Source organism: Acomys russatus, chromosome 27 (assembly GCF_903995435.1).
Source record: "Acomys russatus chromosome 27, mAcoRus1.1, whole genome shotgun sequence".
NCBI lineage: Eukaryota > Metazoa > Chordata > Mammalia > Rodentia > Muridae > Acomys > Acomys russatus.
In genome coordinates this window covers 2,977,590-3,049,151 of record NC_067163.1, presented here as the reverse complement: position 1 = coordinate 3,049,151, position 71,562 = coordinate 2,977,590, and the positions used below count along the sequence as shown (strand labels likewise).

Sequence of the window (71,562 nt, the reverse complement as noted above, 5' to 3'; positions counted from 1 at the left end):
TGCCTCCTGAGTGTTGGAATTACAGATGTGTACCACCATGCCTGGCTAATTTTCTTTGTTTCTTTTAATCCTGTTCATGAGGTCAGGTTTCTGTAATCCCTCTGATTCTCTGTTTTCTATTTGTAGGTTAATTTGCACAGTTCTAGATGTCTGTTGATAGACAGTAGGGAGTGACAACATTTTGATGACATTGAGAGTAAAATTCAGTGGAAAGATAACTTTACGTGAAGAAGAAGGACTTTTGCTGTGATATTGATTAAAAACTTTGGATATATTTAGCCCATTTGTGGTAACTACAGTAAAGTTGGGATTTTAAGAAATGGCTTGTGTTGGAAAAAGTTTTGTTTGTAGGGAGTGGAATGTCCTGTCAGAAGATTAACTGTATGGAGATGACACCAGGTGCATGCTAAAGCTCTCAGTATTGGTGTCTCTTTCCCTTCACGTGCTCAATGATTTGCGTGCTGTTCTTTGTTGTTTACTGGGGAAATTCTTTCGAATTAGGGACTTGAGAAAAGCAAGGAGAAGCCGTAGTGCATTGCAGACTGACTCCCAGGAAAGTTAGTAACACGGGATATTTAAATGGTGTGGATAATGGGACCTGACTGTGATGGAGTGCTGTCTGGAAGCCTTCCAGAGAAGTCTCTCTGAGCTAGGCTTCAGGTAGAAGGAAGGAACATGAGAGCGTAAAGAAATGAAAATGCCAAAGCATTGAGGCGAATAGAGTGTTTGTGGAATGGAGTCTCTGGGACAGTGAGGAAATAGTAGAAATTACAGATGAGTGGTGGGGAGTCGGTGTGATTGACGACACATGTCAAGATGGATATATGTGAGAACAAGAGACAGTCCTGGAAAGAGAGTTCCTTGAGGAGATGGTATACCTGGCTCTTAAAAAGACTGAATGCAGAAGCATACATAGTTATTTACATATGGCATGATAAATTAACCACTGTAATTCCTAGAAAATAGATCTTAACATCCGTGAAAAAGAAATCCCCCCCCCCCCCCCCCCCCCCCCCCCCCGCTGAGGTCCAATTCCAAATTAGGTGTTTTTTTATTTCTTAGGAAATACTCTGTTGACAAAGGTAGAGTTGGATGGAAACCCTTACCTGGTGGTCCTGCAGAGCTAGGTGGGACGAGCAGGTTCAGAAGATGCTTAGAAAGATCTGTACTTATTCCACACCTCAAATTCTGCTTCCAGAAATTTGCTTTGAAGATTTACTTGTGAAACTGCATTTGCACATAGTACCTTCTCTTAACGTCACTAAGAATAAACGCTGCCCAGGCAGCTGAGTTGTTTGCAAAGAACTTCTGAACAGTAGAGACATAATGTACAAAGTAGCTGGATGTGAAACTGCTATCTGTTATGATTGGGAATCAGTGCACAAAAAGTATATACATGCCTTTTAAGACACAGATAGAAGCCAGTATGTTAAGAATGCTTGTCTTTAGTTTGTATTTTCAAGCGTAACTTTACACCTTCCTCTAGTTTTTACATGGTTTATACGTAATACATTCCATTTTTATGGCCTTATAAAGATAGTTAGCAAGGAAAGTGCATTTAAGTCATCCTTTTGATTGGCCACTGTGGTAACAGTTGAACATGGAGTTCAGTGAGGACTAAAAGGGAATGCGTTAGATTTAGGTGAAATGTATGACAATTAAATCTAGTCCATGCACTGCTTTTGATTGTATCTGATCCAAGTGATGATGTGCCAAGATACTTCTATTTCTATACCACACGACTAACATACATATGAGATTATGTGGGCTGGCTTCATTGAGCAGATGCACTTTAATTTGTGAACTGGAATATTAAGAGTTATTAATGCAGAATTTAGTGTCCTCTGTGTCTGTGAACGTGTATGCATGTCTGCTTGCCTGTACATGCCTCTGGAGGCCAGAGGTTGGTGCTGAGTGTTTCCCTCAGTCACTTTCACCGTTTAACTTGGAGCTTACTGCTTACCCTTGCAGAAGGCTGGCTGCCACAGCTGTCGGAGTGCCCTGTCTCCACCCTTACCCTCAGTCTCAGTCCTCAAGTTTGAGATGCAGGCAGACCATGGGGACTCAGCTTTACATGGGCGCTAGAGAGCCCTAATGATGTCCAGCCACTCTCCCCAGCATCTCCCCAGCCCAGTTCACCTTTTTATTTTAAAGGAGCACTTTATTTATCTATTTATTTATTTTTATTATTTATGTTTTCTCCAGGTTTTGTATGCTGTGCCTGTGAAATGTTAGATATTGTACTAAAACATGTGAATCTTGAAAAAGCAAAAGAATTTTATGTTTTAGTTTTGCTCCTTTTGAGATGGATCTCACCTCTGTATCCCAGGCTGGACTTGAACTGGTGACCCTTCCACTCTGCCTCCCATGTACAGTGTGACAGGCATGTTGCTACCAGCAGAGTTCAGATGTTGCTGTGGAGGGGTCGTTGTTGTTAGTTAGGAAAGAAAACACTGATTTGTGACTATGTTAATGTATTTGGTATAAAAAGCAGGTGTTTAGATACAGTGTGTTGACATTGCAGAGAGTTGCTTAAACAGAAACAAAATGTGAGACTGCTTGTATCTACAAAGTAGCGGCTACATGGGTTAGCGAGAATTGAAAAACTTGAGAAAATGGAGCATAGAGGGAGCAAGAAGGGGAAGACCTTTTGATGAGAGTGTGTCCGGGAGCTCTAGTCACCAAAGGAAACATGCAGTCATTTAGAGGGAAATGAGTAACAACATACACAAAAAAGTTCCCCTAAGAGAAAGAAGGGGAACATAGAAGATGAAAAGAGACGCATATATACGCAGTACAGTCTCCCCCACTTTCTTTATATGCATGTATATGTGTGCACAGTGTGTATGCCTGGTGCCTGGGGTCAGAAGAGGGTTAGGGTCCCTGGGACTGAATTTATAGAGTTGTGAAACACCATGTGGGCACTGGGAACTAAACCTGGGTTCTCTCTACACGAGAAACAAGCGGGTTCACTGCCGAGCCATCTCTCCAGCTCTTCATAATGTATAAAGTAAAAGGAAAGCCCTGGGGGTGCCGTTTCCCTCTCAGGGTTACAGAGCAGTGTCTGAAGCTGAGACTGTCTCAAATCCCACACCCTAACCCTCACGTTAGGCAGTACAGAACCTCCTGAGGAATCTAGAATTGGAGTTTGGGGCTGATTTAGGGGTTTGTAAGTGATTGGAGTTGAAGAGAAAAGGTTGTAGAGCAGTTCTCTTTAGCTACGGCCTAAGTGATGCTCTAGAGGAGATGGCAGCTGGTTTTCCACAGGAAGGTCAGGGTCAGCGTGACTGAGGTGCTTGTATTTTACCCTGTGTGCAGGCTGGCACCCCATTTCCTCTTGTGTTTTGTTTTGTTTTTTAAATCTTGTCCATGAAAACTTAGAAAAAGTGCACTAAAGTTTGACTAACACATCAAAACTTAAACATTTTAAGTTTATGTGTTTGAGGCTGAGGGTGGCCTTGAATTCATGGTCTCATGGTGTCCCTAAGCGCCACATGCACAATATTTCCTTGTGTCAAGATAAGATAAGCATTAGTGTATATGATCCAGGGAGGGAAATACATTTAGGAATTAGAATTATAAATGGCAGAACCAGTCAAGTTTTGTGTCTTAGAGGCTTTAAAATGCTAGAAGTCCGTATTCCCGAGCGTGGCATGGTGCCACATGCCTTCTCCTGTCCCTTTAAACTCTACCAATAGAAAGTATTTCTTTATGTCATAGAGTTGAGACAGTCCATGAAGGAGAATGCTAATTATGTTGCTCTGGTAACTGGATGGTGCAGAAGGTGCTGCGAGGAGTAACCAGGCCGAAGAACACTGAGATGAGTTCTCTGTAGTTTTCTTGACTTCTTTTCACTGGCCACTCTAGGGCTTGGGATGCAGCGTCCTAGGCATGATGCCCAGAAGCAGTGGTCTTAATGATTGCAGGGCTGTGGACACCGACTTCCTTGGCCTCTCAGGTGGTCACTGCATAATCCCTTGTGGGTGAGCTGGGCTTGTGCTCCTCTTCTCCCCTTTCGAGTGCTACATACTCTCTTCACACAGGACACGAGGGGACAGGAGAAGTTGTGTCAGCTGGGATGGGAAGTTAATGAGAGGGCAGATACCCAGCAAGTGAGTTGTTGGCATGGCTCACGGACAGACTAGATGACAGACTAACTTTCTTTCACTGGGGAGTCTGGGTATTAAAGAGAGAGGTCACCTAATTTGTGTGTGAGGATTCCATTTGTCAAGAAATGTAAAACTAGCTGCACTAGCATAAAGAACAAATGTGAATGCACACAAGGGTGTTTGCCTGCTCGGCTTATGTCACTGAAAAGTAAAAGCTTCTAATTGTCTCTGCCTCTAGTGCTGGAGATTAGTCCTTTTGCTAGGTTATCCCAGAGACATGGCAGTGCTTGCACCCTTTGCTGTGTGCACTCTGAAGCTGAGAATTGAGCTCAGTGTGCTGTGATTTGCTAGGGCACAATTTTTGCTTGTGTAATGGGATTACATTTAAAGTCTTTTGTTTTTTGGTTTGTTATTAATATTAAGCAAAGCTAAGTCCCTCTGTCTTATTGTCTGCTTCTGTTCTAGAACATATGTGTCATGGTTGTATTCCCCTTGATCATACAGAAGTAAGGCCCTCTGCATGGCTATTTGGTGGTTTGCCCTTTGCTGTTTCAGAATGTGCAGGCCCCCCCCCCCCTTTTCATTTTCTCTCTTTCTTTTTTTAAGAGAGAGTATGTTTCTCTAGATTTTAAGTTTATATGTGCTTTTATGGATTTGCGTGTGCACAGACATGATGAGACCAGAGGTAGACATTCAGTCTTACGTAAGCTGCTGCTTTGCTGTCATTTTGAGACAAGGTTACTTGTTAGTGAGCCTGGTGCTAACCATTTCAGGTTGACTGACGCCCAGGGAACCTCAGAACTTCCGGTTGCTCTCACAGTGCTGGGTGTGCACCCAGCTTTCACACAAATGGTGGAGATATTTGCACAACAAGCACTTTTACCCCAAAACCTTCTCCCAAGTTCTGTTTTTTTTTTTTTTTTTTTTTTTTTTTTTTTTGCTTAAAATATACTCGGTGAATGAGTGTTTGCCTGGATGTGTGTCTGCACTACATGGTGCAACGCCCACGGGTGACAGAAGCGCGGGCATCACGTACTCTGGAACTTGAGGTACAGGTGGTTGTGAGCCACCATATAGGTGCTGGGAACTGAACTTGGGTCCTCTGGAAAAGTAGCCTCTGCTCTTAACTGCTGAGCTCTCTCCAGCTGCCACCATCCCCCCATTTTGTTTTTTTCATAAGTATTCAATATTGTTTTACAGATCTTTTGTAAATATTTAGCTTTCATTGTTTTCTTTCCAAACTGTTAACAGTAAATACCCTTGTAGAACTAGGAATCGGGGGTCCAAGAAGATGACTTAATAAGAAAAGAGCTTGCTACGTAAGTTTGAAGACTCAATTGTGATCCCCAGCACACATGTCCTACAGTACAGGCTTGTAATCCCAGCTTGGGTAGGTGGGGGCTGTTAGTTACGCTTGCCATGGTGGTAGCCCAGCCTTCCAACTCAGGCCAGGAGAAGTGGTGCCCAAAGCAAGGTGAAGAAGCTATTGAGGAGAGCATCAAGGCTGACCTGGCTTGCACACACACAATAATTGTAAATTTTCCGTGTTTACAGGTATGTTTATGAAAAATTCCAGCAACTGGAATAGTTGAGTAAATCATTATAAAGGTAGCCTTGTCTCCAGCTGCTCTTCGGTCAGGTAGCATATCAGCCACACATTGATGGCGCTGAAAACTGTCTCTGATGTTTTTAAAGAGACTTCTCATGGATTGAGGCTGTTATTTGACTCTTCCGTCACAAGATCCTAATGCTTTACGAGGGTCAAGTTAGGATTAAGCCTGGGTGATTAGAAAAAAAAAAAAACCTTTACTACATGCACCATAACTCAGTCTCCAGTGTCCCACTTGAAATAAGTGATCTCTTTGATGTAGATAGTGGGCGTGAAGTTATCATGGGACGTCTTCTACTTCACATGGTGAACCGGGAGCTTGCCAGTTTTCACAGAGGCAGTTGAGGCAGGGATTGCTGCCACTCCTGCTTGCAAGTTATGTGTAGTTTCTGAGTGTCAGGAGTTTAGTCCTCATCGAGGGCGTTATCCTCCGATCCATCTCCCCAGGCCCAGATGATCATTCCTTTTGTTTGTGATCATTAGTAAATCTAGAGAAAATGGTGATGAGTGAGTTTCTTGTACAGGTAAGATTTCAGTGGCAGTCTTTTTGTTTTGTTTTTTGTTTTGTTTTGTTAAAGACAGAGTTCTCTGTGTAGCCTTGGCTGTTCTGAAGCTCGCTCTGTAGACCAGGCTGGCCTTGAGAGATTCATCCACCTGCCTCTGCCTCTTGAGTGCTGGGATTAAAGGTATGTGCCACCACTGCCCAGCTTTAGACAGTCTTACTGCTTGCAGGGCATAGTGATTTTGGTTACTGTTGACTTACAGCATAGAGGTACAGTTAAAATTTTTAACTACAATTCTTGTATATGTCTGTCCAATTCTAAGTACAGTAATAGGTAGGTAGCAGACTCTGGGACTAAGTCTGTCATGACTTAGATAACCGTTGATATTGATGGTATAAAGACAGATCAGGTCTGCCCAAAGCATGAAGTCTATAAGGTTTATTTTTTATAAATGAAATTAAGAAAATAAAGGAAGAAAGAATTCTTTTCTTGATTATTTTTCTTCTTTTGCTCTATATGTTTATGTAGGTTTGTAGGTTGTCACCTGGTAGCCAAAAACATATTGAGAGAAGGAAATGACAGCTCTCATTCTCATTTAACTTTCAGGCTGAAGAACAATTGAGAATTGTTGAAGAACAAAGAAAGATTCATGAGGAAAGGATGAAACTAGAACAGGAACGACAACGTCAACAAAAAGAAGAGCAAAAAATTATCCTGGGCAAGGGGAAGTCCAGGCCAAAACTGTCCTTCTCATTAAAAACCCAGGATTGAATGGCAAACTCTGAACTTTTTACAAAGAAAAATGAAAACACAAAAAAACAAAAAACAACTTTGTATTGTAGCTTCATGTTGAAGTGTTTTGGTTTTTTTTTTTTTTTTTAATGGTTTTTTTTTTGTTTGTTTTTTTTTTTTTTTTTTTAATTTGGAAAATCTGGAAAGTTAGCTTGTTCTAATAGGGGCTCTGCTCTGCAATCCCATTATTTTCCCTCTCTTCTCCATTTCGTCAAATCCTTATCAGATCATTGCTGTCCGAGAAGTGGTGTTTTGCACCTGTTGGGATTCTGTACTGGTTGGGTCTGCTGAAAAGCAGGTCACATGGTGACTAGCTGGTCTGGTAAGGTGTTCACTGACCACTGACTTCGGAGTTATACTCCGTTTACTATGTCATAATGCTGGTTTTGCTGACTTTTTGTTTTTTTATACATTTATAAAAAAAGAAAAAGTTGGTGATTGCATTGCAAAATTCCCAGAGTTTTACTGGACCTGTGTGGTGTGTTGTTAAAGCAGTATCGTTGTGATGCTGGGCTCTTGATGTTCCTGATAACAGGTAAGGAAACGTTGGTCACCTGCTACAGAAATACCTGCAGTGCAGTGTTGTCTCTGTTGGACGTTTGTTTCTTTCATTGACAAAATCAAACCAGCATTCCCCACTGTAAATAAATGATTTTGCTGAATAAAGTAAAGTCTTAAATTCATATGTTTAAGCAATTTTTTTTAAGTTCTGTTAAGTCTAAAAGTGGTTTACTTTGAGAAGTCTTAGAGCTGTACTAGATTTCTTCTAGCTTAATACTTTCTACAGGGTTTCTATGTACATTAAATATACTTGTGAATTAGTGCTTACTGGCTATTTTTTACAGACACTACTTGATGCTGATAAAAGAACTATAACATCAGTTATTATCTTTGGAAAATCTTAAACCTGTGCCTCTGTTAAAGAAAATAAGTATTATTACCACAAATTATACTTAGTAAACACTTGAAAATATGTTTTATTTATTTACTTTGGTTTTTCGAGACATGGTTTCTCTGTGTAGCCTTGGCTGTCCTAGACTAACTTTGTAGACCAGCCTAGCCTTGAATTCACAGCGATCCACCTGTCTCTGCCTCCCAAGTTCTGAGATTAAAGGCATGTGCCACCACCACCCAGCTAGAAAGTATGTTTTAAAAGCTTATGGAATATTAAGTTACTTTCAGAGAGGGAGGATCATCAGCTAGAAGTCAGCTTTGTACGTTCAAAATAGCTAAAATAATCTTCACCCTTGCATGTTTTGGGGGGATAAACACATTTAAATTTACTAGGCTTTGGGTTTTGGCTTGCTTTGGGTATTTTTGCATGTGGAAACTTACATATAACCCAGGGTTTTATGCAAACAGGCTCTGCCTCACTTAGTGCTTTATTTGTTGGAGTTTACTAGTGTTAAAGCACTGAAGGGAAGGCTATAAATTGTAGTCTGAGGTGCATAGGCATGGCATCATGGAGAGCTCGGTTCCCGGAGACAGGTCATCCTTTGCATTGAAAATGCAGCTTGAGCTAAATTAGTGATAGATTATAATTTTTGTGTTTGCATGCCATGGAAAATGGTGTTGCTTTAGTTTCAACTCTTCATTGTGATAAAAAAGATGAAATAATTTTAAATGTCTTTGAAGGTAGAATTTTAAGTAGGCATGAGGTCTAGTGAGGAAGTTTAGTAAACAGGACACTGTAGTGCTCTAAATACACGTCCACTTCATTTACCAGAGTAGATGATAAGTCTCCTCACATAAGCTAGCTCAAAATAGTTTCTGAGTCTTACGTTTCATTGTGAATGTATCTCTTCAGTTCGGATTCATTGTGCCTCAGTTGCATATTCGAGGTTTTGGAAGTATTTGTTTAAAAGTTGATTTTTTTCTCTGCTAGTGTTCTGAGCACTGTATCTGAAGAGTAACCTGGGCTTCAACTACTTGAGGTTAGCCTTTTTGTGCCTTTTATTCTGTCATGAAGTCTGTCACAGTTGCCAGTCAGTGCATCTGGTGTCTGCTGTGGGAGACTCCTAAGTACTGTGCCGTCCCTGTAACTGGCTGCTGCTGTCTGCCAGGCTACAGGAAAGGGTGTCCTTAGTAATACGCATCCAGCTCTTACTGTGCCACACGTTGCAGTAGTTTGTTTTTTTCATTTGTTCCACTGCTTTTGTGTACATAGTATAAAAGTTAAAAATTTTTTTCCCATTCGATTAGCAGTTCAGGTGTTCCCTACCTTACTAAATACGCCTTTAATTCAGTTTTGTGTTCTTGAGTTATTTGAAAATCTTGATGACATTATAGAAATAAGAATTGACTGTTTATTTTTATTATAGTATTTAAAATTTGTAGTTATTGCCATTAATATTGTAGAATTTGCAGAATTCTCAACTATATAAACTAAACCTTTAAATTAGCTTGGTGTGAGAACTCTTTAATGCTTCCAATAGGGGAAGGGAACCCCATGTGAGGACTGCTTTAGTTTTCCTTGGGATGTAGTAAATGAGCCTATTGCTGTTTTGAATAATGACTTGGTCACTTAATTGTACTGATACATATCTTGGGAGTGTGTGTGTGTGTGTCTGTGTGTGTGTGTTTGATGTGTAGTTACTTAGATAGTCACACTTGAGATATTTCCGATAATTTTCTTTTTTTTTTTAATTAATTTATTCTTGTTACATCTCAATGGTTATCCCATCCCTTGTATCCTCTCATTCTTCCCTCCCTCCCATTTTCCTCTTATTCCCCTACCCATGACAGTTCCTGAGGGAGATTACCTTCCCCTGTATATGCTCATAGGGTATCAACTCTCTTCTTGGTAACCTGCTGTCCTTCCTCTGAGTGCCACCAGGTCTCCCCCTCCAGGGGACATGGTCAAATGTGAGGCACCAGAGTACATGAGAAAGTCATATCCCACTCTCCACTCAACTGTGGAGAATATTCTGACCATTGGCTAGATCTGGGTAGGGGCTTAAAGTTTACCGCTTGTATTGTCCTTGCCTGGTGCCTTAGTTTGAGCGGGACCCCTGGGCCCAAATCTGCCTATCATAATGTTCTACTTGTAGGTTTCTAGGACCCTCTGGATCCTTCTACTTTGCTATCCGATAATTTTCTTAAACATGGAATCTAGTACCATTTTACTTAATGTCTGTGACTCATGCTTTATTTACTAAGAGTCCTGTTACTTAACTGGACATTTTCCTTGCTATTAGCTCAAGCTTCTGTTGTCCAGTGCACTTTGCATCGCTGTCCTGGCCGTGAGAGGTGCTGAAGATGGACTTACCATCTGCTCCAGCAGGGTTGTGAAACCTCAGTATTAGGCTTACTTGGCAGAATGGACCTGAAAGTATTGCTGCGTGCAGAGGCGGAGAGGGGAGTTCTCCAGCACTGGACTTTTCACCTTTCCGTTTGATGAACTGCCATCTAACTGATCTTACTCCTCTGCCATCTGTGAGGTGTGTGTGGATGGTTTAGGAATTGTCTGGTGAGGGACACTGGCACCCTTAGTGCACAGCACCATTGCCGTTTGCTTGGCATGATGGGGTTGCTCTCCCTCTTGTATGATGTACAGTGAAGTTACTGTTGCTACGTCAGTGATTTGTGAAGTAGCAGCAGAGCAGGGCAGGGACCAGAGGGTTCAGGGCACATTGAGGGCCCCCAACCCCCATCTGTGCAAGGTAGGGAGACATCTTTTAATCCCCAGTCACCATTCAGGTGACAAACACAGTTAGAGAAGAGCATTGCTGTTCCCCAACCCTCAGGTTATTGATCAGAGGATGTGAGGGTGATTGGTTTTTTCATACTTAAAAAAAAGTTTGAAACCAGTGAATTTTAAAAAAAAAAAAAAAAAAAAAAAAAAAAAAAAGCAATGGATGTTGATGACTCAGCAGTTTCAAACAGCCAGATTGTTTTGTTAAATGTCAGTACCTGCGGTATTAGAATGAAAGATGTTGATTCTAAATCCTCCGGGTTTGTAGACTGGAAACAGAAGCTCCGGCTGCTACCTTGGCACTGCCTACAGGGATTCACACACTAGGTTACAGTCAGTGCTTTTGGACTCTTCATGTTCCTAAGCAAGTAACTAACCACTTCCTAAAGCAGAGACCTTGTTTAGAGTAAGGCGGAGGGCGGGCATATAATCGTTGCTGTCCACCGTAATATCTAATGCAGTGTGGTGCCTGGACATTTAGGACATTTCAGGAAGCTGAGCCTTCATTTCCTAGTACCTGCTGGGTAGTGTCTATTTCCATTCATGCTGGAAAGGAAGAGATTGCTCTAGACTGACTTGAACCCATTCCGAACGTACGTGATCACTATTTCCCTCCAAATCGAAATGGCAGTAATTGATATCCTTCAGTGTGGTCAAGGTAGCAGAACAGTCACAGAGAAATGCTTGGCCTTTTAAAGGCTTGGTGCCAGGTGCTGGCTTGCTCGCTGATGGATTGCTCTTTCTGAAACAGCTCTGCTGCCTTCCTCCAAGAAGTGACATTTTGTTAACAGTACCTTCAACATTCCCAAGTCTTTATTGACTGAGATCAGTAACTTCCTCTGCTGGGGTACTTTGTTTTCCTCCGACATAAAGTTGTGTCTTGTTTGCAGAACAAACCCAAGAATCTGTTTGTAAAATGGGCTTCCAGTCAAACATTACAGTGTGACTGGTGTGGCCATGCTCGAGGATCTTTGGAACACAACTGTGACATTTTGCCTGGGATAATGACAAATGTAACACCAGATATGAATGGCTCGAGGTTATGTTTTCATAACCCAAAATGATTGGATAAGCAGTTGAGAACCAGAATGTTAAGTTTGCAGTTACTGGGTCTTTGTGCCCAATAACAAGTCCATGTCCCCTTGAAAAGTCACGCAGTAGGAATATTATGTGTGTGATTAAAAAATATATGTGTGCACGCATATATTCACATTGCTCCCAAAATGAAATGCTTTCAGTATTAGAATATCTGGCTTACTGAATATGGTATTTTGGGAAGCTGGGTTATTTTCAGACATTACAAATTTCCTTTCTTTCCTTTAGTTTACCAGAGAGGATGTAGGGGGAGCTAAGAGGTCACAACTTAAATTTCCTAACACCATGACTTAAAAACGCATTAACTTCACACTAGATTTCTGAGTTCCTTAAGTGAAATCTTTTAGAACAAGTGGGGTTTTTGTTTGTTTTTATTTTTATCCTCTTCCCGATAAAGGTCAAATAGCAACGCTTGCCAGTTTTTCATTCTTGAGAATTGTTAGGTAGTTCAAAATTATTCCTAGGTTGTGTGTGGGCATGAGGGTGGCTGGCCTGGCCTAACGTAGCACGAGTCCCACCTCAGTACCCCACGTCCAGTCGTATTGCAGGCTTAAAAACAGTAATTACAGGAAAGGTTTTCTCCTCAAAGCTGTATTTGGGAGAGTGAGTGCATTCCATACTTCGGTGTTTAGTGTTTTGGTCTTAGCCGAGTTTTTCCAGACCAACTCTAGTTGCAGTGCACATTAACTTACATTAAGGATTTTGAAAGTCAGCACTTCTTAAAAGCTCCGAATTTGTTTTAAAGAAGCATGGGAGGGGCGGGGGTGGAGAAGCCTAGACAGTAACTAAACCAGGTGTTACATTTTATATGCCTTCCTATATATCACTTAGGTGGTGGGGCTTGTGTTTAAAGAAATAGGTGTGAAAACTGCCTAGTTCCATTTGAAGAAATTATAGTATTGACGAACAACATTTTTAAAACAGACATGGTTAACTTTTGTCGTGGCACTGCTTTCCCCCGCTGTGCGGCCGGTCCCTTAAGAGTTTGTGACTTGGGAGGTATCTGGATCCATTCCTTAGGATGTGGTAGCGGGTAGGCTTGTTCTGAAATACAGAGGGGCAAAAGTGGGCGCTAGTGGGCGCTGTTGATCCGTAGACGGCAACGACGCGGTGCAGTTTCTCAAACCCAGCCTTGGGCAAACACCGGAGAATCCAAAGAACTGCTGCCACTTCTACTCTGACTGATAGCCGTTCGGGTCACCCCTAACTTCCAGGCCACTGTCGGGGTCTCCCGGGAGCTAGTGGAGGAAAGTCCACTCAGACGTTGGCAGTGGAGCTTTGGGGACGCGGTACTTGGTGGCAGGAAGCGGGGAAGGGGACTTAGGGGGGGGGGGGGGGATAGAGGACCGGAAAGGGGGAGTGGGGAACGGAGATAGGCGCGAGGCGCACGAAGTGGAGCGCGGGGTCGAGATGGGGGGCGGACGGGCTCACACTGCAGGTTCGCGTTGCCTCGCCAGAGTCTGTTTTGACTAGGGGCGGGGTGTGCCCAGTCCCTTGGTGCTTGTATCAAGCTAGAAGGCCCGAAGGAATCCGGGAAGGGCTGGGTCGCCGAACGCGCCGGGGGAGCGCCGAGCGGAGGAAAGCTGCTTTCACCGAGCCTCGCTTGCCAGCCCGGGCAAGGCGACCTGGCGGGCGCGGGCACAAGTGGCCCCGAGACAGCCGTCCCCGCGCCCTGCGCCTCTCGGGATCACTCTTGCGCGGTCCGCGGCGGCCTACGCCGCTCATCCCAGGGGCGGGGCTCACCTGTCAGCGGCGCCCTACCTCCGGGTGCCCTGGGTGGGGGTGGCGGACGGACGGGAGTGCTGCCCAATCAGCGCGCGCTCGCGGCGCGGCGGGCCAATGGACTGCGTGCGACTGGGCGGGGCCCCGCGTTTATAGTGCTCTGACAGCGCGCCCGGCGCGCTGACTCTCCGCGGCGGGGACTGAGGCGCCGTTCGCATCGCGGAGCTGCGCGCAGAGCGGGTCCCGGCGCCCTCCCCGCACACAAAGGCCCGCGCGCGTCCGGCGCCTGGAGGGGGTCCCGGTGCCCTCCTGCCTGCTTGGCGGGCAGCGAGCTGCGACGATTCAGAAGGCGCCCTCTCTCACTCTCTCTGCGTTCCGGGACATGGAACCGCCCCGACGCGGCGCCCGCTTACCCGGGCCGCTGCCCGCTGTCCTGGATCTATAGTCAGGCGGCCCCTCTCGGGGAGCAGCACCCGCCACTCCACACCGACTCGTCGTCTCTCCGCTGCGGGCCTTTGTCCCAGCCCAGCGCCCTCGCCGCGCCCGCCCTCCGCGGCTGGCCCGGCACCCTGGAGCCGCACGGGAGCCGACTGTCCCAGCTGCGTCCGGCGCGGCGCCCCGGAGCCCCGAGTCCACCGAGCCGCCGCGCCCCGCGCGTTCGACCCCACCCCGCGCCCTGAGGGCTGCGCAGGGCAAGCGCACCTGGTCTCGGCGACCGCTGGAGCGGCGCGGCGCGTCTGTCCCGGAGGATTGGGGGGTCGCGGCCCGCGGCCGGTCACATCGCGTCCCGGAGTGCGCAGAACTGGGAGCGGCTTGGCGGTGGCCATGGCCCGGTCCAGGAGAGACTCCGTGTGGAAGTACTGTTGGGGACTTTTGATGGTTTTGTGCAGAACTGCGATCTCCAGATCGATAGTTTTAGAGCCTATCTACTGGAATTCCTCGAACTCCAAGTAAGTGGCGTCCACGATCCTTCCTTTTTCTCCGGTATCCTCGGCCGGCGCCCGGGGGTGCGCCGAGTGGTCCGGGCGGGAGGAGGCCTCGGAGCCTGTTTCTAGAATCTGGGAATCCTGTCCTCCACCCCACCTCCCACCCGCCACATTTCTCTAGGTGAGGACGCGCTGGGCTTGAGAGCGCGGGCTCCAAAGGTACTCTTCCTAGGGCTCCAATCCCAAGTGCTCTTAGAGAACCCAAAGCCCTGGCGGCTAGGGTGGCATGTCCAGAAAGGTGTGTGATGGCGCTACTCGTCTCTCCCTTCTTCTTCGAGGATGGAGGACGTTGCCACTCACAGGGGCTACAGCCGCACAGTAACTGGCGGGCGCCAGAGACAGGCAGCGATGCTGCGCTCGCCAGGAGCGCGGGAGCCATGGGTCCGGGTCCCGCGGGAAGGCGACAGGAACTCTGAGGGTCCCGGGCAGTGGAGCGTTCCTATTGGGAGGGGACACTGGGCCCGTGGCATCACGGAGCCGGAATGCCTCGGGGCCCTCTTGTTAGCCCGAAAGTGCGCGGGGAACTCTCGCATGCTCGGCTGGAGAACTCCGGCGGCGAGCCCTCCTAAGGTCGGCCTCTCCTTTCACGTCGGAACTGGTGGCCTAGCCCCGGCGCGGTCCGCGTAGCTGGCTCAGTTTTTAGCCAAGCCTTTTGGAAAAAAGCTTAGAGCCCTACCCAGTCAATGCTACAGCCATCGCACTTGGGGATTCGGGCGTCCCTCGATTAGACTTGCTTTTAGCAAAGCGCACGGCCGGGAGAGAGCTAGGCCTGCGACTTTAACTTTCATGTCTGGGCTCCTAGGGTGCACTCCGGGTTTAGAAAATGTTAGCCATCCTTTGGTGTACGCAGCCATGGCCCGGGTAACCGCACCCTTACCTCATTTTTCAACCAAGGCCGGAAAGTGCTGTGCGGAATTCTGGACTCGGCCCTAGAAGAGTGTGGAGCTGGTTCCTGGCTGGAAGCAGACCTTTCAGATTAGAAGCAAAATCAATGGCCTAATTGGAGTTGAGCGTGCGGTGCACGGCTTCAGAGTAGAGATGAATGAATTGTTTTAGAAATTACCTCATAAGCGAAGAATTGCATCTACTCTCTTGAAAGTGGTAGTAAATTTCAAGTTCACCAACCTAATGAACCAAACATGTTCTCTTTCGGAAGGGGAAAAAAATCTACAGTTGTAAGTAGCCCGAAACAGACATTTTTGGGTGTTGCTAGAGGGCCCTTGTTTTAAAGTTACTGCGGCCACCTCTGGTGTAGTGTGATCTGATACAGAATCTTTTTGTTTTGTTTTTTTAATGTAAGGAAGGTGTTGTGTTTGCTTTCCTAGCGTGGCATCTTTGCAACCACACGGATCTACAGGCGCCTAGTGGTGCCAGAAGGCGCCTGGCTGGGACCTGTGCGCTGCAGCCGTCGCCGCTCGGACTGAGGCCTTAGTGATGGCTGCTGCTGACGCTCGCGGTGCCTACAGAGGTCACCCTTCCCTGCCGAATGCTCGAATGGGCGCGCCCATCCCCCTGCCCCTCACCCCCCAGCCTGCCTGGCTCTCTCCACTTTGCACTTTCACTCTCACAACCTCTCTTTGGGAAGCTGAATCCTTTTTTTTTTTTTTTTTTAAACCTTGTTCGGATTTAATATTTATATTTAAATCTAGTTAAAGAAATTGCCACGAATTCTTTCAGAGCAACATAAGTATATATCTTTTGGTCTATATCTAATGGCCACTATACCTGGGTGTGCAGCAAGGAGGATTAGAAATACAGACTTGTCTAAAACAAAACAAAACCCCTCACCAATATTATGCATGCCTAACAACTGGAGAATAATGTCTTCAGTTTGTAACATGTTAGGGCAAGGAGTGGTGACTTACGTTTATTCACTATTTTGATCTTTAATAGCGTAGTTTTTCTTAGCTGTGGAGCAGGCCTCCCTGTATGTGTGCTGTTGGTATGATTGCTCCCTGGCGTCCACAGTAAAATGTCTTAGAATTTTCCTGAGGATGACTGTAAGTCTTTGGAAAGCTTGTGGCTGAATGCTGTTGTTGAGAATAGGAAGATTTCTTCCTAAGGAGAGACTGCAAAAGAGCTTTTTACTTTTCCGTGCCTGGGATGGCCCTTCCTTGCTCACTTTTCCAGAGCAAAGTTTCTGTAGATAAGATGTGGCAGGCAGGTAGGTAACCAGATACTTGGAGGCTTCCCTTCCCTTTGCATGGACTGTGGGACAAGTCACTTGTCATGAAGCAGGCATCGGTAATTAGATTTGTTTCATTCAGGGGTCAGCCTTTTTAGCAGGTGGTCTACACAGGAGCATGCAGCAGCTGTGTCCATACAGAGCCCAGAAAAGCCTTTGTAAACTGGAGTCTCCGTCACTGCCTGCCGCTCCATCCTGGAGAGTTTATGTAATAATCAGAAGTTCTGTGTACTCAAAGATTATGTGGCTGCCCTGTTAGATTAGACACATTGTATCTGCAGATGCTGATACTGTTTAGGTCATTTCTCAACTATTTTTAAGTTCTGGAATGAACAGCAAAGCCTGGTGGTCATTTCTAATTAACATTTCAGTGGAACCCACCTCCCCAGCACAGTGTTTTTGCCAAAATAAAGTGGTGCCTGGACTTTTTTTGTTTTTGTTTTTCTTTTGTTTTGATGAATAGTAGTTTCACTTTAGGATTAGCAACTCTACACTGGTATAGTATTCTAGAATAGATTACACCCTTGAAAATTTTGTTCTAGTTTTAATTTATGTCTGGGCTTCTTATTCTGTTAGTATTACTTACTAGTACTTAGGGAAAAAACAAAAACAAAGCATGGTGCTTTTTCCATGTAATTTTTTCCACACAAAATGCTGAATTCCTGAAATTGATTGACTTGATACAAGAGAATGGCTGGGTAATGTCCAGATAACCTGTGACACACAGGCCTCTCCCTAGTCAGGCTCTAAATAAATACGGCCTGTCAAATTTGATAAACTAAACTACAATGCATAGCACTGTTTAAATAACCGTTCAATAACACATACAGGCCAGCCTACCTTCTATTGTGTCTGAAATTCCTATTTTTTGTAGATTAAACAAATGCAGAGTCAGCCTTGGCTGAACAGCCCCTTGAACTATGCTCTACAGTTTGCATTTGAGTTTATCTCGTCATTTTTTAATATGTGCATATATATAACCCACAAAGTGCCAAGGTTGGAATTGGTGCTGTTTTACATCATCCAGGGTCCTCTCGGCTTTTCAGAATGATAAATTATATGTAGGAACTTGTCCTTGTTCCACAGCAGAGCCCGGCGGAGCACAAAGGCCTGAGAGCCGGGTGTCCCAGGGCTGGACTGCTTAACCTCGGCAATTACAGCTTCCAGCCCCAGAAAGGAGGGCTAAGGCTAAGATGATTTGCTGGGCACTTGATTCTAACTTCTTTGACAAAGCTTGGCTGTTGACGTGTGTCCTACCAATGCAAAGAAAGGCAGCTGGTCTCAGTGTTCCAATATGGTTCGGACTCAGTGGCTGCAGCTTGAAGGCAGGTGAGTTAGCCACCCACCACAGGGACCACCTGAAAGCCACACGTTGGAATGGTGGCCTCAGCTGCTGGAGGACTGGTGGGTTTAATGAGCTTTCCTGGAACCTCTTTGCACTTCCTGGGATGAATCCTGTTGGTGGGTTCACAGGATAACCTTCAGAACAGCACTGTGGGCACTGGAGTAACCAAATCCTTGCTGTTTAATCTCCAGCTAAAATGTTTCAGGTCGCTCCTGGGAGCTTAATCTGACACCTAACGTGCAGCGGCATTTCAGGAGACAGTCACCGAATGGGAGAGTATTCCAGTTGCTGCAGGCTCGACTGCAGGGCAGCGTCATAAAAGTGGGAGTGGCGGGGAGCAGGAGATACAGACTGTAGACCCTGGGAAAAGAGCTGCCATAAGCAACAATATCTCCTTAACATTTTAACGAAAACTTTATTCTTCAAAATATCTAGTTACAAATTAGACATTAGGAAGCGCGTTCTCCAAAGGGTCATTAAAATGCCTGTAGTCACTGCCCTGCCTTTGCTGCTGACATAAAAGAACCTGTTTTTCAGGTCACTTACACATCTGCATAGATTGGCTTATGAGCTCACCCTTTGTTAAAGAGAAGTGTTGGGCAGTTTAAAATATTTTGATTAAAATATGCAGATCCTGTAGAACTATAACCTTCTGGGGAGGAGTTAGCTCTCTGTAGGTGAAGGCCCCTCCTCCCCCTTAAAGGGGCGGATTAGAAGCGGGGGGGGGGGGGGGTGCAGGCTGGGAGGAATAAGAACAGCCCAAAAAGGAAGGATAGCAAATGAGACATGTTCCGAACAGCTTGGAAAAACTCCTGTGGCTTCATTGTCTTCTGTAGAGCCGAAGAATACAAAAGCAAGCAGTCAGCCCTTCTCCCATGATGGGAGATGTAAACCGTTGACATAGCTCCCCTGTTTAACTTGTTTAATTCTCATTTTAAATTCAGCACTATACTAGGCCGTGTGAACTCTGAAGGTTTCTTTAGTTATCCATTTTGTAGTTCGGAATCAAAAACAAAGTGAAAGGGCCTGACACAATTTGCTTTTATTTTTAGGCAAATCAACGCTGGTCATAGTTAATAAGGGGATTACAACCCAGACGACGTCTTTACAGATGTAAAGTAAATCAGGGGCAGAGCATAAAGAAACTGATCCCTTTTGATTGAAGTATGATAAAAAGGCGTAGAGGCGCAGCGGCAGGGATCTGATTGTATGGCAATAAAACCACCATTTTCTGTCTTTCAGATAAAAATAATGTGGTAAAATCCATGCAGTTCATAAGATGTAAAGGCAGATAAAGGGGAAGCCATGGCAACATATAGATTAGCTTGATGTTGGAAAGGACACGTCCCTGAAAAGGGTGTGGGGCGCAGGCCCTTGCTCCAGGCTGTCGAGTATTATTCGGGAGCAGTGCAGACTTGGGAACTGGGATTAGAGACCATGAAAGCTGCACTTGTGGGTCTGGAATGGCAGAAGCGGAGGAGGAAAAGCTGTACAGTTCTTGCTCATTGGTGGAAGATAATATGGCCAAGGTAGCTTTCATTGACGGCCTTTTATAGACTGAGACGGAGGCTGATTAAACCTCACAGCTCGCCGCAGTCCTTAGGGCCTGGAAGCCCTTCCTGCTTAACTCCTGGCCTGACAGCGGCGGCCATTCTGTAGGATTAACTGCCCTTCGCTGCCCCTGCCTTCATCTCTACTTGGGCTTCAGGCAGAGACCTGCTGGGCAGCAACGGAGACCCGAGGGGGATAGGTAGGGCTTGAATTATCTGAAAAGAAAACAGAGGCCTTTTGATTTCAGGCATAGCCCCCACCCCAACCCCCAGCCCTTTGCATCCCAGCCCTGCCTTGGGCACAGAGGCGAAGGAATGCTTGGGCTGCTGGCTCTTACCTGGCTCTCCAGCTCTTCTTTTCTTTGCCGGGGGAAATTTAAGAAAAAAAGAGAAATAACAGGGACAGTATCGAAAAAGGGTGAAATTTAGTTTAATCCAAATCATCCGTCTAATATGCCAAAACTAGTGAACCTTGCAATTCCAGAGGCCCCTGGCTTTCCGACCACTGTGGTTAGTTAGCTATCTGCGATGGGCCTGATGGGACGGGCTCCCTGGTGGAAATGACAGGACTATAAAATGATTGTGCTGACCCCCACTACAGGCAGAAACAAAACCTCTTGGCAGTGTTGCCTGGTAGTGCAACAGCCTTGGGAGGGAACTGAACCTTAGGGGTTACTCTTCCACTTTCCGCCTTAGTCATTAAACAAAGCAGGCCGTAGGCTCCATGCTGGTCAGGTAGAGTGTGTGACACCCTCAGTTGGTTCAAGCCTTATCATCATCCTTTGGCATTTTAGGAAAGTCTCACCGTTCCCTCAGGACAAGGGGCTTTCCTTATGGGGTGATGCCCACATCGTCTGCTTCTCAGGCGCATGAGAGTGTCTAGGCAGATGATAAAGATCACCATTAAACCCTACATATTCTCCTTAGACCCATCTTGTTGACTTGCTTCCTGACGCTGCATCATAGTCTGGGCTGTAGCTACATTCCTTTTGTGATCTGTTTTTCTCACCACTGTAAGGGTTAAGGTAGACATGGCGGCCACGTACCACTTCTCAGGCCCAAGCACCTGCCACGTTGTGCCTTCCTTTCCGTCTTAATTCTGAATCTATACCAAAAGATCCGTTTCATGTGTGGAGGAGATTCGTTGAAGAGGAGGGACACCCCCTAATTTATAATCTGGTCACATCCTAGCACCTTTCATTCTCCATTCGACAATGATTGCTAATGGCCCATTCAACTAAAGTATTTGCTTGTTAGCAGGGAACAGAGAATGATAAATGTCCAGCAAGCTTGCTGTCTCCTTCAGCTTTTCACGCACAGACTGGCGCATATTTATGGCAGGCAGACGACAAAGGGGGAAGCTGAATCGCCTTGGCCTGGAGCTCTCAGCTAGGAACAGGGTTAAAGTGATTAAAGAGCTATGCAAAGGAGCTGTGCATCTGTTTACTAACTGTCCAGCAGTGAGCCCTTCACCGTTCGCCTGTGCCCTCCATTCTGGGCCCACGTACCTGTGAGATATCTTTTTAAAGTATGGGATTCTAGTGAACAGAAGGCGGGGCCTGTGGTCCATACTTGCTGGCTCCAAAGTTTAAAACTGCAGTGGCGGGTAAAGCTCTTAACAGAAAACAGGCCCTTTCTGCCAGGAGTAGTCCTTTAGACACAACAGGAAGAGCAAACGGGCGCTGCTGAAGGGTGGCGTTCACACCTTCGTCCCCCACAGGCAGAGTGGAGAACAGGTGGGAACACCCAGCAGAGGAGGCCCTTCGGAGACAGGCTCTATGCAGAGTGACTGTGTAGACCCAGTTCATTTTCCCCTGAAATTCATTTGTGTCTGACTTTAATTACAGTATTCATAGCACTTCTCCAGTGCTGAAAGTCCCTGTCGCCAGCAAGATGCTCATCTTTCCTTTTCTTGGACACTCATCTCCGAATCTCCCTAGAGTATGTATGCGTGCTGCTCCTAGGGTCCGCGTATCTGTTTTGCGAGGGAGTGATGAGGTATGTGTGCTGTGAGGCAGCTTGCTGCCTAGGCTGTTCCCTCGCCTCTGTATTTAGTGGGGCTTCTGTCCTTGAAAGGCAAAGATGTCTTTGAGATGACCTCTTCCATCCGCTCCTGGGATAGCAGAGGAGCCTGAGGCACAGCGACAGCGTGGTTAATCACTCCACCTGAAAGAAACCTTCAGTCCTTGCCCTTTCCCCGACTTACGCTACCGTGCTGTGTCCTTAGATCATTCACCCTCAGCCAGAACTGCCAGAGAGATTGAATGGAGCAGGGTAAATCACCAACTCACAATGCATCTAACTAAAGAAGTTAGAAAATGTCATTTTCCAGGAGGCAGAGACAGGCGATCACTGTGAGTTCGAGGCCAGCCTGGTCTACAAAGCCAGTCCAAAGGCTGCACAGAGAAACCCTGTCTTGAAAAACAAACAAACAAAAAAGTCATTTTCCACTTAACTATCATTTGGGTACTCTTAGGTTTCAAAAAAAGCTCTTGGAGGCCTTGAATCTCCACTTTCTCTGAGAAAACAGATCATTAGGAAGGGCCAGGATCCCTCAAGATACATCCTCTTCTGTATGATACAGATCAAACAGTCTCTTTCCTGCCTTCCTTTGCAATCCTGGAGGCCTGGCAGGAACCCCAGGTGCTCTGTGTTCCAGGCAGCTTCCAGGCATGCTCAGGTGCTCACTATCCACCGACTCTGCAAGGCAAGGAGAGGACCCTGGCTCATTTCAACACCTCACTCACGTCTGACCCTTGTGGGCATCCAGTAACTATCTGATTTATGCTCTTGGCTGCCTGTGTTCTTGTCACCTGCTGCCAGAGATCCACAGTCCGCCCTCCAGATCCCAAGTGCCTGAACCCAAGGGTATCAAAGTTGCTTTCCAGGATTGTGAAAACTCATTTCTGGACCCACCCCAGTGTTTCTAATTCTTGAAGGCCAAGGTGGGGCTGGGAGGTACACACTGTAGCAAGCTCCCAGATGTTGCAAACTGCTGGTGGTGGTGGGGAACCATACTTGGAGAACCATTGCCCTGCGCCAGCCTTTTGTGGAATAGAATCCAGCAATCCTTTGCCCTGGCCTCATGAGAGCCCGTGACAACTGGCAGTGGTAACTTGATTAATTCCTTCATTAAGTGTTTATTATTGGCCAGGTCCATCACTCTGAGGATTACGCCAAGGCAGAAAAATCTCTTTCCTTGATTTCTGTTTTTTGTTTTTGTTTTCTTGAGACAGGATTTCTCTGTATAGCTCTGCCTGTCCTGGAACTCACTGTGCAGTCCAGTCTGGCCTTGAACTCAGAGATCTACCTGCCTCTGCCCTCTGGGTGCTGGGATTAAAGGAAGGTGTGCGCCACCACTGTTTCTTCTTTGAGATTTGAATGCCAAGTAGAAACATGACATCCGATGCTGGAGCATTGTGGCTTTGTGTGTAGAGGGAGGGGACAAGAGAAGAACAAAGGTGGCCAGCTCTGGGTCGGGGTGGGGGACAGTCCAGGGGAGAAGAGACCTGAGTTCTTAAAGACAGCAGCCTCTCTAATGGAAGTCATGGTAGGTTGCTCAACAACAGGAGTGTGCAAGCCAGAGCAGTCTTGTTTCAACCCACAATGGTGTCTATAATGTGGTCTGTGCCTCTGAATGGCCGTAGCACAGAATCAAATCCCACCGGGTGGAACAAACAAACCCTGTGAAATAACAATTCATTGATTTCAACAGTCTTTTTAATGTGAGGATTATCAGTACCAATTGTTTTAAAAGTGAGTGTCATCTCAGGCAGGTCAGGCCATTGATTTCGCCAGGATGGTGGCTTGGTTTGATCAAGAGCACAGGCTTTCTAGTTCACTGGTGTGAGCCGGTCCTTGCTTAGCTACTTGTGCAGCTTAGAACAGTGTCCTCTATGTTACTCATTTGTCCAGGCTTACATTAGAGACAGTCACATAGTAGTGCTGAGAGACAGAGAGGGTAATAAAACAGTAGTCAGACTTAAATGTGCTTAAAGAAAGGGCCTAGCTCTGAGCTTGCCACAATGACCCAGTAAAGGTCAGCTACTGTTAGTGAAATTCATTCGTGTCCACTGAATCCCATCTGCATACAAAGAAAAAAAAAATGAAAACACTTCGCTAATGAAGACTAACACTAATATTCTTAAGCTCTCTGGTGTTATTTAGTTTCACTAGCTTGCTGTTTATACTGATTCTTTAAGACTTTCTGGTCCATGAAGCTCCTTTGAACTGTCTTTCTCTGCCCCTCGCCTGGAGTCATGTCTTAAAACACGTGTGCAAACAAGCCCTGGACACTCTTGCTCAGCTGTCTGCTGGGAGTAGCCTCTTTGTCTAACCCCATTTTGTGTATTCTAGTAAAATGTCTGTCCTTGAGTGAGTACACGAATGCAACCCTGGGTTCTGGGGATGGGCAGTGTGGTCCCTTATGCATTTAGAACCCTGGCTTCCTGTTGGACCCTGAGCTGTATAACACAACAGTTGTGTGTAGCACTTACCACACACCAGCTGCTGCTCCCGACTGCTGGGTACAGACTGGTTAAACATTCTTGCAGCCACCAATGGGAGACACTCTTATTATCCTCTTAATTCTAGTGGGGGAAACTGGGGCCAAATTGGTTAATGGAGTTATCCCAGGTCATGGGGAGCAGAGATGTGGATTTGAGCTGAATCTCTGCTCTGGCCATTATCTGCCTGTTCGATTCTACTACGCTGTCAGAGGAAGAAGTTGGCCATGGGTAAGTTAAGTGTGTGTGTATTTGTTCAGGGCAGTCCACACAAGGTGGAGGACAAGAGAAAATGTTGAGCCTGATCTTCTGCTGTTCGTTTGAACATTATTGAGCAACTGTCTTTCACGCTGGGTGTACAGTTCTCAAGGGGCCCTGTGAGGCTCAGACCTAACAAGGTCATACCTCTGGAAACAGTCACCGTCAGCCTGTCTGAAGGATGACTAGGCAGTTTTTTATGGCATATAATATTAATGCATTTATTACGCGTGACTCCTTTGACTATCAATATTTTCCTTTTAAGAATTTTAAGCGATTGGTCAAATTCCCCCTGGGAGAAAGTCGGGCTTCCAGAGTCACCTCCAGTTTGCTGCTGAGCGTGTGTCAAGCTAAGGAGATAGTATGACATCTTTTTTAGAGTCTAGTCACAATTAAATGCCATTTTATTTTGGATTTTGGGAACGATGCCAGCTTCCAGCTTGTCAGAGCTGAGAAGACTCAAATCAAGTCCAGGCCTATTTCTACAGCAAACGGGGAGTCTGGCTTCTTGCCTGCGGATTCATTCAGCTCAGCCCATCTGCCTTTTGATGCTCTGCAAGTTTGGAGCAGTTTGTTTAAGGAAGCCAGGCAGTGAATATTCGTGGGCCTGGGGTTCTCTGGGCTCCACCGTGCTGCCTCTGGATTTGCATTTTCACTCCAAATCTGCCTACCTGCGAGAAGAAGCTGCCAGACAATGCCAACCAAGTGTTCAACTCTCTTAGAACCGAGGCTCTAAAGCACCTGGTGTGGCGTCCTCTCAGCCCCTCCCTGCCCAGTTTCTCTCCTCCAGTGGCAACCTGCTGGGGTGACTCAGGAGTGTTCTGTGTTTGGGCCAGGGAGGAGTGTAACAGCAAAGCGCCACCCGTTCGTATTTCCATACGTGACATGGTTCTGGGTAGTCGGAATCAACTCCACTCCTCACTTCTGGTGGTGGAAGGTCTATTACTGGGTTTCCTCTCCTTCTCCACTCCCACCACACCCAAGGGGACCTGTGCCTGACCCCTCCCCTGGAGCCTGGGAACAGGAAGTGCTGGGAAGCAGCCATTTAGGGGCTTGTAAAGCTATTGCACACAGCCTTGTAAACTGTTGTCTCTAGGCTTATTAAGCTTGCCTGTCAAGGAGACTCCCTCTCAGAGCCCACAAAGCTGAGTGTCATGGTCCCTTCTCCCAGTCATGGATGGACTCCTGCATCTGTTGCCGGAGCCCCAGTCTGAGTGCTGCTCTGTATGGGAGGGGATGAGAGGGCAGGCACGTGGTAGGGGAAACATTTCTGTTTGCTGGACATCTCACCAAAGCGATGCTTCATCTTAGAGAGGAGTGAATGGCTTTCCCGCACAGGCAGAACACTTTGAGACGAAGCCAGAAATGCCTGACTGTGGGGATGAAGCGGGCGGAGGGGACAGTGCGCACAGCCAGGCCTGCTCCAGGATGCCTTGTCTTGGAGTGCTGAGGAGGTAAACCATCCGTTCCTTGTTAAATTTACACGTGGCTTTCATCCTTGTGAAGTCGCCACTCAGGTAAATGAGCAAATGGCTTTGAAACAACAGAGACCCACCTGGAGGTGCCCTTTGGACCTCTTCTCCATGAGAGCCATCTTTCTCTCTAGGGCTTGGCCTATAAATAACACTGGTTCCACCTTCCTTTATAGGCTCTTGCTAAAAGCACGGCTGGGAACATGACCGTACAGGTGCTAACAAATTGCAGTTGGGAAAGAGGGCTGCAATGCCTCTTGTCACTGGGGTTAGGAAATCCCAGTTTTAATGGTGGAGCTGGCCCAGTTGGCTTGCCAGCAGGGCAGTCTGGCGTGCACCATCGCTTCTCTCACTCTCAGCACTCCAGCTTTGTGCTTTAGCCTTGGCTGGCCACAGAATTGTGTGACTCTTCTCTCCCCTCCTGCCTCCCTCCCCCCTCCCCCACCCCCCCGGGCCCCACCCCCACCCAATCGACGGAGAGTGGTGTGGAATAGGCAGAAAATGTCCTTTGGTCGATTACATAAGTGAAGGCCTAGTTTTGTTCTTAACTCCATAGCAGATTTAAGTAGTGTCTATTAACTTGTGAAAGAAAAACAAAAAAACAACCTTGGTATCTGCATCACACAGCTGAGGTCTGACTTGGAGATGATTAATAGAAAATGCATTTTCCACCTCAGCCTGTTGCAGGTGTGCTCTTTTGTGGAGTGGAAGTGGTTAGACAGTAGGAAAAAAAAAAAACCCCACTTCACAGATAGAATTGAAATGAATAAGATTTCAAAACGAAATCTACTTTAGTTACCAGTGTTGTTTTGTTTTTAGTATCATATCACAAATTAAAAAAAAAAACAGGATTAACATCAAAAGGCATCAGTTTTCATGCAGTTGTACAGCAGCAACATAGGCTGTGAAATTTAATCTCATTTTTGACTTACTTGATAATTGTAGGACAGAGGGAAATAATAAGTTTGAAGGGAAGTACCCCCACCCCAAGGTATGACTGTGTGGAATGCACGTTGAGGTCTTCAGGCCTGGAGAAGGAAAGCTCTCTACCACCTCAGTGGTGCTTGATAACTGCATCAGCCCTCCTGCACCCCCTGCCCCCCCCCCCCCCCCCCCGCCTGTGCTCAGGTCAGCCAGTCCCTCACCTGGTGCAGTTGTTGAACTGGTTCTTGGGGCCCTGGGCTCTCCAGGCGCTTGGATTTCTGCTCTTCTCATCTTTCGGCTCTTGAAAAGGTTTGGCTTGTGGTTGGTGCGAAGTTTGAAATGCACACCCCCTCCCCTCACCAGCTTGCATTTAGACCGCTTTAATGGTCCCCAATTGTACAGCCTGCTTCTAGGCCCCTTTTCTTATCCTTGAATAAATCGGGTTCAGGTTGCACGGAGTATTTGTTTTAGAAAAATGAAAGAAAGGGGCACCTGTGAAAGCAGACCACTGTTCCAAGACACACACACACACACACACACACACACACACACACACACACACACTTGAATTAAAGCAGAAAATGCCAGTTAAAGCTTCCAATTACTACCTCCTCCTTAAAGGGTTGAAGCCACTAAGAAGATAGGGGTGTGCTTGCTGGAAGTTTCAGAGTAATTACTTGTTACTGTAAGCACGGTATCTGGTAACCAAGTTCTGTGTGAACCTGACACCTTATAGCTAGCTACACCCCACTATTTCTCTGGTTTCAGGATAAGTCTGTGTAGAAACTTGTTCTGATGTTAAAGTGCCAAAGGGGGCAGTAAAGTGCTGTTCACTAAAAAGGGGGACAATGTTCGCTGAGAATTTCTCTTGGAAGCTATTAGTGTCTTTCTTGGGTGTTACTTTTTTACATACTCATCTTATATCGAGCCCTTCTGTTTGGGGGGCATTTCTAGAGCAGCCGGTTGAGCTACTGCAGCGAATGGAAGCAACACCAGTTTGGATATTCTGTTTATGTCAAGTTCACACACTCGGGATGCGAGGCCGTTCTTGGGGAATATTTATATTTCCAGCTTACACACTGCTCCTCCCCTTCTTCCTGTAACCCTTACCTCCCAGTTAGAATAACAATGCAAGCATTTCATGAAGAAAAGTATGCTTCCCAGAATGTGACAAATTCCAAGTATCCTTGATATATAATGTGGGATTAGGAAAAATCTCGTGTGTTAATGTGATTTAGGGTTTTCTTCCTTCTAGGATGACCCAGTTTGTAAAGCTGGTTCCTTAAAAGTGTCAGCCCACTTCCTGATTTGCTCAGTGATAAAATCTAATTATATTTATCTTTCATTTCTCATTTGTTTGGATGAATATCTGTTCTATATTTGTGGACTTGGGGCTGTCTAGTACGTAGGCCATAGTGTCATCCTATGCTTTCTAAGGCATTGCATCCAAAGTTAAGCCTTAAACGTTTAAAATGTGTTCAAAATGAGAGCAAAGAAAGCTAGTTCATGAATATAGCTCAGGGTTTTTAAATTTTTCTTTGTATATTTGTTTGTTTTTCGAGACAGAGTTTCTCTATGTAACAGCTCTGGCTGTCCTGGACTCAATTTGTAGACCAGGCTGTCCTTGAACTCACAGAGATCAACCTGCCTCTGCCTCACCAGTACTCGGATTAAAGGCGTGTGCCACCACCACCACCACCCCAACAACAACAACAACTACAACCACAACACTGCCCGGCTACCACCGCCGCCCTCTACCCTTGGCTTCTGGTTTTTATTTACTTTTTTATTATTTGAACTGTGGGCTTCTAGATGCTAAACCTAACCACGTACACGACAGGCAGTTACTCTGACATGAAGCTATCTTCTCAGCTCTTTCTCTGCTTTGTATTTTGAGATGTGGTCTCACTGAGTTGCCCAGGCTGGCCTTGAACTCATGCTGTAGTGTAGGCAGGCCTCAGGACCAGGATCATCTTGCCATAGGCCCCCTGAGCAGCTGGGATCACAGACCCGCACCTCCAGGCCCAGCAAGTTTAATTTTTGAAGCCGGGCATTAAAAAGTAGTGTCCAGTCTGCTCACAGAATCATTGTTTACTGAGGAGAAGCCCACAGAAACGTAAAAATCACCATAGCCCCCAAATGGTTACAGGTCACTGTCGGTGGCACAGTCATCTGTGCATGTTGGTCTCTGTGGTCAGGCCAGTGCAAGCCACATGGTTTACAGATGTGTTTGTTTTCAGCTGGAGTAAGGCATCTGTGTGGAGTGCTTATTCACAGTCCTGGACTGCCGAATAGTGGGGCATCGTCAGGGAATGTGTCCTTAAGAGGATCTGATGACTACAGGAATGGCTTGGGGCTCAGACTAAGATGGTTGTGGGCATGAACCTCTCCACATATGCAGTCCATGATTGACCAAAATGATGTCATAAAGTCTGTGATTATACCAGATGTCATTTCAAATGAAAGGAAGGCTAGAGTTTTCAGTAGGAGGTACTGTACTCCCTTATGAATTTGACTTTGCAACGTTCTGCACGTAGGAAAACTTACAGTTTTCTGTGGCTGTGGCTATGGCTTAGCTGCAGTGTCTATTCTGTGAACTCTGGGACCAGGCTTCACAGATGCTTGTACCTGACCTAATGGTGCAGAAATAGGAAACAGTTAAATCGATTTTTTTTTTTTTTTCTGTGTGAGCGTGTTAGGTAACCACTGACATTTTGTCATCAGGAGCTGTTGCTTGGCATTTCTGAGATGCACTGTCCAGTCTGCAGGGCCCACCTGGCCTAATGGGTCATCCCCCTGTATTGTCGCCTTCGCCTGTGCAGCCACAGGCACATCAGCATGAAGTAGCTGTGCCGTAATTTCTAAATCAGCCTTTGTGTGCTGCCAATGTGAGGAAACATAAGAAGTCATGATGTGTCTGCAATGAGCTCCATGATGTGGGCACTAAAAAGAATCAGGGGAAATTGGGATTTCCATGGAGAGAGAGAGACAGAGGGGGGGGGGACAGAGAGAGAGAGAGAGAGAGAGAGAGAGAGAGAGAGAGAGAGAGAGAGAGAGAGAGAGAGAGACAGAGAGAGAGAGAGACAGAGAGAGAGAGAGACAGAGACAGACAGAGAGAGACACAGAGAGAGACAGAGGCAGACAGACGGAGACAGATAGAGACACACAGAGGGGGGGGGACAGAGAGAGAGGGACAAAGAGAGAGAGAGACAGAGAGGGACAGAGACAGAGAGAGAAGGAGAGGGGGGGACAGAGAGAGACAGAGAGAGAGACACACAGAGAGAGACAGAGGCAGACAGACGGAGACAGATAGACACACACACACACACACACACGCACACACACACACACAGAGAGAGAGAGAGAGAGAGAGAGAGAGAGAGAGAGAGAGAGACTGACCTAACCCTAACCCTCACCTCCCATGGCACAGATAATAGGCAAATCTGGCCACAGATGCCTCCATTTGATCCCAGGCTCCTGGTGACATGATCTGTTGTGTCCACAGGAGTCGCATTTTGCAGCCTTTCAGCCCCATTGCCGACTATGTTTTCCACGCATTATATGAACATCTAAAGCCAGCCTGGGTTCACATGCAGACTTGGGCTTCCTCCTCTACAAGCATTAAAGACTATTAAGCCGTGTGATGTTAATAGAGGTTTTTACAATGAGAAGTATGAAGCTGAGATGTCTATATTATTAGAGATCTAATTTAGATTACTAAATATTACTGTCTAACGTCGATCATTAGAGTTACTCAAGCACTCTGTGCAGAACACTTTGTTAGAGTCTAGTTTGGCAAAAGACTTTTTTCAGACTTGAGTTAAATCAATAGGCACCCACAGGTAAAAATAGATTCTGGCATCAAATCATTTTACATCAGGCAGTCAAAGTCAAAGTCATGGACTCTATTGTCTGTTTGGAAATGATTCAGTGGGGAAAATCAGAGGAGTGGCCTGTTTCTGCTCAGTGCTGCCTGTGATCCCCCAGGTTGTGGGGAGGGGGGGAGTTGTGAGGCTGCCCTGGGGTACTGTGTGCTTCTCGCAGGCTGACAGCAGGCTGCTGATGCTCAGTGGCCAACACAGAGAGGGGAAAACCCACCTTTGTTCTCCTAGTGAGGCCAGAAACATTGTCCAGATCCTTGAGTGCCCACCCCTGTCCTTGACCATGTAACCCTCTTTACAAGTGGCGTGGGTGGTGGCGACTGGCTTTTCTTACAGGATGATCCGTACCTGAGTGTAGCACAGCGAGTCAAAATGCGCCGACTACTGTGGGTTGTCACGAGTAATTTGATGTCCGCTGGTGTGGTTGTCACTTTTAAAACATTTTCTTGTGGTCATCCTCTCGTCCATCTTTTAGTGTTGAGTGTTGCCAGGTATTCTATGTGCAGATGTGCATGAAGTAAATGTGAGCTCTGATGTATTGGCTCCTCTCAAGAAACATCAAGGAAACCAAGCCCATAGCTTCAAAGGTAGAGCTCTGTTTACTGACTTGTTTATCCTAGGCTTAATGGCCTTGGGTGAGACAAACACTATCTGCCTGAACTGGCAGGAGTTCATCTGTAGCTTTACATCTAAAACACAGATTCTAGTGGTTGGCCTGTTTCTTTTTCGCCTTTTGGTCCTTGGCCTCCAAGGGCAGAGAATGGATGCCAGGTGGTCACCTCAGAAGGCCCTTTGAGTCCCAGCCATTGTGTGCAGGGCAGGGCAGGGCAGGGCAGGGCAGGGCAGGCCACTAGATTTCCATAGCTCTCGGTGGAGTTCTTGCAAGGCTGCATGCATGTCGACTTTCTGCACACTCCCTGTAACTTCATAACGTGTCTATAAGCTTCATTTATACAAACATGTACTTCATAAAACCATGTTTAGATACTAATGTGGGACGAAGGGAACTGAGAAGGCCAGGGAAGGGGCTTTTTCCTGTTGTGTTTGATCACTGTCTCGGGAGGGGCTGTACCTCTTCTATGAGGTGTGCACTGTGGCGTAGACTCTAGGGTAAGAGGCGCAAGGAGCAAGGCTCAGATCTGCTTCAGACTGGCCATGGTGCTGTGATTTGCAGCCCTGTATGCAAATGGTAGCTGCCTTGTGCTTTAGGCAAGGGGTGTGTGTGTGTGTGTGTGTGTGTGTGTGTGTGTGTGTGTGTGTGTGTGTGTAGGGTGTCAAAAGCTGTTGAGCCCCCCCAAAAACCAAGGCCATATCAAATGCCCAAGGACGGTCAGTGGAGTGAATACTTGGAACAGCAACTTTTCAGAGACAAAGGATCAAATTCTGTTTCATTGTTATACTGTATTGCTCTTCCTTGAAGCTTTAGCAACAGTAGGTTTGGCCTGAACCACGTCATAGTCGTGAAGTAAGAACCTCAGGCCCCGCCCCTCCAGCTGTGCATTCACAGGTTACCCTTGATGCTCTGTGACATCGTGAACACGGAATTAAAACTAAACATCCAGGCTGATTGCAAGATCAATCAAAAGCTCATTAAATTATTTATGTGATTTGTTCCTGCTGAAAATATTGTCAAAGCTGCAGCAATTCTTGAAGCCACCCTGGCTGGTGTGCTGTGTGCTCCCTCACCTCGGATCACCAGCACCAGTTTAGGGACTGGGACCCAGCGACCTGGTGACTGAAGTGACTGCTGGGACGTGACTTACCTGAGTAGAGGGAGCCAGCCGCCTTGGCTAAACAGTGAGACAGAAAGGGCCATCCTCAAAGAGACCTTGGGAGAAGTTTGGATGACGATAGGGCTTAATGAAGCAGACTCCAGACCTGAGGGATGCTATGCCGTGTAAGACGTGCACAGATACACTGGTCAGGTGGCCATGTTGTACTAACCATAAAGAACTGAATGGGTAGAAGGACCCCTGATTCTGGAGGCCTGGGAACTGCCACCCCTTGCTGTAAGACGGTGAGTGGACTGGCCTGAAGGATGAAGACGTGTACCAAGCCTAGCTAGCACTTACATGGTGACCCACTGTACCAGCTACATCAACTCCAAAAGGTGCAGTTCAGGAGCGGGAAACCCTGGAGCAGGACGGGAAACCTGGGGTAGGAATTGGTCCTTTTGCTTGCCTGCGGGCTCCTGTGAGCTGTAAGGGTCATCTCCTGTAAAGGCTGAAGAGCAGATGTGAGAGGAAGAGAATCAGGAAGGTGAGCGATTTAATGCTCCTGAAGTTAGCACATCTTGTCCTCCATCTTGTCCTGCTAAAGCCATGGGATACTTCTGGTCACTTTAGGGAGAGGGAGAAGTGGGTGACCTTCATGCTTCATGGAACCAGTTGAGCTTTATGCAGCAAGAAGAGCTGCCTGGAGGGAATGGGCTGTGGAGGTTCCCTGGGAACCTTGGTCTCCAGGGTTGTATTTTTACAAACTCTTCTGAGAGTAGTGAAAAACGCCAGAGAGGCCCTCAGTGATCATCTCAGTTTGTCAGAAGTTCTAGAGAATTCTTAGGTGCCATACCCGTGGATGTTTTAAATTAGTCACTATTTCATAAAATCATTTTGGGTTCTGTTTCACAGAAAGATTTCATTATAAACGGGTCCTGTCCATCGCTTCAAAAAATATTTATTCGTAAAAAAAAAAAAAAAATTTATTCGTATATCCAGGGGAGGGCTAGTGCCCATGGCCGTGCACTCCACAAGTCAGTGTGGAGTTGGCTTTCTCCTCCTGTTGTATAGGTCCCTGAGATTGAATTTAGGTCACTAGGCTTTGTTGCAAGTACCTTGATCCACTGAGTCATCTCACCTGTTCCCTTTTTAAGTAAGTGAATAGTAAATACTATATGTTCTTGACAAAGGAACTAATTTAATTAAACATCAATAAAAAACAGTGTCATTGGACCACCCTCTCTTTAAGGTTGTACAGTCCCACCCAAGGAAGTAACAAGCAACCTCCTGTGCATGCATGTGTGTGTGTGAACACACTCGCACCTAATCTCACTCACTTGCTCCAACACTTTTAGAAAGTTTCAGTGACTCCAGGCATGGTGATACACATCTCCAGTAGTTGGGAGGCAAAGGCGGGTAAATCTTTGAGTTCAAGGCCAGCCTGGTCTACAGACTGAGTTCCAGGACAGCTAAGACTGTACAGGGAAACTGTCTTGAAAAACGAAAACAAAAATGAAGAAACAAAAACTCTAAATTGGGAGGGAAAAGGAACATATGTTGGGGGGAGAGGAGTACAAAGGGAGATAGAGGGATGGCGTAGAGCATGGGTAAGACCAAGATACATTGTGTACATGTACAAAATTTTAAAAAAAGTAAAATATCAGTTTTCAATATGAGACTATAATGTAAGTTGTGCTACTGCTACTTTGTAACCACATAATACACTAGCTGAGAACTGGCAGCTTGTTACATAAATCACCTTTGTTGGTGTGGATTTGAACTTTGGGAGCCCCATCAACCTTTCCTCATCTGTTGAGACATCCTGGCCCCAAGGGTCCTCGTGGCTGGTGGGCCTCTCCGGCTAAATAATGCCAGGGCTCAGTCTGGGAGGAGTGGGAGGCGATGCTTTGTTCTGGAGCTTTAATATTTTAATGAGCCTGCAGGCTTGGCGGCTCTCTCTGAGTGTGTTGTTAGTGTGAGCACTTGCAGAAGGATGTTCATTAGGAAGCTCTTGTTTCAATGTCTCAGAGAAACTCCCCATTAGGGAAGATCTTTCAGCAACATGGCCAGCAAGAAAGGAAAGGAGGAGAGCTTTCAGCTGGGAGCATCCAAGGGATTTTGTATCAGTAGTATTAGTTCTAAAGATTTGCTTCGAAAATTAATTGGAGCAAATACATCTCAAGGGAGGAGAAAAAGGAAGATTTGTAGAGCATGGAAGGTCCTTGTTGTCCTCACAAGGAGGGGCCTCTTCATCTCGCAGCTGATTCAATACAACACTAATTATTTCTGGTTATCTTTTATGGGTTTGTAAGACATTTCTTTTGTTCTGTGTAATAAAAAGCCCATTGTTTGATCAATGACTGACTAATTATGATAAGTAATTTGAAACATTCTTGATGAAACTTGTCTGTTAATTAACATCAACAGCGCATGGAAACTACCAGGACAACAAAGGCTCTGTGCATACACTGGTCCTGGAATTGATGGGATCACTCTGGCATGCCCAATAAACCATGATGCCAATGGTTAAAAAATAACAAACAGGTGGGAAGGTCTGACTCACCACCGGGAAGATCTGTTGTAAAGTTGCACAAAAGAGTATTGGACTATTACAAGGGCGGGGGTGACAACCAAGTGTCAGCAGGCCTGATGGCTCAAAGGAAGGAGAGTTCATCCCTTTCTTTTATTTTGGGTTAATTTCTAAAAGCATGTGTCCCTGGAAGACACCATTGGTGAATCAGAGCACCGTGCTGAGATGTGCTGATTGGGGGTGATTGGTAACACCTGGCTCTTTGATGACTGTCTTTAAGGATGCTCACTTTTGTCAACTCAGTGGCTTTTCTTTTATGCTTTTTAGATTTCTACCTGGACAAGGCCTGGTACTATACCCACAGATAGGAGACAAATTGGATATTATTTGCCCCAAAGTGGACTCTAAAACTGTTGGCCAATATGAATATTATAAAGTTTATATGGTTGATAAAGACCAAGCAGACAGATGCACTATTAAGAAGGAAAATACCCCCCTGCTCAACTGTGCCAGACCAGACCAAGATGTGAAATTCACCATCAAGTTTCAAGAATTCAGCCCTAACCTCTGGGGTCTGGAGTTTCAGAAGAACAAGGATTACTACATCATATGTAAGTACAGTTCCTGCTCACTCTCTCTGCTGTGTTGGAACTAAGATAAGCTAACTAGGTTTGTATTGATTTCTGTTTTCTTTAAACTATCATGGTAATTTATTGAGAAGCTTTGTACATTTAAAAAAAAGTAATAATAATAATAATTGAAACTTGGGAGCCTGTAGTAACAGTATTAATTAAGCGTAAATACTCAGCAGAGGTGAACCTGCCGGGAGTCTTAACGGTGTTGAAATAAGTAAATTCATGAAGGGAATCAGCATGGCCACTAACAGAAACCCGTCTCTAAGGGCCTTTGGTGAGGTTTTGATAGGTAAATCTGTGTAATGCTTTTTCTCTCCATCCATCCATCTGTCCATCCATCCACTCATTCATTTCGTGTGCGTTCTGTTCCAAGATCTGTGTTCCAGAGCCAGGACTCAATAGAGCAAAGAGCAACAGTGGCACAGTTCACCAAGGCAGGATCAGTCGAGGCAGGTGGAGCTCAGAGCTTAGGAGCATGCGGGTTATTGGGCTGGCAAGCGCCAGGGCCGGTGAGCGCTCGGCAGGTGGTCATGCTGAGTCCTGATTAAAAAGAGTGAGGCGCAGGTGTGCTGCCTGAATCAACACCCCCGTATCTGTCGTAATAATGTGCCATTATTTCAGGAGTAGAGGATAGGTCTCAGTTAGGGTGTATCTGAAGTGCAAGCTAAGCGCACTGTGGCACGTGCCCTACTGTGTGTACATTACAACTAGCCCCAAGCAGCCAGGACAGGTCTTGGGTACAGTGAAATCTGGTACATGGAGAAAGCTGTTCACGTGATTCGAACAATGGGGTTCTGGTTAATTTGTCTGGTTCCAAGGAATAGTCTTTGTGGGCTTTTTTGTTGTTGCTGTTGTTTTTGTTGTTTTAAATTGCGGTGTTTAGGGTGAACGCCCTGATGCGTGTAGGTGAGTCCTGGACCACTGAGCTGTGTCTATTACATCTCCCTTTACTTTTCCCCTGGGCTTCAGCTTCTCCTGGTGCCATTGGCCTCTGGCTTTCCCCAGATACCACCTGCCCTGTGCATTGCAGAAGCAGCAGTTCATGGTATCTTCAGCTAGTGTTCCTTGGTGTGTATATTTTTACACTAGTAATTAAAGCAAAGGTGGTCATGGGCGCTGTTTATCTTGCCTGGTGCTTCCAATGCCACAGAGACTCAGAACAGATTTTTGAAGCTAATAGGATACATAGAGAATAAATTTATAAGAATTAAAAAAAAAAAAGTAAAAAGTGCTAAGTTAGGTATTTATTGAAATGATTACCATAAAGTGAAAAGCATTCTAAGATGAAACAAGGCAGATGGGGCGGTAAAATAATAGGGCCATCTTTGAAGATATAAAGTAGCTACAAGGTAAAAATAAATGGAGGCTACGCTTTTGGAAACACACACAGATATGAGTAAAGACTTTTAATGGATGCCGTGACCTAGCCTGACTTTTGAGAAGATGAAACTGTCCCCTTCAGAAGGCTACTGCTCCAGGTGAAAAAGAAAGGCCCGAAGAGGCCAGCCGTTCCCAAGGATGGGAAATGCCCAACCTTGAATCTGAATACTGCTAAAGGAAACTGAGGGCTCCCACATTGGGTGTGTGTTTGGGAGGGGGGTACGCACAGGCCTGCATAGCTTCCTCCTTGATCATAAGCTTAGACTTCAGAAAGATGGCGTTGAAAAATCCCAGCTTCCTACCTAGGGCAAGTGGGAGCTTGGTAAAAACATTAAAGGTTTAACCTTTCATTTCAAATAATATACACAAAATGCAGCTAAATGATTGGCTTACGACCACTCCTTGGTGCATCGTAGTAAGCCTGTCATAACTGCTCTTGTCAGCATGTGGGAGGGTTGGTTTGGACTTGCACACACAATTTAATCTGTAGTTAAAGTAGCAATCCACCCAATAATGAAATGGCACCTATCAGTTTTGCTTGCTTGTTTTTGTTTTCGGAGAACTCACTAGACCACACCAACAGGAATTTAATATGCTTCTCACTCCTCGGGCCCTCAGAACTGTCCTCGGGGTTAGGATTTGCCGCAGCAGGCTTTAATTCAGGAGGCTGAAGGAAGGTGGTCTCAACCCGAAAGCCAGCCACTCCGCACACAGAGTTCTTTTACTCACGCAGTAACTAGCAGCCATTGCAAGCAACGAGGAACTGGGGTAGGGGGGTGGGGCGGGGTGGACGCTTCTTCTAATAAGATGTTCCCAGGCCTGCGAGGGGCTCAGGACTTTTCCAGGAAGCCCAGTGCTACTTGTAGCAAAGTTGAAAGGCTTCCCCTACGTCACAGGCAGAAGAGAGCATTCAAATACTTAGCAACACACAGAAGCTGGTTTCTCACTCACCCCAGAGCAGCAGCGTCCGTTGCTTTATAAGTTCCCTCCAGAAGCGGGGAAATGATAAGATCACATTTTAGAATAGCACCAAAACAGCCAAGGGAATTGAAAAAGTCACCAAGTTTCCTATCAAACAGATGTGTGCAGGATACACACACACACACACACACACACACTTAATACTACAAAGGATTGATTCACTTTGAGATAGCACATAATGACAGTATTTGAGTTGCTGACTCCAAGTCTTACTGTCTGGCTGGTCTGCACTTTCACCCCAGGCAGTGCCAGGAGAATCCTGTGCTGGCTTCCACCCTGAGGAGAAAGGAGCAGCTGTAGTTTGGAGGGGTGCTGGGCGTGCCCGGGTGGGGACCCACGCATGGCTCTACTGGTGTCAGGCTGTCTCCCCAGACTCCTCACATCGTGTCTGTTGCCTGAGCCTAATGAGGAAGCCACTTTCATTTCCTTCTCCAGAACAGCTTTTATTACTGCTGTCGAAACCGTGATGGCCGGAACTGCAGACACTCTGCTGGGTCACCAGCACGCCCCGGTTAGAGCCGGTAGGATCTGGTCCCAACTTTTTTAAACGAGGGGTTTTTTTTTTGTTTTTTTTTTGTTTTTTTCATTTGACTTGTAACGTTACCCAACTTAAATTCACTGCATCTTTGGGTTTTCTAGTAGACGTTAATGTGTAGTTGGGATGTATTTTATACCCACGATGTCTCCACTTCGGTCCCTTAAGAAGTGACATGGGGGAACAACAGGATTCCTCTGTTATCCCTCCTCCACAAAGGTTGTTTGCTTTGACATGCGGCAAAATGACACATACGGGTTTCTGCATGTTTAGAATTGACTTTTCAAGTGACCTATTTCAGTAATTGGCCTTGGGCTCAATTTGCATAAGGAGGTCATCTAATCATAGGTGATCCAAAGATGGGGATGCTATGACCAAGCAGTCTGAAAATCCCCCCTTTTTCTTCATCACATCCAGACCCTAATGGCCTTAGAAACGGGGCTGGGCCTTAGAAAACCCGTAGTTACTGTTACTGTGTCTTTCACTTAGTTGTTTATGAAATAACTGCATCTTCTGATTTTATCCATTTGCAATAGAAGTTCACTGTTGGATAAATTGCTATAAACACGCTGTCCAGTCTGCACTGGGAAGGCGTCCATTCTCTGAGTGCCTGTTCTCTGAGGGTTTTTTAAGAGAAACTGTCCACCGTCTCTAGAGCTGACTGAGGCAGCAAGCTCCTTGTGTTGGCCTGAAACTCTGTCCTGAGACAGGCGCTGCGGGCTGGTACTCGACCTTGCAAAGACTACACAAAGTGACCCGTGCTCTTACACTTCAGGGGCCACCATGGCTCCTATTGGTGGACTCCATGCTGCTCCTTGCCTTGGGTTTTATGTGGCTTCTATGTTTTTTATTGTATACCCATGGCCAGGTCATAGTCTTCTAGCGTTATCTAGAAGTCACCATTGCTAAAGACCATCGGATCATTACTGAATTTACTGAGTGCCTTCCCCCGGTCAGCTCTCTGTGCCCAGCCTTCCTTGCTGGGCCATCATGTCTAGAGGAGCCTCCTTTTCATGAGAGTATGCAAAGCTGGAAGGCTCCACACACACTACCGAAATTATTTTAAGCGTGCATTCTACTTTAGAGCAAAAAATTTTTTTAAAAATCACAAAATAGAGAGAAATATTTGCACAAATGAAACAAGGTAACAATATTAAAGAGCCAGAACAATAGCTCCTTATTCTTCTGCCTTTGGCTTGCTCATTTTGGGGGATGAGTGTGGCAAGTCACACTAAACATATGCTGGGTGTCCTGTCACGTCTCTAAAGCACTAAATCCCAGAGCAGCTGTCCGATGCCCCTTGACATGATGGTAGCTTTTAGGCATGAAAGAATGCATGGCAGCCACAAAGCGATTATGGAGCTTCTTCAGCAGGTTATCAATGATTGGTCGATATAGCAGAGGCCACACAGACACTTCATTAGATACTAGATAGCTTTAGTGATGGAGAAACTACGTCCTGGCTTCCTGTCCCCCGAGTAGGGGGCAAAGATTTGTGTTTGATTCCTTCTTCCTTGCACTCAGTTGCTGCTGAATTCCAACACTTAAGCACATATTCTCCATAGCTGTTCTATTTGTGATGGAATTTTGCCAGAGGCCATAAAGTAGGACACACCACACTTAGAAACACAGGTTGGCACAGGAATTTGAGTCTGGCCACCCTGGGCTTTATGTGCCAGTAGACAAGAACCTTAAGCTGCTCTTCTGCCTACGTCTTCTCTTCCTTCAAAGCACTTGCTCTCCTGTGAGCAGGTTGCTCTCCTATGTCAGGTTGCTGGTGTCCGTGTGTGCCTACCTACCAAGCACAAATTAACACTGGAACAGGGGGAAAGTGAGAAGCTGGAGGTCGGGGGAGAAGCTGGAGGTCGGGGGAGAAGCTAGGCTTCATTGCAAGGTGGAGCACCTGGGAAGGATGGGAACACAAAGTGTTCTTGGTCTGTAGTCTGGGCATAAACGAAACCACAGGGAGTTGCCCAGCCTCAGTCACTCAGGGCAGCTTTACTCGTTAGATCTTCCCACGGTGTCTTCTTTGACTATCGGTAAAGTCCTTTTGCTTCCCTTGACCAAAAAGCACATGTTTATGTGCGGTTTGTCCTGGAATTGCCTCAGCTTACTAGCAGATTCTTTGAGAGACCCTGACAACTCAGACAGGGAGGAGTCCTGACCCATGTACACAGTGGTGGCTCTTACGTCACAGTTCACCAGCCTCTCACGTGCTCTGGTGCTCTCGGACACAGAGCATTCTTTTCCAGTCACCATGCCAGGGTTGTCATGGCCTGCATCTGGAGGGAAGCCTCACCCAGGGATCAGGAGGATCCATGTTGAACTTAATATAAAGAAAGTTCAGCCCGCTTCTGCCTGTCTTGATAATACACTGAGACACTTGGGGGCTCCCAAGCCTAGCAGAGTCATGGCCACCTGGATGCTAGTCTGGCATCCAGAGGACAAGGCTGCCCTGATGGGACCCTGTCCACAGCGATTGGCATCTCCTGGGAAATAGGGACAGCATATCTCATGTAAACCAGACAATTATAGGCCTGCCATTACCACCACCACCCTGCCCCCCACCCTCCCGCACTGAAAGTAACCAACGGTAAGAGGGGAGGACTGATTCCCAGGCTGAGAAGCAAAGATTGAGGAAGAATAAACATCATGAATGCAAAATAAGTAACATGAGAAATAAAGGGCTCAACAAAGCTAAGAAAGTTATTCAGGAATTATTCAGAATAAAGCTGTCTTTGTTATTTCATAAAACTCATCTTTATATCTCTACCCTTGTATTTATAGCTTGTTAATGGTTCACATAGATTTATAAATAATTGAACAATGCTAGAGACCTAGTGCATAAAAGAGGACACGTTTCTTTCTTAACAGCCTCTAAATATTCATCATGAAGATAAAATTTTAAAGCAAAATAAAACACTTAAGAAAATAGCCAAGAGGCAAAGACAGACATTTTGGAGGGGAGGAAAGAAAATTTGCTTTGAGGAAAACTGATTTATATAGCTCTTCAGAGGCAAGAATTTATTCCTAAAGCTCTAACTCTGAGCCTAGTTGTGTTTGATCCTCGGGGAAGTGCTGCAGCCTTCACGCCCATCTCACTTTCAAGTCTAGCAGCACAGGAGATAGAAACATTTTACTGCTGCGAGGAAAACCCAGACATTGTTAGTGGCTTAGAACACTTTACATGCCATGGATGTCAGGGGCAAAACCCAGTGCTGGGCCTTCAGTCCTTAGGCGAGCATTGTAAGTGTGCTACTGTGGTTCCTGGGCCATGCGTGCACTCCAAAGAGAACGTGCCGACACACGTGCTGCATGTGCGGGGGCAGCAAAGAAGAGAGCTTGCTTAGAAGCCAGTAGTGATGACAGTGCACAGATGTGCAGAGCACACGGATGATAGTGTAGAGGGTCAGACACATTGGGGCATGCATGTATGCTCATGCATACTCGGGGAGGGTAAAGACAGGAGGCAGGCACAGCGCATACACACTGCACGTGGAACCGTGTTAAGCTCCTGTAATATAAACAACCAACTCTGTTTCTATCAAACACGGTAGTGATGCCCTGTCCGACGTGATATAGCATGTCTCAGTCATACATTCCACGAGCTGAACCAAGAAAATCCTACAGGGTGTAGGGAATCTGGGTGCCTTGGCATGTGCTTAATCCCAGCTTCCCAGAAGACCACGGTACTTTAAACAGGGGTGCTCTATCAGCGTTGCTGCTGGTCTCTCAGCCGTCAAAGCAAATAGGAGTTGAAAACTAGCTGGGTAACAGAGCAGTGCCTACAGGGTAGAATGCCAGGAGAAGGGCCCTAGTTCCTACTTCAGGTTTTCTTGTTTTTCCTTTTAGACTTACGAATAGTTCTAAAGTCTGTTTCTTTCAATAAGGTTATACTAGATTGGTTTTATGACATTAACAAGTACTTTGAGCCCATCAATAGAAAATCGCTAAATAATAATGCAATTAAGATAAAGTTAGTCCAGTATAGAAACAGACATTAGGAGATGTTAAGCTTCCTTAGCTAAGTGCCCGTACTGCAGATGTGTGGGTGGGTGGTGGGTGGGTGAGAAGGCGGGTGGGTGTTTGTATGGATGGGTGGGTAGATAGCAGCATGGACTGACAGATCAGCCCCACCTTGGGCAAGAGCATAGCTGATCTCATTACGGAGGAACCAGGCTATGTGTTTCTGAATGACAGCTCTGCTTTGAAAGTCACTTTGCATTAGTGAATCAACTCAGTTTTGTTGTTCCTACTATTACACTGTGGGATGGAGCAATTCTTTAATTAAAATAAACATGTAAGAAATTGCCCTTGATTCTTTGAGTAGAGAACACTCATGTCCTGCATGGGGCCCGGGTCACACGTAGGGCCGATTTAAACAGGAGTGCTTTATCGGGGTGGCTGCTGGTCACTCAGTGGCCAAAGCAAGCAGTGTCACAACCGTGCAAACTGCTGCTGCCTCTCCTGAAGTGTTCCGTCCTAAGCTGTCAGCAGATGTCAATTCAGCCCCTACAGAAGTCGCCTGCTACCACACTCAGCCATGCACTCTACTGGAATGGATGTTTTCCACTTCACTGCTGTTCTTTCTGTAATTACTGGGTCATTAATATCACTGCCTGCAATTAGTGGCAGTCGGGCGAGCGAGAGGATTGTAGGGTGTCCTTCACTGCCCATGAGGTTTTTACTCCAACTCTTTCCTAGCTAGGTATGTCTATATTATCACAAAGATACGTTAAAGATTAAGACTGTTTAAAAACCAGAGAGTAGAGAATGGGTTATGTGCTATAAATAATCCACTCGACTGCCTATGGCTCATGACTCCGGGGTATTTTCGTGAGATGTTATCACTGCCTTGAACAGGAAGTTTGCATTTTAGAAATCTGGGGTTTTACGTTAATAAACAATGGAGAATTATGTTTTATCTTTAGAACTATTATATCATTCTTTTAAAAAAAAATGTGACTTTAGTCCTTGACCATTGAAATGGTCATCTGGCTACCTATTTTTAAAGCATCGTTTTCTTATTAGTTTTAGCTCGTGTCAGTGGTGACTCCTGTGTCGAGGTAATTATTACTTTACTGTTGACTATGCTATCCTTACTTTAATGACTGAACCTCAGCAACAACAAAAACGCCCTAGGACTTATATGAGTAAGAAAAGTGCCTTTTAAATTATATTAAAAATATTATTATATTAGTTTACCTAATGAGAGATTCTGCCTGCATAAGTCACCACAGATTTAGCAATAAAATCTTAGACTAGAAAGCAACATTTTTCCTCAACAGAATTCATTTTTTAAAAAAATGAAGAGACTGAATTGGTGGAAGAAATATTTTGAGGAAAAAATACACAGTTTCATAACTGATCTCCTATGCTTAAAGCGTCTCGAATTAAAACAGGGTCAAAGGTAGTTTTTGTCTGGTACAGCTTCCACCTTCTCTATGACAGTGTTAGGGGCCAGCACTGAGGTTACAGGCCGAACAGCCCAGATCTGAAATGTAGAGTCCAAAGCCTGGAACTTGTGGTGCTACCAACTCTGTGCAAATGTCCCACAATCTGAAAAGTTGTGGTACTGAGCAGAGCAGGCAGGCTTCTTTCTCAACTTGTAGCCCAAACTAGCCTGAAAGTCGCTATACAAACCAGGCCAACCGCTAACTCACAGAAGTCTAACTTTTTCTGTCTCCTGTGTGCTGGGATTAAAGGCATGCGCCACCACACCCGGCCTGCAGCCTATCTTGATGAATACTGTGCATGCACGCACACAGAATATATACTCTTACACACACACACACACACACACACACACACACACACACACACACACACACTCTGTCTCTGTCTGTCTGTCTGTCTGTCTGTCTCTCTCTCTCTCTCTCTCTCTCTCTCTGTAGACACAAACATGTGTGTGTCTGCCATGCACTCTTGCTTTGTTCTTTTGTGAGCCATTCAGTTTTGAGGACTATTCATTGAAGGTAACTGATTCTTAGGGTCATCCAGGATGGTCACATCCTTAATCTTTGTATAGCGTACAATGGTTTCAGCCATGACATTATAGTTCCTTGGGCGTCCAAGCCTTGTTTACCATGCTGACTCTTGCACACATGGCTATATATAGCGTCCCAAAAGAAGCCAAGTAACTGATGCCATTAAAGTCTTCCCAGTGTACGTCCATAGAAAGACAGTTTGCTGGAGGGCATGTCTGAGTGGCTACATTTTTAAAGACTTCAGTTTCTGAGCTATCAATGAACTATCCAGTCTTAGTTGATCTAGAATGTTTGCGCTCGGAGAAAGTACAATTAAGACACCCCTCAAAAATGCACACAGAAAAGCCTACCTATTTGTACCCAGTCCATGGCTTCCACCATGCTATAATGCTGGAACAGAAGATGGGATGTCTAAGTTGTGAGTTTTTAATTTTTCCTAGATTGACTTTTTCCAAGTCATTCTGCCTAGTGCAGTTGGTTGTGCTGTGGGGAGTCTGCTTGGACAGTGGCTCTCTGTGTATGGTTGGCTGCTGGGAGACTTTGAAATGCAGTAGTGGTGACATGGTTATAACGGGAGCAGGTCTTCCTGTGCCTTCCGCCCCTGCTTCCTTGGATGAGAAGCAGTCATGTCACTTCATCCCAGCTGGTTTATGATGTGTAAGTACGGACAATCCCCTACCTACCAGCTGATCAAATGTGAGTGGCAGCCCAGCAAGGAGCCCCATTGGGTTGTTTTCTCGCTGTGTATTTGTTTCATGCTTTGTTGAATCAATGTTTCTCTTTGAAAATGCTTTGCTTTGTGTTTTTGTTTCTCCATGAGATGACAGTTTGAGGTGTTGTACTGTGGTGCTTTTGGGCAAGGATAAGGCAAGCTTGGTGTTATGGGACAAGTTGCTCTGAGGCCAGGAAGGCTGAACTTTTTCTTGCCGCTTAATCAGTTTCCTGTGAGCTCCTTGGAAATCAAGGAGATATGTCCCACTTTCTTTCTTTCTCCAGAAGCTACAGTGGAAGACATAGGAAAAAAAAATTAAAATAAAAATAAAAGAATTTTCCCTGTTCTTCCCAGTGCTTTGAACTGATGTTTGCTTCAGACAACTTCTCATTGTCCCTTTTAAAAACCGGCATTGATCTTTGCTTTTCCCGGACATTATTATTTTTGTGTTTAGGACTTTTCTCCTTCTCTGTCGGTTATCTTTGAGAATGACCTTGCTAACCGAGGCATGAAAACATATTAACTTGGGCTCTAGAGATTGAATCCTGTCTCTGGTATGTACTCTGAATCTGTATTGTAGTTTTAGAAGTGAAACTGATACCAAACTAAGTAGAAAGATCTAAGTTCCCTAGCTTGTTTGCTGACATTGAGTAACTGCACCAGCATATTTGTTTCTTTGTTTTATTTGTTGACACTCAGAGATGTAGCTCTGGTGGGAGGACCCAACAGTCTTGTTCTGTGTGCTGGGGTGACTTTAAAACTCATATGTGTTTCTGGAGGACGCTTTTCCAGTTAGTCAGGTGTGCCCCTGCTAGTTCTTCAGAAGTCTGTGCTGAGCTTGGGGAGTGGGGGGTGTATAGGAAGTCTCACCCAAGAAAGCAGAGTTAGCACGGCTGGTGTGCACTACATAGCGGGCAAGAACAGTACAGACAGAATTTGATGTTGGCAGAGATTCTCATAAAATGCGACCACAGTTGATAACGCTGGTGGAGTGATACAAAGGAGAAGCAAGCATATAATGAGGTGACGTTTGTTTTTACTCTTTAAGTTAAAAATTCCCCCGGGACATTCAAGTACACGATATAAATAGTTGCAAATCTATCTAATGGAATGGAAATAGATTTTTACTTCCAAGTATTAGCAATTTTCTCGTTATGTTTCAAAAATCAGTGCTGAGCCTTTTGAAGCTTCTGTGGTCTAGGTTCATGTGTGGGGGAGGGGCAGGGCACCAGAATACTAATCATGTGCTTGGGTAGTTTATGGCCAGGAAGGAGGTGCAATCAAGGCAAAACATGGAGAGCCGTAGTTCAACAGTGGTAGCTCCTCTAGACTTAGAATCATTCTAGCTGTTGAGGGCATGTAGAAAATCACATTTATATCAGACCTAAGGCTCATGTGGCATATAAAGCCTTTATCTGCTGTGTTAAACTCCTGACGATTTCTGTTGTATGGACATCTAAAAATGGATTTTTCCGTAACAAGTTATCACCCGTCGCTGCTGGCCATCCCAGTTACTTCTCCTGTTGCATGGCAAAAGCAGCTTAAAGGTGGAAGGTTCCGTTTGGCTTGCAGTTTGTGGGGTACAGGCTGTCGGGGCAGCAGGCAGTCCCATGCCCACTTGGAGTGTGAAACTACTGGCTTAAGTCTAGAGCACTCGGAAGTGGCAAAAGGGGCAGGCTGCAGCTGGCCTTCTCCTCTGGTCCCCACCCCAGGCACTGGGTGGTAAATCCACATGTCGTATCTGTCTGACCTCAGTGGTTCTCTGTCTGGGAAGAGAGTCTGACACACTCAAAGACACAAGAGTTACAAGTACTCTACAGGGTTCTTGAGCCGGTAAAGTTGACGGTCAAAATTAGTTTGTATTGGGAGAAGCAAAGCTGTTCGTGATCAGAATGCTTGCTTGCTGCAGTCTTTGCACCCTCCCCACCAGACTGACTCAGTCTACCTCCCACACTTCCATTTTTTTCTCTTTTTGGTCAATCAAGAGGGGAGAAGTTTCAGCTTTTTTTTCCCCCTCGAGACAGGGTTTCTCTGTGAAGCCTTGGCTCCCCTGGACTCGGTTTGTAGTCCAGGCTGGCCTCAAACTCACAGCAATCCACCTGCCTCTGCCTCCTGAGTGCTGGGATTAAAGGCTTGGGCCACCACACCTGGCTGTGAAGTGGTTTCCATTTTCCCCAAACCCTGTTTCCCCACCACAGTTCTGTCTGGATGCTAAAACACAGATTGGAATTTAAGTTGAATTTCTTTAGAGATCTTTACATATGAGGGGTAGTTTGGACATCCTTTGGGGTAAACCTGGGCAACTCAGCACAGGTCTGACTTAGAAGAGGACCTGACCCACAAATTAAAAATTATATTTACACTTCCGTCCTGTGCTTGCAGCCCTGCTGGGTGGAATTCAGCAGTGGCCCTGCAGGTGCAGGTGCTTGCAGGCAGTAGAGGCCCTGCCTGTCTTCTTGCTGGTATTCAGTTCTTCTTTTTCTCAGTCTGAATCTGACTTTTCCCTTCAGGATTAAACCAAACAGATCTTCAGTCCTCCCCACTCCCTGTACTCCTCCCCACTCCCTGTACTCCTCCCCACTCCCTGTACTCCTCTCCACTCCCTGTACTCCTCCCCACTCCCTGTAGTACTCCCCACTCCTTGTAGTCCTCCTCGGCCCCTGTACTCCTCTCCACTCCCTTTAGTCCTCCCCACTCCCTTACTCCTTCCCACTCCCTGTACTCCTCCCCAATGCCTGTACTCCTCCCCAGCCCCTGTAGTCCTCCCCACTCCCTGTAGTCCTCCCCAGCCTCTGCTCAGCTTTCAGTTATTACTGGCCTTTGTCAGTTGAGTGTTATAACTTTTAGCAAGAAAACAAAAAAGTTGTTTATTTAACTTTCAATAGGACGTACTTCAGCAAGTGCCTTCTGTGTTTGTGGCTCTAAAACTTGGTGCGCTCCTTGGATTAAGTAAACTAGACTTGGACGGGTGATTTCATGAAACAGATCACTTCTCCACTTTTTTCTGTATGGAGACACATCTTGATTCCTGAGAAGTGAAGTGAGAGAACTCTAACAAACCACTGAAGACTCAGCGCTGCGCTAGACCACAGTGCTCAGAGGCCCACACTGTGAGAGGCCGTAGGAGAGAGGCTCTGGGGCTGAGCCATGTCAGGGGAAGAAGACAGGGTAACAACAAACGCCGCTTTGAGATCCTCAGAATCTCTCTAGATGGCTACTTTGACTTATCTGGCAAACATTTTCTCCACAGTCTATGAGTGGGTACTGCCTGGCCTACTACAACTCCCCAACAAAGTTTACATGGCAACTATTACCTATTTTCCCAGGAAAAACTTCAGTGTCAGCAACAGCAGAAGAATTAGGTATGATGATGAGAGCTGACGGGCAGCGAGCTCTCAGATAAGCAGGGAGAGATATTAATATGCAGAAGGGGCATCCTTTGTCCTTAGGGTAAAAGTAAGAGGAAAGGGTGATAGTTTATAGAAGCAAATTGCATAGTGTTGCAGTTACCCAACGAGTATAGACTTTTACTAGGAAGGCATTTAGAAGTGTTTGGTGATGGCAGGGTTGGAAAACAAAACAACCAGGCTGAAAGAAGTTGCCAGAACACCTGTCCCCTTTTCATCCTCTTGCCAGCATAGTATTAGTAGACAGGACTTTGATGGTCGAAGTGGAAGGCGATTGAAGTTACAGACATGTATATGAAACACTTCTGTTCCTTGCCCCTTGAACTCACCGGGAAGCAGTGTCCGGCACATTCCATCCTCTCCTCCCTCTCAGGCTTGAGCTGTAAATGAAAGCCTGCTCCTCGTTACACGGCCTGACAGCCCATCTCTTTGCAGCTTTAGTTACAAAGCCATTTAGAGACTTCACTGGCCTAAGGACAAGCAGCAGTGTGTGTAGATAGAACACGGCTGCTTTAAAGGACAGAGAAACGTTGGTGGAAGGGAAATCTTTGCTATGGTCCCTCGTTGTTAAGGTGGGAAGGGAACCCAGTTGGCGAGTGTGGGGACAAGGTGGTTGCACACGCGCGCGCGCACACACACACACACACACACACACACACACACGCACACACACACCAATCAGGCAGTATCCAAGTTGTCAAAGGGCCCAGACAGGGAAGGGAGTGTGCCCACCCTCTGTCCAGTGCCCACCCTCTGTCCAGCTGGAGTTTTCCCCAGCAGAAAGCTTGGCTGAAGGGCCTCATGAGGGTTGCAAAGTAACGCACGTTTGCTGGCGTTTACACAGCGATGGAGAGGCGGACTCCGGAGACCTGAGTTCTAGTATTGCTTCTTCAGCACATTTCAGGCTGGGGAAGGGAGCTGGGGGTGTGAGAAGGCTCCCCGCTGGTGTTAGCAGAACTTGGATGCCTGACAAGCAGAGCATTGAGTTAATTGTTCTTGAAGCAGGAAGTCTGGAGGAAGCAGGTGTTGGGAGATGGTTGCCGAGTTGCGAAATTACCGTGTTCGCTCTTTTGCACTTTTTGGCTTGGCCCCCTTATGAGTCTGTGGGCATTTGGAGGACACAGTTCCTTTCACCTGTAGAGTAGCACTAAGTTGGATGTGTACGGGAGGGGGTGTTTGAGCTCATCCAGAGGCAGGTAGCCTACATGCAGCAGTGTTTCCAAGATCCATTTCTCTTTGTTTATTTTTCTATTTCTTTTCGGCTTTCAGCATCCCATACATTCAGAGAACCTGTGACAGAGAGTGAATTCTTATTTTTCAAATTGTTTTCAGACATTTCATGTTCATGTAATCTTGGCCTATTGATTTCCTGATTTTTCTTTTTTTTTTCTTTTTTTTGTTTTTTGTCCATTTTATTTTTAATCAGCTACATCAAATGGGTCTTTGGAGGGCCTGGATAACCAGGAGGGAGGGGTGTGCCAGACAAGAGCCATGAAGATCCTCATGAAGGTTGGACAAGGTAAAGACCATCCTGCTGCTTTGCGAAGCCACTGTGACCTGGTGTCGCCCCCAGCTAGCGTGGCGCCAGGTGATGCTCACCGTCACTCCTCTTTTTAGTTTCGAAGGCACACCCTTGTCCCTTCTCTGCACTTTGAACCACTGGCAGAGTTGTCCCCCAAGACGATATATTCATTCAGCTTTTCTTATTGGAGATATCGCTCTTAAAAAAAAAAAAAAAGTTCAGTCAGCAAGACAGAGAGAGTGTCTATGTGTTGCCACAGATAGGTACAGTTCCTCTTTACAGTGCAGGGCACCTCTTTGATTGAGGAAAAAAAAAATCAAAGTATCCAGTATGTAAACAGTGGTTCTGCAGCTTTGTTTCATTTTCAAATCTGGACAACCAAAGAGCCGTGTTTTCATGTAGAATAACCTATTGTGCAGAAAGAAAGACTTATTCCTCTAATTAGAAACCGGTATAGTAGTCAATCAACTTGCTCAGTTAAATTGAAATGTCATCTGCAATGCTTTGACTGCCAAATGCAAGAACCCCTATAGCTTCCACAGATGGCCTCCCAATCTAAACCTCCGAAATAAGCAGGAGAACCGCTCTGATTAAAAAGGAAGATTATATTCTTGTACTTCACAGTGCTTTGCATAAAGACTCTTATGTTCATTGCTATTCGTGCCTCTTGAGATATCTGTGCATCTCCTGAAGCTAGCGCTCTTGTCAGATGTCTGTGCCATGGTTAATCAGTTGTCCTTCGTATAGATGCAAGTTCTGCTGGATCGCCCAGGAATAATGATCCAACGAGACGTCCGGAGCTGGAAGCCGGCACAAACGGGAGAAGTTCAACAACAAGCCCCTTTGTGAAACCAAACCCAGGTACGGCAGCATGCTGTGTGCCGCGTCTGTGCAGCCTTAGAACCCTGAGGGGCGGGGAAGCCTCCGCGTGCTTCCGCACTGGTGGGACTCTCTGGTGGCCACAGGTTCCTCTGACCTTCACTCTCCGTGAGTCAGTATTAACCCTGACAATAAGACAGACTAATTTATTCCCATCAAAGTCTTACAGTCACAATTGCAGGGCTCACCAGATGTGTCAGTCACCAGCGATGTTCCACCGCATGGTTTTCATTGGCTGATGCCGCATCCTGCTCGCTGTCGACGCCGTCCCCAAAGCTGATGTTAATGTATATATAATTTGTGCCTTAATCCCTGTCTAATTACGTCTAATCCACAAAGAGCCTCACCGATCCTTTTCTGAATCTTAGAAAATGCTGCCTAATGGCATACTTTCCAGGTGGCTGTTCTTAATGTTTTTTTTCACATTCTCTGTGTAAAATAAAGTATTAAAGGGCCCACTGGCCAAAGTGCAGCATGCCATACAAAATGGGCTCATTTTCTCACCGGTCCTGGTTCGTTGTGCTGATGCCGTTTTGCGGAATAGCTGGCACACACACACATCAGCACTTTTGTATAAGGGATCCCTGTGCTGGGTTGGAGGTGATGAGAATTTGGATCTTTGGTCTCTTTCTAAGACTCAAGAAAGGAAGTTGTTGGGTTTTCCCCCCTTTTTTCCCCCCTCTGTCAATGACAAGATGTGTCAAATTCTTGTGACAAATCGATAAATGGATAGAGATAATGATGCCAGGCAATTCTTTAGTGCTAACATTTGGGTTTGCAGTCTGTTCAGTGCCAGAGCGTCTGTTGCCTTCCAAATATATTTTAAGTGTAAATCAAATAATACAACCCGAGTTACGAGTTGAACCCTTTCCCAGGCCCCGTCACTCCTTCCTCTCTGGAACATTTCTGGTAGGCAGGGCTCTCTGCGAAGGGCGGGCGTTTGAAGACGCACACAGAGGAAGAGCGAGGCCAGGGTGAGCACGCTGCACCATGGAGTGAGTAGCAGGCGCCTTTCTTCCTCCTGGTGCATCGGTCAAGTGCGGAGGAAGGCTAGGGGAGGCCCAGGACTGGCTGGCTCTCTCGCCACTCTGTGAAGCCGTTGGGGCATGGTGTTGGACCTTAAGGCTCTTCTACCTAGTCTGGTGATCTCCGCCAAGTTCACGCTATGGACTGAGGGCTGACATGCTTGATTAATGCATTTTGAGGGTCCTGCGAGCGACAGGACAACCCCGGAACCTCAGTAACGTGCTCTTCTTGCTCCAACACAGGTTCCAGCACCGACGGCAACAGCGCGGGGCATTCCGGGAACAATCTCCTGGGTTCCGAAGTGGCCTTATTCGCAGGGATCGCATCAGGATGCATCATCTTCATCGTCATCATTATCACTTTGGTGGTGCTGCTGCTCAAGTACCGCAGGAGGCACCGCAAACACTCCCCGCAGCACACCACCACGCTGTCTCTCAGCACGCTGGCCACGCCCAAGCGAGGCGGCAACAACAATGGCTCGGAGCCCAGTGACGTTATCATACCGCTAAGGACTGCAGACAGCGTCTTCTGCCCGCACTACGAGAAGGTCAGCGGGGACTATGGGCACCCGGTGTACATCGTGCAAGAGATGCCCCCACAGAGTCCTGCCAACATTTACTACAAGGTCTGAGGCCTGAGACCTGCGCCTCCCGAGGGAACTCGCGCCTTGTTGTTGGGGCGCAGGGACCGCCTGAGCCTGGCCGCGGGGGGGCGGGGTGCCTCCTGGAAGAGCCTGGAGCTGGACAGTTTTGTAGTCTGTAGCTTTTCGACCTTGGGGACCACAGACCCTCCCCGGAAGCTGGAAGACTGCTAGGAGATCCCCCACTTGGACTACCGCGTTGCCACGCGGACCTCCAAGCCATGCACCTAGCCACTCAGGCCTCTGCAGAGCCCGGGGAGGACACGGTAGGCTACGGATGGCGATGGCGCAGCAGCATCTTAGGAGAAGGTTGCTCACCAGGCTAGCCTCTTGCCTCCATGTTTCCTGCTGTGCACACTGGACTTGTCACTCGGACCTCGGGCTCAGTAAGGTTTTCAAAGATCTCTAGTGTTTAGTCCTCACTCACTCCTTCTGTTGCCAGGGCTCTGCAGCACCTCCCAGACCCCTCACTCCACATCCTGCATCATTGAGGGACACTCACCGCAGAGTCCCAGCTCCACCCTTTGCACCAGGATCAGATTAGATGGGTATTAGGTACAGAGAACCCTGCTTGCCAGGAGGCTGGCTCAGCCCGGAAGTTAGGGAGGTGTGGAGGAGTGAGAAGGTGCCGGCTGCCACCGCGGGTCAAGGCTGCTGCCCCTGGAGCATAGTGGGGAAGCAAGGCAGGAACCACAGATAGTGCTTTGGTTTTTCTGAGAGGAGAGAAGAGGCAGGTGGGAAGACTGTGTTGAGTGGTGGGAAGCAGCTCACTGTCACACAGCTATGTATGCAGCAGGGAATACAAGCCCCTCTCCTGCCGGGGAACAAAGGGGCCGTTGTTGTGAAAGGGCCGGCCTGAGCCGGGAGGGAGAGGGCAGGCCTCTGTCAGAGTACCGGGGCAGGACTGTTGAGGTACTGGCAATAAAAAAGCACAGCCCTGGAGCTGTGGGAGAGTCCGTCTGCTTTTGGGAGATGTTTTAAGCAGACTCAGCTGCTATATTACCACATTTTATTAAACACAGGGAAAGCATTTTAGGAGAATAGCAGAGAGCCAAATCTGACCTAGAAGTTGAAAGGCCAAAGGTCAAACAGGCTGTAAGTCCATCACCACTGAGGTTATTGGAGAATTCTCATTAGGAAAGGTAGGTCAGGTCCCCAGCCCCCCTAAGTGCCCCTTCCCCCTCCCCGACTGAGCCTTACACACTTTGGGTTGTTTTGGTTTATGGCCGTGCCGTCCGGGCTTCGAGGCTGTCCCCGGGCTCCATGTCAAAGCAAAGCACACATGGCCCACCTCTTAGAGTCCTTAAGATGGAAGTGAGTTACGGTGCGGAAGGGAAGGAGGAAGATAGGACATATTTATAATAGGTGTATAGAACACAAGGGATATAAAGTGAAAGATTTTTACTAATATATATTTTAAGATTACACACATTACACACCAGATGTGGAATTCACTTGTGGCGATGAAGGCAAATCCCAGCGCTTAGTGCTTTAAAAAGTAAAAGATTGGATAGCTACTCCCCAAAAGTACCAATAATGAGAAAAAAAAAATATCACTAATGAGAGCGAGTAGCCAAATCAACAAGGTCCCAGAGACATCTCACAGAACTGTAGACTAGGAATGCCAGCCCCCGAGACACCAGGAAGTCGATGTGGCTGTGCCCCATGTGAGGCAGTGGCGAGATGTGCTGGCGTGTGTTTTCTGTGTTGGGTTCTTTTCCCTTGCCTTACAGGCTGAAGTGTTCTCTAGCATCCAGCAGGTCACGCTGAGGGGGATGCAGCTGGAAGCTTAGCTGTGGGTCCCGCCTCCTCTCCTGCCCCTATCCCTGCCCTTCCAGAAGAACAAACAGGAAGCAGGAAGCCTACTTTTATTTTTTATTTTTTATGTGCTATGCAAAATAGACATCTTTAACAGAGTCCTGTTACTATGGTAACGTTTTGCTTTCTGAATTAGGAGGGAAAAAATTGTTAAGGACAGCATTTGAAGGTTCTCAGATCCCCAGTGAGTACCTGCAAAAAAAAAAAAAAAAAAAAAAAGAGTTGTCACAGAAATTATTCCCGACTCCCCAAACCTGAACATGATGTTGGTTCAATGTGTGTGTATGTGTGAGCGGGTGTGTGGTACACGTGTGTACATATATGTATAATATATATCTCCAATATATATTATATATATCTATATCATATTTCTGTGGAGGGTTGCCATGGTGATCAACCACAGTATATATGTAACCCTTTCTATCACCCCAGCCTCCCCTGTGCATTCCTACAAGATTTTCTTGTAAGCCATCAAAAGCTAATTCTAGGAAGGGGGAGGGGGTGAGGAGGGGGGGACATGGGAAACCGTCTGATTTTAATGAAATCTAAGGTCTGTGTCATCGGTTGGCTACATTTTGGTTCTATGCTAAACTGTGAAAAAAAAATCAGATGAATTGATGAAGAGTTACCTGCAACCAATTGAGAAGTGTCCTGTGCGTCTGTTTTGTGTCCGGTGCAGAAAATGACAATCTACCAACTGTCCCCTATTTGGAGTTGGTTCAGCTTTGGAAAGTTACTGTAAATGCCTTGCTTGTGTTACCGTCCCTAGTCACCTGACTTCGGAGCTTGCACCATCGTGTTTAAGTGAAGATCGTGTAAATAGGTTCAGAGCTTACCGCCTATGGATTCGGGGTGTTACAGTAGCCTTACTCACCTTTTTAATAAAAATACACATGAAAAAAACGAGACAGAAATGGCTTTTCTTACCCAGATTGTGTACATAGAGCAATGTTGGTTTTTTATAAAGTCTAAGCAAGATGTTTTGTATAAAATTTGAATTTTGCAATGTATTTAGCTACGGCTTGTTTAACGGCAGTGTCATCCCCCTTTGCACTGTAATGAGGAAAAAAAATGGTATAAAAGGTTGCCAAATTGCTGCATATTTGTGCCGTAATTATGTACCATGAATATTTATTTAATTTCGTTGTCCAATTTGTAAGTAACACAGTATTATGCTTGAGTTATAAATATTTTTTTCTTTGTTTTATTTTAATAGCCTGTCATAGGTTTTTAATCTGCTTTAGTTCCACATGACAGTTAGCCCCAGAAAATGAGATCCCAGCAGTCACATTCCACGTGTTTCAAACTGAATTTGTTCTTAAAAAAATAAAATATTTTTTTCCTATGGAAAAAGCGCCTTCAACGTATTTTCCTTTCCTTTTTATTTTAATTTTTTTCCTTTTCATTTTATCTACTTTTCTGTTTTGTATTTTGATTTCCTCACGTTTATTATTTCCAAACTCAAAATTATCCAGAGATTTCTGCTCCTGGATCCTTTTAGGACCATTTCTCAAGGCAAGCCGTGCATGTGTTACAAGTAAAGTTCGGCTAAAGCCTTTACTCCCCGTGCAGGAAATGCCTCTGGTTGCACCTGTGTTGCCCAGTGGGAACGGCCAGCCGCACAGTGAGCCCCGGAAGAAGGGGTGATGTAGCTTTCGACTTAACTGCAAATGGATTACATTTCAATGTCAGCCAGCCACTTTGGCAGGATAACCCCCAAGATAACATAAGAGGCCCTAATGTCCTTCATAATATTTTACCTCGAGGAAAACATGTGTTGTAAAATCAGATTAAGGCGAGCCAGGGGCCAGCAATGAGATGGGTCTGGGGAGATGCCTCAGGCGGTAGTGTGCCTGCCGCACAAACATGAGCTATGATGCCCTGTGCCTTGGTACGCCACGCAGAAGCCGATGTGTCGGCCTATCACGTCTTGGGGAAAGACTATCCGATCAGTTTAATGAAAGAAATGGCCCTCAGGTCCCGTGAGAGGCTTTATCGCTAAATAAATAAATAAATAAATAAATAAATAAATAAATGTGGAGAGCTATGAAAGGAAGGCAGCTGGTACCAACCTGTAGCTACGTGGACATGCGGTGGGGAGGCAGGGTAGTGAGACAGCTGGGGTCAGCTTCTGGCTGCATGGGCATGTGCAGTAAACACGCACACAGCTGCACGTTTCTACCATGCTCCTTCGCCTACGCTGAGGGTTGGGAGTACTCTCCAGGACTATGGTGGCCTTTGGGGTCTTAAGCTTCGCGCTCCATGAAAATCTTTATAAGCAGCAAGAGTCCAACCCACAGGGGCGGTTAGCGACATTGCTGAGGTCGGTTGATGTCCAGCTCACTTCGGTTCATCCTTGGCCCAGACAGTGATATGATTTGGTGGGGTTGGGGTAGGGGAAAGAAAAGGTCCCCTGAGGAGTCTGCGAACCTGACCCGCTGTGCTCAAGATGGCAGCCCCAGCAGGTGGAAAAGCCGAGGGTAGTGAAGGGCCCTGCAAGAGGTAGCGATGAAAGACCGCTGTGGAAAGCTGTGAAGCTTCAGGCTAGCCTGTCCTGGCAGCAGCGAATGTTTGGTGGATAAATGCTCTCAGGTATAGACCAGCAGAAAGCCCTCAGAGACACAGGGTCTTACTCCTCAGTTCTTGCAAGTTTTATCTCTTCAGCATTTTCCCTGCAGCTCCTAAGCTGCAAGTTTCATGACACCACTTGTAGCCAAGTCACTAAAACTAGATCCTCACTCCTGCATACTAAGGCTGGTTTGACTTAATGTGGGCAGAAGATGATAACAAAATGTACCACTTTTCCAACTTGGGACTCTGGCTTGTGGGCCCGTGTAAAGGCTCCACAGTGTTATCTCTTCCTGCCTTTCCTCTGAGACAATTCTCCACAGTGAGTTAGCCAGGCTCAGTGAAGAGCAAACTAAGATGTGTCTCTGTGGTTTTCTTTTACACTGGAGAGAAAGATTTGTGCTAAGGAGCGTCTTGCAGAATGGCGTAAGTGAGCGCCTTTGCCCTGTCTGAGAATCTCTAGCTCCATCAGCCACCTCCCAGTCTGCAGCTGCTTTCAGAGGTCACCACTATCAACTCCCCTTTTCTTTTTCTTTTTTAACCTGAGAGTTTCTCATTCCAACACTGGTGGGGTTTGCAGTGGAAAGGGAGAAAGGTTCTTGAGAAAATGCTGCCAACTGAGGAAGTGCTGGTCAGCTCTGTCAGATTCCAGAAGATTAAGGACCGAAAAAGTATTTCATCATCATCATCATCATCATCATCCAGAGTGGTCACTTCAACTGTGTGTAAAAATGGACAACTTTTTGGTTGGGTTAGCAAAAAAGTATTCAGGTGACTCACAAGAGACAAAATTTCCACTATGGACACAAAACTCCCAAGCTTGTGCAAGCTTGGGAATGCTCTAGCTCCAAGATACACGTCCATACCCTGGGGCATTGTTCAACCCTCTGGTTTGGTGGAGGAGCTTTGTGAACCAGGCCTCATGGTAAGTGGTGCTGGGTTCTCCTCCACCAGCTGCCATGGTCCCCTTGGCCTTCTTAGCAGACTTGAGCTTAATTCCCTCTGTTTCTGCTCATGGTGGTATCGAAAACACATCCTTTACCTCCTTTCTTATTTATACTTCTGGGCCTGTGGTCTGCAACAGAAAAACAGTGTTGCTGAAATTTTAGTTGGTAGAGCTACATTGTCTGATTAAGTACCATTCATTGCTACTAAAGAAATTAGAAGGTCTGGGGAGGGGGGGAATGTGTGTTGTTATTGTTAGAGGCATGAGAATTCTGTTTTTGTTTTGTTTTGTTTTGTTTTTTAAGTCTAAGAATAGTAGAAGAGATAGATGTCTTCAAAGAAAATTGCTTCCAACCAACTGAGATCTTTAAACTCCACAAAATTCCTCTTCAAGTGTGCCATTTTTTGTGCAGCAGCTTTATTAAGACACAATTAAAGGAAGTTAAAAACTTGGGACTAATATGCAACTCTAGGGTCCACAGAGTGGAGGAAGAAAGCTGGAGGGAAGGGCTTCTAGCTCTGTGTGTCCCAGGTACAATGTTTGGTCTCCTCAGTATTCGACGATTAATCTGTACATTGATCCAAGACGTGAGAGATATGAGATGGCTCAGCAGGTAAAGGCACTTGCCAAGACTGAGCACCTAAATTTGATCCCGGAACCGGCGAGGTGGAAGGAGAGAACTGACTCCTCCGAGTTGTTTTCTGACCTCCACGTATGTATGCAATGAAGCATGTGCACCTACACACACACACACACACACACACTCACACACACACACACACACCACAATAATAATGTTTTACAACGATGTGAAATCTCTATGGCCATAGCCTCACATTGCTCTTATTTACATGGGTGATTCTTCGACAAAGCGTAGATTGACACTGAAGAGGGGAAAACCTGAGGCTGGAGCACCAATGATGTCTGCAGCCACTGCCCTGTCATGTGACTCAGACTATGGCTGTTCTTACACTTAGACTTGCTATCTCTATCATAGGCTCATGTGCATCCACACTGAGACTTCCTGGGGGGATGCCCTAATTTGAAGGGTTAGTTGATAAAACAACATAGCCAAAGCAGCCTTTCTAGGTTACAAGGAGAAACACTTGCGGTTAGCAGAGTGCATGGGCTTTGGCCATCCTCTGATGAGAACTAGTTAGACTGGTCCAAGACACTGGAAATTAACCTACCCATGTAGGTGGAATTCTGGGTATCTACAAGTCTAAAAGCCTCTTTATGGTGATCTCTCTGTCTCTCTGTCTCTGTCTCTGTCTCTGTCTCTCTCTCTCTGTCTCTCTCTCTCTCTTTCTCTCTCTCCCTCTCTCACACACACACACACCAGTCTGTTCACTTATACAACATGCATGCTTTCATTATCCCTTATTATATGCTAGGCAGTGTGCAAAATATTGGCTATTGCAACATGAAAGACAGGCATCCTCCTATTAGGCAATTCAGAGTTCAGTCAGCAATTCAGAAACTTCCATGAATAACAATTAGGCATTTCAGATGCTGGTAAGGAAGGAAATGATAAGGCTGGTAACCACTGTGTTTACATTCCTTCAGCATCTTTTAAAAAATGTATTTGTCTATTAGTACTCCTCTTGTCATCCATCTCTGCCTTCTCTGTCTGCAGCTGGATTTCTTTCCTTTTAAATCTTTCATTACGTAGATACCAACTGGCTGTTAGGATGCTAAATTTAGTGCAACTGTTCTGTTCTTTCAAATGTCTTAGGAGTATGCCTTAGGAGCCTGCCTCTGGCCTTAAAGGGCAAATAAGAAAGTTTGCAGTTGGTTGCCAGCCTACGTTAAATGTGGATATATATTTGAAAGAGTGTTCCTTGGCTACACTGGTGGCTTTCTTGGTTCTGAGGCAAGAACTACAGAGAGTGTTCTGTTTGCTACTGATAGTACCGAGCTTAACAAAGAAAGAGAGAGAGGAGAAATAAATGAATAGATAGATAGATGATAGATAGACAGACAGACAGACAGATCTGAGATTTGTTCCAGACTCCCTGGCTCTGTACCACCCAGCCTTTCAGCTGGGCACCTAGCTGCCTCCTCCGAGCCCCGCCCTGTGCTAACTTTCCTTCTGGTAAACAGGGCCTGAAAGACCAGGGTTACCTTCCTACCAATTCCAAAAACAGAAACAGTACCAGTGAAACAATGGCTTTGTTCATCACACCTTCAGTCACATGGTGCTGGCATGGTGTGTGAGGAAAAGACGGGGAGAACCCATCTTCCTTGGGCACATAGTTTGGGGCCCAGGATGTTTATTATAGTTATTACACAGTGACTATGTAGTGACTTTGTACAGACTATCTCCTGGATGGGAGAGAAGCCCTGACCACCACCTCCGAAGAGGAAAATAGGCAGACACACACACACACACACACACACACACACACACACACACACACACACGCACGCGCGCGCGCGCGCGCGCTTTGTTTGATCCGTGTCTTGCGCCATACTTCAGGGACAGAGTCTCTCTGCAGGACTTGCTGGCGGAGTGGAGACATGATGAGTTAGTGTACGGCCCCGTACACAGGCTCATAAACGCTGCAGCCCTGATCCTTATCACCGGGAGTGACCGCTGTTCCCTGGAGGGGCTTCTGGTAGAGCAACAAGCAGAAACATGCTTTGGCCTTGAATCGCACACCTCCTCAAGGACCCAGAGGAAGCGGATAAGTCACTTGACTTTTTGCTGCCATGTTTCACAGGCTCATTTTAGCTCCAAGAACAGATTCTAGAAAAAAATAATAAAAAATGTTCAAAATATGGCTGTAGAACTGCTTAAACGACACCACCAGCAATTCGGATTTGGTGATGATGGTGGTGATGGAACCCTGGTGGCACACGCTCAGGCCTCCTAAGCACCCTTTGCTCATTTTTTCATGAGTTCTTTGAGGACTGCATTCTGCCCGGACTCACTCTCAGATCCACCACCCCTCCTCCTCCCAACTGCATGTCTTTCATGCAGAAAGAGTCAAATGGTTTATACTCACTTATATCTGGACACTAGTCCAAGGGGCATGTCCCATGAAAATCTTCATTTATCAGGAAAGTGGGATGGAGGGGGGGACATCCTGTTGGGACTCTAGGAGAGAGAAGCATGGGAGAATAGGGAAATAGAAGGATCCGGAGGGTCCTAGAAACCTACAAGAAGACCATTATGATGGGCAGATCTGGGCCCAGGGGTATTGCTCAAACTATGACACCAGCCAAGGACAATACGTACAGTAAACATCAAACCCCGAGCCAGATCTAGCCAATGGTCAGGACATTCTCCACAGTTGAGTGGAGAGCGGGGACTGACTTTCACACGAACTCTGGTGCCCCATATTTGACCACGTCCCCTGGATGGAAAGGCCTGGTGGCACTCAGAGGAAGGATAGCAGGCTCCCAAGAAGAGACTTGATACCCTATGAGCATATACAGGGGGAGGAGGCCCCCTCAGTCACAGTCATAGGGGAGGGGAGTAAGGGGAAAGTGGGAGGGAGGGAGGAATGGGAGGATACAAGGGATGGGATAACTATTGAGGTGTAAAATGAATGAATTAATAAAAAAAATAATAATAAAAAACCTACTGAGCCATTAATCCCAGCACTTGGGAGGCAGATGCAGGTGGATCGCTGTGGGGCAGATCTCTGTGAGTTCGAGGCCAGCTTGGTCTACAAAGCAGGTCCAGGACAGCCAAGGGTACACAGAGAAACCCTGTGTCAACCTCCCCCCCCAAAAGAAGAAAAGAAAACAAATAAATAACCTATTGAGCTCAACTTGTACTCCAGGTACACCTGTGTGTAGGGCCATCTGTTGGAGTGTGGTTGGTCCCCTACCCCAAAAGTCATCAATTGTCAACAGTGCCTCAGCTAAAGGGGGCAGGGCACATGAGTTCTTTCACCCTCTATGCTAGGGTGTTGACTGGCTTCATCCTGTACAGGTCTTATGTAGGCAACCTTAGCTGCCCCAAGTCCATGCTTGTAAAGGTCCTGCCATGTCCAGTCGGCACCAGTTAGCTGCAGTCCTCCCTGGCTCTCTTGTCATCTTTCCGCCCCATCTTCCCTGATGGTTAAGACTGGTGGAGGGTGTAATTTAGATGCTCCATTTGTGGCATCTATTCTCCATATTCTGACCAGTTGTGCCTCCTGACTTCTTGAAGCAGAGAGCCAGCACCATCCTCAAAGAGTTATCCGGTAACCCTGCCCACCAGGGCATGCTGGGATATTTCTAGATTTCAGATGTGGATGTCCAATGCTGGCATTGGAACATAGCTGCTTCTGAACTCTGTCCCCATAATATGGTAGAAAGATGCTCTCCGTGTCCCTGGTTCTGTGATGTTTATCCTTTCTCCAGCAGTTACTTTGAAAACTTTCAAATAAAACAAAAAGTCAAAAAATCTAGATCCCAGCTCACCGTGTCAACAACCAATGTTCTAAGCATGAATGCATAGTCTGTGTCCTAGCACACTTATGTAAGGTGTGTGTGAGCATGCTTAAACATTTTACATGCAAACCTTGGCTCTTCCCTCACTCTGTCATCTCGGAACAGGGGATGGCCATGGAGCCTCTCACACCTGGCAGACACCCAAAAGCACTTCATCGTCTGACCCGCTATGGAGCTTATGAAACTCATCTTTGTAGTAAAAAAAAAAAAAAATTGTTTTCAGTAAAAACCTGCTGTGAGGTTGTGTTTTGTAGAAGCGACAGTGAGGTTACACCCGAGGTACCTCAGCTATAAGCCGGCCTAAGCGAGACCTGAGCAAGTGCTGTGAGGTTGTGTTTTGTAGAAGCGACAGTGAGGTTACACCCGAGGTACCTCAGCTATAAGCCGGCCTAAGCGAGACCTGAGCAAGTGCTGTGAGGTTGTGTTTTGTAGAAGCGACAGTGAGGTTACACCCGAGGTACCTCAGCTATAAGCCGGCCTAAGCGAGACCTGAGCAAGTGCTGTGAGGTTGTGTTTTGTAGAAGCGACAGTGAGGTTACACCCGAGGTACCTCAGCTATAAGCCGGCCTAAGCGAGACCTGAGCAACACCACCACCAGACATGGTATCATGGAAGGGGGTGGTCACTGGGCCCTACCCCTCGATAAAGAATTCCAGGCAACTAAGCTCTGCTGAAAGAGGGAGACTCCACTTACCCAGGGATGGAATCCTAATGTGTTGTTTTGTACCAAATGGTTGGTTCTGAAATATTTACAAGCAACACTAAACAGATTCAGCGCATCCTCTTTGTGGGGGGCTCTTTTCTCGTGCACCCACATCTGGAGGCTAGCAGCCTCCTAGGCCTAGAGGCACACAGGTGTTCATATGGCTCTGCCCTATCTCTCGCTCTCTGCCACACACTGTGGGAAGCTTAGAGGAATCTTGGGGAACCCACAAGACAGAGCTGCAGTGTGAGCAGGCATCATGCCATACAGCGTGTAGGGATATTTCCTGAAGGAAGGAATATGCATCTAAAGAAAATGTTTTGTTGTTTGGTTTTCAGAGACAGTGTCTCACACTGAATGAAGCCCAGGTTGACTTTGAACTTACTGCACAGCTCAGGCTGGCCTTGGACTTGTGCAATCCCTCCTGCCTGAGCCTCCTGAGTACTGGGATTATAGGTATAAGCCATCAAGCCTGACCAAAAGTTTTCTTTTTTAGAAAAAGTTAAATTTTTGGAAAATAAATGACTGTTTGAGAATTATAACTATCTACAAAAGCAGTTCTATTAGCTTGAGAGAGAGAGAGAGAGAGAGAGAGAGAGAGAGAGAGAGAGAGAGAGAGGGAGAGAGGGAGAGAGCGCGCACCTGGGTGTGGCACAGAATTTTTCCCCCCAGCAACCATAGAAGGCTATTGGCATATAAACCACCCATAAGAGCTTGGAGATTTTTCTCCCATGAGAATAGTTTCCTTTTGAATAAGGCTCAATCTCTTCAATTAAAGGGCTTAAGAGCTAACATAATTTTACTTAGCAGGTAGGAGGAGGAACTGGGTTAAAGATACACATGTTTGTATATTCTGTCACAGTCTTTCCAACCATTGAGATCTGAGGCTGAACTTGAGTTTTATTCTCCTTCCACATTGCTCTGCGTGCACCCACCCACTTTGGAGGGGGCAAAGCTGGGCTAGTCTCAACCAACTTTGTTTACAGCAGCATCCCCTCTGTGCTTCCCTGCCCTCCTGGGCCTGGCTTATGCACTCAGACTTGGAATGGCCTGAGAAGAGAGATCAACACACAAACAAGACCTCAAAGACCTCAACAGGCAGCCCAGCAGGCAGGCAAGGGTCTGCTCTAGGAAGCCTGGCACGTTCCTCCTTCTTCCTCCCAGCCTCTGGAAGCTTCTGGGGGCCTACACACCTGGGAACTTCTATTCCTCCTCACCTCCTGCACCTCTCATCATCCAACCGCACTTTGCCTTGGTGTGGAGCACATGCCCTGAGTTTCCTGGTTGATATCTCAGGCCCTCCATCTACGAATTGTAGCTGTCCAACTGGATGAATGCTGGCAAATGTGACTCAGGAAACTCGTGGCTTCTGGAGTCCAACACCCTGTTTTTCTTGTTTGTTGTTGTTGTTTTCTTTTTTCTTTCCAATGCTACTGCAGCTCATAGCAGGCCAATACAGAAATACGCCTTTTGGCAGGTAAAATGTCTCTAACGTTTGAGCTCTGCCGCATCTGTCAGGCCAGCTTTGGTCATGGCTCCCAAGGACAGGAAGTAGAAGCAAAATTTCTTGTCTTATTTTTTTCCACACCATGAATATTTTTCTGTCTCTCTGTCCCCCCTCCTCTCTCTCTCTCTCTCTTTCTCCTTTCTTCTTCTTTTTCTTCCTCTTTCTCTTACAGGAAATTGAGAAAGTGAGTACAGATTTTGATTATTTTGGCCCACACAGGCCATCAACAGTGCGTGATAAAGGAGGACAGACAGCAGTGTGTCTGTTTGCTCTCAAATTCTCTTCTTTTCTTCCCTGCCAGTTTCCACCAGTGGGGAGATAGCTTACAAGGCTGGTTCTCTGTCGCGTCAGCTGCAGGAGGTTTACACAGCACGCTGTGCAAACACATTAGGGGAAGATCCTGTTGTGAGAAAGAGCAGCCTTGGCTGGCCAGCATCATCTCCCCCAGCTTTGGGCATCTGGAGGTATGCAGCCTCCTGAGGGGCTGTACATCCCCACACCCCTCTCAGGCAGCTCTCACCGAGCAGTCTGCAAGTGAGAATCCAGTGCATCTGACATGGGAAAGACTTCCTTAAAGAATGCAATGCCATCCTGGGCCGGCTGTAATGGGACACACCCAAGATGATTGTGTGTGTGTGTGTGTTTGCATGTGTGCACACTGTGGTGCATGCATGCGCATGTGGTCATGTGTCTTCAGATGTGTCTGAAAACCTCTGGTCTCACACATCTTATTATTTTTTTTCTTTTTTCTTTCTTTTTTTGAGACAGGGTCTCTCAGTAAACTTGGAGCTCACCGATTGGCTGGACACCTAGTAAACTCCAGGCATGTCTAGCCCACGCCTGGGAGTATGGATACGGGCCACCACATGTGGCTCTTACACCGGCCTTGAGCATCCAAACTGAAGCCTTCATGTTTGCACAGAACTACCTCTCCAGGGCCCCAAGGTGAGTTTCCAGTCATCATGATTCAGGGAGATACTCTGGCCTGCACTTACCAGCGACAGTGGCTGTGTGTGTGTGTGTGTGTGTGTGTTGACACCCGCCTTCAAGAGCTATTGAGAGGTCAGAATAAACAGCGTGTGTAGCCTGCAAGGCAGTAAGTCCTTCATGAGGACCTCGGACCTGAGGCTCACCCGAGGGCCAGGCTTTATGAAGGACCTTACTCTTGACCACCAGCTACTGCCAATCTCGCAGCTGCATTTCTCTAGTGGACATGTTGACATTAATGACACTGTAATTTGCACACAGAATCTTCTTGTAGATCTAAATGGCAAGGAAAGAATTCCCACTTTTCTTTCCCAGGGCAGAAGGGGCAAGTTTTCCTGTACTCCTGACTGCTGCTGCCACTGCTGCCAATAGACCTTTCACACTAACATGCCTCTGACTCACACCCAAGCTAAGGTCTGGTTTTTCCTGGTTTGTACAATAAACCAATAGATACAGTAGCTATGACAGCATAAAAACACACACCTCTGTGTGCATGCACCTCGGGGAGGAATACAGCGGGTATGTCAGCAGTTGCAAGAGAGCATGACTTTCGCAAGGTGCTAAGGGCAAAGGGTAGGGCCCTAGCTGTCCACCATCGGCCTCCTGCTTCCGGTCAGGCATATGTCAACCTATCTGTTTCCAGTTACAGCCGCAGTAGCATTGTCCCAACAAGTGAGTAGAGAATAGTCAGTGCGTATGCAAGTTCCCCTGTCTCCAAAGCGTGGGCTGGATTGTGAACCCCAAATTCAGATGGCCAAGGCCACACCCTGAGTGCTCCCAGAGTGTGGTTATTCATGGAAGCTTTACAACGAAACTGAGGTGAAATGAAGCTTCCAGAGCAGACCCTAAGGCAGTATGAACAAGTTGGGACACGGGAGGGGACACAGGAAGTGGGAAGTGGTGGCTCCTGCCGGTGACTCTAACACTGGAGGAAGGAGCATCCCATCTTTGGCTTCTCTGGACCATATTAGATGGAAACTTGTCTCAGGCCACACATTGAGACCGAGGTGGGAGGACTGAGGCCTTTCTGGGACTGTCCAGTGAGTTCCAAGCCAGCCTGACTTGCAGAGGAAGACGTTGTCTGGAGCAAAAACAAAAAACAAAAACAAAAATGAACCGCACAGAAGCAGCAGGAGGTCGTCTATAAGGCAGGGAGCAACTCCCCATCGACCCCTAAGGAACCAGGTCCACCCAAAGACACTTTGATCCTGCGCCTTTGCCCTCCAGAACTGCGCCCTATGGGAGAGCAACCTCTGCTGTTAAGCCACTGTGACCCATCAGCCCTTGCAAGCTCCTGCCTGCAGCAGTCCCCTCATGTCTTTCTAAAGCGGCCCCTTGTTCGTCCGCTCCTGGTTACACAGCACACAAAACTCCAAGTACTTTTCTTGGTACAAAGAGAATTTTGTGCTTCCACAGAAAATTGGGCGCTAGCAGAGGGAAGGCAGAGATCTTCATCGAGGGCCAGGCAGGACGCAGGTCAAGCTTTGTGGGCCAGCAGTCGGCAGGGATCGCTCCACCTCGGTGGTGGAGGGGTGGCTGGGAAAGACCACATGTAGATGGCTTGGAGCAGGCTCTCACATTTTCCTGGCTTGTTGGTAGACCCCAGGCCCATAACCTCTTCCAGGTTATGTGACTCATGTCCTCTGTGATGATTCTTTTTCCCTGAGAACTCTAAAGCTTATAACGCACATAGAGCAATGTCTGAAGAAGCTGAGTGTTCGCACTTCCACTTCCGTGTTTCCAGTATGGGAACATGCCTGGCCTCCATCGTCTCTCCTTTGTTACTTCCTTATTTTGAGACAGTGTCTTGAAATGAAGCCTGGCCTGACCTCGGACTCACAGAAATCCTTCTGCTTCCTGAGTGCTGGGATTGCAGGCCTGCACCTGGCTGGTATCTTCCTTTAAACTGACTGTTGCATTCAACTAGCTCCCTCACAGAAGACTTAAGCAGGGCGGGAGGTAGAGCTCAGGGAGAGAGTCCTTTCCTATGAGGGCACACCAGGCCCTGGGCTCGAGCTCCCACACCAAAAATTAAAGTTAAGCAAACTCTGTAGCATGTGCTTATTTCCTCCGTGACCGGACAGTTGCCACCGGCTCTGTTTGGGGAAATTATCCTTTAGCACTGTGCAAAAGAAAGGCACCGTGGGCAGAATAAAACAGTAGCTAATGTGTCATGTAAAAACACAAGAAGTCCATGTGTGAAGCAGGGGACAGTCTGCTCTCAAGTGGGACAGGTAGACAGGGTCTCTACTCTGTCTTCTAGGTGACCAGAAAGCTTAGACAGCCAGTGTGGCTCAGAGGTGAAACAGCTTTTTTTTTTTTTTTTTTTTTTTTTTGATACAGGGTCTCTCTTGTCATCCTAGCTGCCCTGGACTCTTTGTAGGCCAGATTGGCCTCAAACTCACAGAGATCCGCCTGCTTCTGCCTCCCAAGTTCTGGGATTAAAGGTATGTACTACCACGCTGGGCCTGAAACAGCTTTTGATTTGATTTCTGACCTATCTTTGCTACACAGCCTTGGGCTTTCTCCCAAAATGTGGAGCCTAAATATCTTCTGTGCAAAGTGGGGTTGGTGGTGGTTTCGGTAGGAAATCAACAGTGAGCGCTGTTACTGAGCCACCTCACGGAGCACTGGTTGATTACAGAGAGAGGTTACTCATGTGAAGGCGAGAACAAAGCAGAGATTTGGTGAGGGTGAGTGACACAGCCAAGACAAGCTATTGTCCCACAGGGACTCTTGTGTGGTATCAGCAATTTGGTTTTAGAGGAAGCTAAACAGGCAGTGGTACGGCAACCAGGAGTGGAGCTCCCACCTTCAGGCGCCCTTGAACATTTTCTGTCAGTGACTCATGACTCCAAGCTGTATGGCAACTAGACAAGGAAAGCACACAGTCAGTCATAAACCTATTTGCAGAGAGGGTTGGGGCACCTGCTGGGTCCAGCATAGCCAGAGAAGTTTCTGGATCCACAGAAAGGTATCAAGGTCATATTGCAACATGAGGCTGAGGGGAGGCTTGACTGGAAGGCATCTGTCCCCCTTGGATCTCTGGGTCCTAACGTATGCATTTGCTAACTTCTAGTACATTTCTTAGAAGAAACTGCTACAGAATTTTACTTTTTATGGTTCTGTTCAAACTATGTTTCATTCAACATACCCCTGGTGTGTTTACCATTATCAGCATACAGTGTATACATGTATCAACAGTGTACAATGTACACAAGTATGGTACTATCTAAATGTTGTTGCCTCATAAAGATGTACACTTTTGATGCTTTTATCTATCAGTCAAAATACATTTATATAAAATACAATTCATGTGAAGATGCCTGTACACGCCAAACCAATGTCCCTCAAATGTCACAAATGTTTACTGATCTGTATGTATCTGGTCATGAAAGATACAAAGATAGGGAGGCAGTTGAGGAAGGGCCTGCATCTACCAGCCTGTGCCTCCTATGGAGGCAGTGTAAGTCACTGCAGGCCGGATACCTGCAGACCCACCCCTGTGGGGGATGAGGAGGCCTGCTGCCTTCTTCCTTCCTGTTGGCAGTGGAGGAGAGGCCTTCACTTCTCTTTGTGCTTTAGTCTGGCCAGGAAGACAACCCTGAACCTGGAGGGAGCCTGGCTGCTTCATTGTGCTCAGAAGCCAGGAGATAAGATTTATTCCAGATAAGACTAAGGGGCCAGTTCCTCATTCTCAGGTGCGGTCAGTTAACTCAAGCCCAAAGCCACACAGCCCTGCCCAGGCGGGGGTGGGGAGGCGTTTGCAAAATTCTTAGGATTACAGCCCAGCTATGTGTTATGATTACAACCCAATTATGTATTACACAGCATGCATGCGTGTTCACACACACACATACACACACACCCCTTCAAGGAACATGGCTGTATGAGTGGCATAATACAATACTTTGTGTCATTTTCATTTCACTGTGTGTGGACGTGTGTGTTTTAAGTAACTCATTGCAATTAGTTCATAATGATCTCCGTTTTTCAGCAGCTTGAACCCCACCGTCTGAGGAGGCAGAAGAGCTGTAGGGTTCTCAACTGAAGCGGTATTGTCAGATGTCACATGGCAGCAAAAAGCATATTGTTACCTCCATTTGGTGACGTGTTTTAAGTTGGCCTAGGACTGCTGAGATTACAGGTGTGTACCACCAGGCCTCTCTCCTAGTGAGATCGGAACACATGGGCCAGCGAGGTGGTTCAGAGGGAAGAGGCGTTTGCCTCCAAGCCTCAGGACCTGAATTTGCTTCCTAGAACTCACATGGACTTTCATAAGCTATGCTTTGGCTTACACACACACACACACACACACACACACACACACACACACACACACACACACACACACACACGTGCTTCGGCACTCACACGTCCCTCCAAACACACAAACAAATGAGTAAATGTAATGATTCTTCACTCACAGCACATTCCAGTTTCTGACCCAGTTGCCCCAGTGTCCTTATCTGTAAAGTAACCATATTCCAGCCTCGTGGCATTGTTGCAGAGGTTAGGTGTGTTAAAGTCCATGACTGTCCGTGCCTGGCTTCTGTGCCTGCCACTGTTGTAGCACTTCCATGCAGCTAGTGAGTGGGCAAATGTACACCTTTAAAGTATGATTATTTAAGGTTAAAAGCCATACTTGAAGATGGATGCTTCCTCTCACCTGCTGTTTCATGGCAGGATGAAAAATTATTATTAAAATATGTAAGGGTAAGCTATTGGACCTTATGGAGTTCATCTTAATTGTCACCAAGACACAGGTGACAATTTATTACCTGTATAATCTGCCAATGTGAAGGATACTGGCAGCAACCTAGGACAACCTGGGCAACAGCCATAGTGATACTGCACTTATAAGGGTGTCTCAGTTGGGGACCCAACTTGTCCTTTAAGTCCCCTGACATAGCAACCTGGACAAAAGCCCCTATGGCCAACAACAGGAAAAATGGTGACTCACCTTGTCCTGAGAATAGCTTACTGTGAGCCCTACCCTGAGTGGGAATCTTAGGACAAACTTTTGCCTTTGCAGTAGGAAGTTGTCTTTTGCAAACTTCTCACTCAAGAGCCAACCACACAGTTGGTTTTTTTTGTTTGTTTGTTTGTTTGTTTTTGTTTTTGCTTGTTTTTTGTTTTCTGAGACAGGGGTTCTCTATGGTTGGCTGGCCTGGACTTGCTGTGTGGACCAGGCAGGCCTTGGAGTCAGAGATCCCGCCTGCCTCTGCCTCCCAAATTCTGGGATTACAGGTGTATAGTCACCTCACCCGGCTCAGTTAAAATTTTAAAAACTGCATGAAATATAATTAATGTTACAGGGGAGCCACATTAGGTGGGCTGCACTTATGTCTACAGCTGGCAGGTGTAGGCCCAGCCTATAGGTGAGGTGAACCTGGAAAGCAGAGGAGGAGCCACAGGAGCCTATTTTCACCTGGGACTAGTGTGCAGGCAAAGGAAATGAGGCTTTTCCTCCCCTGTCACAACACACCAGTGACCTGGCATCTGATAGCTTTGTGATGCATACTCAGGCCTGTGAACGCAGAGCCGGAAGCACAAGCAGACCCCACGGCTCCCTCTTCATCTTCACCCTTCCCCCGGCTTCTCACCCCCTGCCCTTGTGAATAGAAGGAAGGCTGTTTCCAGCTGCCTCACATGAGCCCATGTTGAATCCAGCTGAGTCAGGAAGGGTGCGATCCTGTCAAGTCGAGATACTGGGAAGTGAGGACACAGCGGGTTTGGTCAAACCAGGTGGCTTCTGGAGAAGAGCCTGGGGGTGTTCATGGTTACCCCAGGAAGCTGAGTCAGAGCTGGGATGAAAGTCCAGGGTGAGAGAGTGGGGCAGGCCTGGAGCCCACACGGTGCACTAGATAAGCAGAGGTGAGGGCATCCGGAGTCCGCCTGCCCCACCTGCTCCTACCAGATCCTGGGGCAAGGATGACTCAGAGCTTGGCAGGGCTGCCTGCCTGGTGAACCCAAGCTGCCCCAGGAACTCCTGCACCTCACCCTTA

The 71,562-nt window shown here is 46.5% G+C and overlaps 2 protein-coding genes across 2 annotated transcripts in view; both read left to right on the top strand.

Moving 5' to 3' along the window:
* Positions 1–7,110, top strand: part of Arglu1 (arginine and glutamate rich 1) — a 17,018-nt gene extending 9,908 nt beyond the window's left edge. Inside the window, exon 4 of the mRNA XM_051170070.1 lies at positions 6,828–7,110. Within this exon, the coding sequence (XP_051026027.1) occupies positions 6,828–6,992 (165 nt within the window). The 3' untranslated portion in view covers positions 6,993–7,110. The remainder of the gene's footprint in view (positions 1–6,827) is intronic.
* A 6,618-nt stretch (positions 7,111–13,728) lies between these two features.
* Efnb2 (ephrin B2) lies at positions 13,729–52,865 on the top strand (the record flags this gene model as incomplete). The annotated part of the gene is made up of 5 exons (XM_051170018.1): positions 13,729–14,474; positions 35,203–35,486; positions 49,939–50,031; positions 50,782–50,895; positions 52,182–52,865. Coding segments are annotated over 5 exons (1,626 nt in total), but the record flags the coding sequence as incomplete, so codon positions are not given.
* Between the last annotated feature and the right edge of the window lie 18,697 nt (positions 52,866–71,562).